Below are 72,089 nucleotides of genomic sequence, written 5' to 3'. Positions count from 1 at the left end.
CCTATGATGGATTCCCAGATATCAGTTTGGTGGCTCATTACCTCCTCTTTGTTCAGATAGATGTGTTACTGCAGGCTGGTCTTGTCCTCTCTCTCTGCATCTGGATTCCAGTTATGCTAAGTGTTTACTTGTGGCTGTTTCCTTTGTTTTCATCAGCTACTACATGAGGACTCTATTATGGTGAATAAGTTACACATCAATCTCATTATCAGGAAGGCCATTTATCGTAGCCTTTCCACTGTTCCTCAAACTCTTAGTTGGGGTCAGACTTTTAGATCTCTGGACATTTCTCTAGGTTCTGTTTTCTCTTTAAACCTATAATGGCTCCCTCTTTTATGGTTTCTCTCTGTGTCTCTCATTCTGTCTCTCTCTCTTTTTCTCACTCTCTCCTCTTTCTCTCGTTTATTCCTTCCCTGATGCAATCTTCCCACGTGCTTTTCTCTCCTCTTCTTCTGTTTCTCGTAGGTCCTTCTCTATTCGTTGTCCCTTCCAACACCCCATATGCTCAGGAGATCTTGTCCATTTCCTATACTGTGAGAGACCTTATATGACCCTCTAGGAATACTTCTTGTATCCTAGTTTCTCTGCCATAGTGAATTGTACACTGGTTATCCTTTGCACTAGGTCTAAAACCCATATATGAGTGAGTACATACCATGCTCCCCTTTTTCTGACTGGGTAACCTCATTCAGGATGGTTTCTCCAAGTTCAATCCATTTGCCTGTGGATTTCAAGATTCCTGTGTGTGTGTGTGTGTGTGTGTGTGTGTGTGTGTGTGTGTGTGTGTGTTTGCAGCATAGTATTCCTTTGTGGAAATGTGCCCCATCTTCTTTATCCATTCTACAGCTGAAGGTCATTTAGGTTACTTCAATGTTCTTGTTATTACAAATAATGCTGCTCTGAATATAGGTGAACACATGTCTTCATTTCATGGATGGGGATTATTTGGCTATATTCCTAAGAGCGGCATTGTTAGGTAATGTGGTAGAGTGATTCCCATTTTCCTGAGGAACTGCAACACTGCTCGACAAAATGGTTGTACATGTTTGCATTCTCACATGCAGTGGAGGAGTGTTCCCCTTTTGCCACATCCTCTCCAGCATAAGTTGTCATTGGTGTTTTTAATTTTAGCCATTCTGGCTGGAGTAAGATATCTCAGAGTTGTTTTGATTTCATTTCCCTTATAACTAAGGATTGTGAGCACTTTCTTAAGTTTCTTTCAGCCATTTTGGATTCCTCTATTGAGAATTCTCTCCTCAGATATTTTTTTTATTCAACTTTTGGTTTATTTGGTTTTTTGGCGACTGGTTACTTGAGTTCTCTGTATATTTTGGATATAAGCTGTCTGTCAGAAGTAGGGTTGGTAGTGTTTGTTCTTCTGCACTAAGGTGTGTTAACTGAAGTGAAAACCTGATTTTTTTTTAATCATCCCATTACATGATGAAAATGCCTTTGACAAAATCAAACATCATAAAAATCTTAGATAGATTAGAGATATGAGATGCATATATTTACATAATGGATAATATTTACAGCAAGCCTATAGACAATATAAAATATAACAGAGAGAAACACAAATTACATCTGATAAAACCTGGAAAACAAGACAAGGGTGTCAACTGTATACCTACTCAACATTGTACTTGAAGTACTAGTTAGATCAATAAATCAACTGAAAGATATCAATGGAGTATAATTTTGAAAGGAAGATATTGAACTATTGTTTCCTGTAAGTACACATAATTGATATTAAAAACTCTGCAAGGGAAGAACAGGTGATAAACACTTTCAATAAAGTGACTGGGTAATAGAGTAACAAGAAACCAACCAAACAAGCAAAGAACCAGTAGTTTTTCTACATAAAAACAGCAAACAACTGAGGAAGAAGTAAAGAAATCAGCACTCATCACAACATACTCAAGTAATATAACATATGTTTAAGTAATTCTTAACAAACAAGTGAGACATTGTATGCTTAAAAACCTTTAAGTAGAAAGAAAGAGTTTGAAGATCATATGAGCAGATGGAAAGATTTCCAATACTCATGATCAATATCATTAACCCAGTCAAAAGGCCATCCCTCTAACAACAATGTACAGATCCATCACAATACCCATAAAAATTACAACATACTTCATCAAAGACTGAGAAAGTAGAGTTTGTAACTTCATATGAATAAAAAAAAAAAAAGTTAGGTAAAACAACTCAACAGTAAAAGAATAGCATGGCACTTGCAGGAAAACAGACAAGTGCCACTATGGAATGAATTAAAAGCCCCGGCATCAAACAAAACACAGGTGGACACTTGATTTCTGATTAGGAAATTCATAAATACAAAATGGGAAAAAAACACAGCAACTTCAACAAATGGTACCAGTGAAACTAAATTTTTTCCATGAAAAATTGAAATAGATTCATATAGATCCCCTGTACAACACTCAAGCCCAGTATGTCAAAGTCCCCAACAGAAATCAGACACACTGAAACAGAAACAAGACCAAGTGTGTAAAAGCCTGTAATACACTGGCACAAGGGACAGCATTCTGAATAGAAAATCAATTAATAAATGGGACCCCATGAAACTGCAATGATTGTGTAAGTCCAAGGACACTGTCAATCAGGCAAAGGGTCAGCTTAAGAAATGGGGTTAGATATTTAACAACTCCACATACCATAGAGGCTAAATTAAAAGTATATAAAAAACTAAAAAAAAATATCTAGATGTTGTGTGCTGTGGAAAATCTCTTCTGTATAATATGAATTTGTTTTACTCTCAGCCATTAACATCGAGCTCAAAATACTATAGCAGGGCATGCGGAGTTGGGTGGCTGGATCAAACTAGGATAATTCAGGGAAAAGGGTGGAGACAGTGAAGTCATGAACCAGACAGAAAGGAAGGAAGAGAAGATGAATAGGCTAATGTCACAAACCTTGGGCAGCACAACAACTAATAGAAATGGGTTAATTTAAGTTGTAAGAGCTAGTTAGTAATAAGGCAGAGCTATTGGTTCAGCATTTATAATTAATATAAGCCTCAGTGTGTTTATTGGAGAGCTGCAGGTAGAACAAAACACCTGCCTACATTTGAAAATCTAAATAATCCAAATAAAAAATGAGGTATGAGCCAAGATTTCTCAGCAGGTATATGTCAAGTAGCTGAGAAACACTTAAAGGAATGTTTGATACCATTAGCCACCAGAGAACTCCAAATCAAAACTACTTTTTGATTCCTTCTTAGAACTTTGAGAATGGCAAATATTAAACATGTAAAGGACAGCTCATGCTGGTAAGGAAGGGACACACTTGTAAAAGTGCAATTTAATACAGCCTTTATGGACATAAGTATCATCATTCTTCAGAAAACTGAGAGTCTATCTATGTCAATGCCCAGCTATACCACCCTTATTCATAAAACCAAAGGTTGTTCCCTTCTACCACAATGATCATTAAGGCATTATTCATTATAACCATGACTGGAAAGAGCCAAGAATTCCCTGAACTGGAGAACTGATTGTAAAAGAAATGAGGTGTATTTACACAATTTGATATTTAGTCAACTGTAAAATCTCTGGCATGAAAAAAAGTGATTTTCTCAGTTCTCAGTGCTAATGTCAGATACCATAAAAGCAGGGAATCAAAACTCCTTCTTACCCCTTCCTTTTTCTTCTGTGTCCACCACTGTTTATAGTTAGTCAGTGAATTCCCTTCATACACAGGTCCCTCTTCATGGGTAAGTCCACCATAAATACTGCAGGAATTGGAAGAAACAGATTCACTGTGGTATTTCTTCTTTTCACAGAATAATCAATGTCCTGCCTGGATGAAAAACTGCCTTCCCAGGAATAAGCAGCTATATAAAATTACAAACAACTCCTTATTTAAATAGTGTGAGGCAAGCCTGGGCCCTAGGACTCACTAATCTAAACTTCTGGTTCCCAAGTTTCCTAATGATATGTCATTGTAATATGTTAGTTCTTCCCCTTCTGGCAACATCACAACTATTGTATTGTTTTCACTACTACCACATAACTATAATTTTTACTGTTATGAGTCATAAATATCTGTGTTTTCTGATTCTAAACATCTATACAGGAGACCACCCTAATTGGAAACTGAACATTGAGTAGTTCAAGCTTCCCTCCCTACACTGTACACACACCAATTCTGTGTTTTCATTCACATGGAAGTAATGAATACATGTGGAAAAATAACACAGAAATCCTCTTAAACTGCACCATCATGCCCTTCTTTTGATTGAGACCCATGCATCTGACTGCATTAAACTACAAGTTGTAATCTCACCATTGCCTAGAGTGTTTTTCCCTGAAGTGTATGCAGTGCACTATTACTCCTATTATGGTCTAAAGGGAGAAGCCAGGCTCCATATGCAAGTCATTTTTTATTTTATTTATTTTTTTTAGGGTATGAACATAGCCTGAAGTGGCATGGACTGGTAATTTTACAACTCTGGGGTACTATGGACTTGCAATCCAAGAATTGTGGTTGTTTTGTTAAGATGATAATGAGAGCAATTTCGTGTTATGCTACAGATAGAGTTCAAGGGACTTCAATCAACATACCTTACCTTTCCTCAAATCCGTTTTTCCAAAAAGCTGGAGATAAACTCTTCTAGAATAAATAAAACTATAATTTACACCAGGATTTATTGTTTGGTTCGACCCAGTTATGAACCTTGAACAGCAATTTAGAGGACTGTTCTTTTATGTTCTGTTTACATTTCACTGGTTTTAAAATCGGGATTTTCTCTTTCATTATGGACATGCAGCTTAAATGCTGCTAATCCTGATGAACAAACATTAACATCTTGCCAGATCAATTTCTAACAGGTGTGGTTAGTATATAGGTCAAATAAATCTGGGCTATTCGGGAAGGAGATCTAAATTAGCTAAACTCTGCTTTGTGTGACTTAATGTCTCCTAAGATATGGTAATGTTTTATGACATCAGTTATATTCTCTACAAAACACTTTAGTAATGGATTACTACTGAACACATTAGATACCAGTTACAAGCTCGATACAATTAACTCCAGATAAATCCTGAATGTAAATGTTCAATATTAAAAGTGCAGAACTTCTGGAACATACTAGATACATGAGGGCTCTTTGAATTTGGCACATATGTCTTCCATGATGACAACCCAAGAACAACAGGTATCAGCAATTCAAAGAAATGTCAATATCAGGCATATTCTCACGACAATCTGGCTCCAGATGCTCTGCTATGACATTATGAACCGGCAAATTTCACAATGTGATGAGATCAAAGGCTGCTGACAGGTCCAGTGGAATTTCAAGGAATAAAAAGGACAAGCAGATATAGGACACATAGTGCCAGGCAAGAAGCAAGTTCAACCAGTTTCTGGCTGCCGGTTCCCACCCAGTTGGGGGAGGAACAGCTCCCTGGTCTCAGCATCAGCTGCTGCAACTCTCAATCTGGGAACATTGGAATCTCACACACCTTCCCAAGCCACTCTTTCCCTTCTAGGACCAGCCGATAATATATTACCATAGGAGGTTGTGGGGATTTCAAGCACTCAACCCACATCAGAGCCCAAAGAAAAGTGCACAACACAACTTTAGAATTCTTCACCAGTGGAATCAAGGCAGAACCCTGGCTCCTAGAATAATCGTTCCTTCAGTTAACAGATCTTCCTGAGACATGAGGGAAAGGACATGGTGAGCAGAAAGTACAAGATAGCATGTTTCAAAACCCGTCTTCCATGTGAAGTAGAGATTTATCCCAGATATATCCCACATTGGTTGCAGAATTGTGCCACATTCAAGAGCAAGTCCCTTGCTAATGTGAACCAATGGATTTGGTTATTAAAGGATGTATACAAATGTTGAAGGAGGCTAATCAGACAATAATGCACAAGAGGAATACAGTGCAACTCAAGAACATTGTGAACAAAATCCACAGGGCCTTCACGACTGAGAACCACAATCCCAATCTTGGGGTATCATGAAGTTACTAACCCTGCCATATTCTGGACCTTTTCCATCATGGAAAATCCAGCTGCTGATTGCCTACCATTCCCCCCTGTAGTGTACACAAGAAAGTAGTCTTCCTATTTGGAATTGAATGCAGGAGACATTCTCCACCAGAATTCCTTTTGTAGTAACTGCAATGGATAATTGACTACAGGACTCAAAATTGTAATTTGAAAATGCAGAGGTGGTACAGCTCATTAATGTATGGGTTTAATTTGCAATTAAGAGGTAAATAATTTCATTGACCTGGGAAACATACAGCTAAGAACCAAAGACACCCGAGTCAACAAAACAGTGCTGTCTCAGAACCATGTCCTGTAATTGTAGAGATACAACTGCTATAGCCTTAATATGTCTTCCCAGGAAGAATTCACTCCACATATTTAAATTATTAATAAACCAAGTACCTTTAAGTACTGTGTACATAAAACTCTGGCTAATCACTAAGAGGTGATGTTGTGGAAATTTATTTTAAGATATATTAGTTCATTTATGCCATGGAACATATATTAAATGATGATGGGAAACATGCCTTGAATTCTTTACTGTGGAGTTTGTTTAGCTCTATTAAGGTGTGGTAATTTGCATGTCTGGAGCACTGGAAGTTCTAATAAAATGCTGTCTGAACAATATCAAGGCAGAAGAAATGATAGGCAATTTTGGAAGGCAGAGAGAATAAATATGAGAAACCCAGCAGGGGAGATGAAAAGCAGAGCACATCCAGATATTCTAAAATAGAGCAAGAGTGAAAGTAAGATGCACAGAATTAAGGAATGGAAAAATCCCAGAGGCTAAAGATAGACGGGATAATTTAAAGATAAGAAAAGCTAGCAGGAAACAAGCCAAGTTAAGGAAGGGCAGGTATTCACAAATAAGAATAAGCCCCTGTGTGTGATTTATTTGGGAGCAGGGTGGGGATCATGCCCTAAAGATCAAATTGCAAATATGTACAAGAAAAAGTCAATATAGAAGAGATTTTCCAACCTATGTATGATATCACCCTTAAGTCTCGTACAGGCCCCAGCACCTACATCAAACAGTTTAAATAGGGACAACAGAATGCAAGTGCAGCCACTGAGACAGATGAAGACTTAAAGAGGAAAATCTATCTTTTAGATCAGAAGTTACAACCTACAGTATAAAGTTGTCTCAATATATTTTAAGGATGTATCAGAGTCTATGAATCTCACACATACAAAGAGTAGAAGACAAAAATACAGAAAACATCAAGGAAAATTCACATATCTGTCCCTGAATGCTGTTCTTAGACAAGCCGTCCTTTTGAGCAATTTTAATCTCAGAATATGACTTATATTAATCTCTGAGCATGATACCTCACAGGAACATCATGGTTGCTTCCATGCAGGACCAGAACATCATCTTAACTAGGTTTACCTGATGTCTATGGCAGGGCTGTGACACCACTGTAGAGAATTCCATTTTTACTTTGGTTCATTTAATGTATATTGCTGTTTTCCTCCAGCCACCTGGGCACAGTATGTGCAAAGGCTGGTATAGGGTACCATCTCCCTTGGAAGTCAAGTTACAGAAGATGGCTATCTGCTATGGTTTCTGGTAATGGTACTTGTGACCTTTGTAATAACACCTAGTGCTCTTGAGTGCTAAGCTATATTTCTCATCATCTTCAATATTTAAAATATATTCTCATAACTTTTATTTAAAAAGTATGTCACCAATTTACTCCTTCCTGCCTTTTCTCCATCCCTTCCCATGTTCTTCCCTTTAAATTCCTTACTTGTTAAGCACTTGTGAATATGTATGCACAAACATACAATTAAAATCAATAGAGTTCACTTCTCTTGGTTATGTATATATGTTTTGAGGACTGAACATGTGGTATTTCATATGCAATCAGGGAGCTCAACCTTGCTTGTGGCTAATTATTCCAATTTCAGTGAATTTTTCTCTCTGAGCTCTATGCATCTGGACACAAAATAATCTGGGCTACCTTAGTCAGGAAACATTAACAAGAATAAGAAAGATGGGTGGTAATTAGCTTAGGTAACAATTGCTGGTGACAAGGCGCTGAATTGCTAGAGCTTTGGGGAAGATTATGTACAGTGTCCAGAACCAAGCATAGTCAATCTTTGTTCTTTGCTCTTCCCACTATACCCCATGAACCATTTTTTTCTTGGATGACTTTGTAATCCTGAAACACCCACCTCCACTATCTAAGAACCATGATTACAGGCCTCTGCCACCATGCCTGGTTAAGGTGGCTTCAGCTTCCCATAGTGAGACATTAGAATGCTGGGATGAGGAATTACAGTTAACAATACTCAAAATCCATTTATTTCTGTCAACCTGGGTTTAAACATTTGCAGGATAAGGTAGTATTTTTCCCAGGATCTTTGATGAGTTAAAACAGACTCAATGGTGAAGAAGATAATTTCTCATATTTGGAAATCAGTGAAATTTAAGGCAAAAATGATTTATTGGATAAGAAATTTTTTTTTCTGTTGCTGGAGTGACCACCAGAGCCTGTGTCCTGGTTACCCAAACTGGTGAGGGTCAGTCACTTATACTCAGTAAGCCAATTAATTAAATCAAGTTATCTAGAGACATGCACTCTGTAGTCAATATCGACAGATCTCTCTGATGTCCTAGGAAAACTTCCATCTATATTGGTGCATTCTGGGCCATGCAGGGAGTCACAGTAACACTATTCTTAAAAAGAAGAGAATAATTAATACAAAAAGGAAAATTACAAAATAATAAATTTTTAAATCATATTTATTTTGTTTGACTAATTTGGAATAAGGAAAATATATGTTTAAAAATGCATCCAAGGGGTCCAAACAGACATTGAAAGAAGGCAAATATATGCAAAACTAAATAATCTAAGGAAGCCAAATAGTGAATATTCCCCATATTTAAAACCCTGCCACATTCTCAGTTCCTGTTTTTCCTAAAATGTGGTCAGATAAGAAGTCAATGTTTCTTTAATACAGACATTCTCATTTGGAAGACATGAGTCTTTTTCCACAATGAGTTTCCTGAGGAAATTAGAATTTGATGATTCCCATGTTTCACTAGTTGCAGACCAAAATAGATCGCACAAAGTTGACGTCCAATCTACAGACAAATGCCATTATTGCCTGAAAACCTGCAATTACATTACAGACACACACATATAACATATTTTTTTCTTTGATTTCAGTAAATTTCTTTTTCTTTTCTTATTTTTGAAGGTTTTATTTCCTTTATTTATAGAGTTTAGTGAAGAAACTAAAACAAACTTGGTGTCTGAACAAAGACGACATTTGCAGTATGATTTCTGTTTTAGGCGTGTTATGGCTCCACCTGCTGGATAACTAAAAGTAAATGTTAATTCATGATAACCAAAGTACATATTCTGTTCTCTATAAATGCAGGGTGTGAGTCACTAGAAAAGACGTGTTTAGAGTGCAAGAGACTTCCTTATTTAATTTGAAATGCCTTTTTAATAGGATTTGCGCCAAGTCAATTCACTGCACAATGCTTTTTTAAATTTGAAATTCCTTTAAAGTTTCAATTAAAAAATTAAATACACTATATTTAAGACAATCCATTAAACCAAAAATTCCAATTAAAATTGAATTTGTACTAAATAATTTGTACTAAATTATTTAAGAAAAATTGTTGGATATATTTGTAATAATGATCATTTTTATTTAATTAATTATTTTACATATCGATCCCAGTTCCCTCTCCCTAACTCCCTCCCTGCCTTTAACACTCTCTGCCCTCTCACATGCACCCTAACCACACTCCTCTCCAATCCCCCCACCCCAATTCCATATGTAGGGGAATGCCATCCAGTTGGGATGATGTAGATCTGACAGGACATTTGAAGTAGGGACTAGGGCTTCTCTCCTGTCTCAAGGTTAAGGCAGTTATCCCTCAATTGGGGATGTGTTCTCAACGTCCCTTTGTGCACCAGGGATGCATCCTGGCTCCACTGTCTGAGGTCCCTTACACTGCTCAGTCCTTCTGGCTGAGACCTGTATTTAGGGGGGCCTGAGTCAGTCCCATGCTGGCTTCCCAGCTATCAGCCTGGTGGCGCATTAACTCCTCCTTGTTCAGTTAAGCTGTCTCTATGTGTTTCTGCAGTCTGGTCTTCTCCTCTCCATCTGCATATGAGTTCTAGTTCGACTCAGTGTTTATGTATGGGTGTTTGCTCCTGTTTCCAACAGGTATTAGATGAGGGCTCCATGGACAAGTTAGTTGTTGATCTCTATATCCGGGAAGGCCATTTATGGTAGCCTTTCAAAGAAAACACAAACTGTTAGTGGGTGGCAGTCTTGTAGTTCTCTAGACATTTCTTTGTGTTCAGTTTTATCCTCAAACCAATATTGGCTTCCTATTTTATGTCCTCTCTCTCTCCCTATCTCATTTCTTCTATTCCTAAAAGGGCTCAATCTTCCTAGTCGCACATATTTTCCTCTCCTCCCACTCGTATTCTCCTACTTTTCTCTCCATTTACAGCCCCCCCACTTCCCCTGAGCTCAGAGGGACTTATTCCTTCCCAGTTCTGTGAGGGGACTTTATATGAATCTCTTAGAATACACCTTGTATCGTAGTTCCTCTGGTGGTGTGAATCATAGGCTGGTGATCCTTTGATCTACGTCTAAAATCCATAAATAAGTGAGTACATACTATTTTCCTATTTTCCTGTCTGGGTTTCCTCATCCAGGATGGTTTCTTCAAGTGCCATCCACTTGCCTGCGAATTTCAAGATACCATTATTTTTTTCTGCACAGTAGTATTCCATTGTGTAGATGTGCCACACCTTCATTAACCATTCTTCAATTGAGGGGCATCTGGGTTGCTTCCAGCTTCTTGCTATTACAAATAGTGCTGCTAAGAACATAGTTGAACAGATGTCTTTGTAGCATGAATGTGGATCATTTGGGTATATGCCTAAGAGGGGGATGGCTGGGTCCTGTGGTAAATTAATTCCCATTTTCCTGAGGAACCGCAATACCGATCTCCAAAATGGCTGTATGAGTTTGCACTCCTACCAGCAGTGGAGGAGTGTTCCACTTTCTCCACATCCTCTCCAACATATGTCATCACTGGTGTTTCTAATTTTAGCCATTCTGGCAGGGGTAAGATGGTGTTTTGTTGACTAGTTTCTTCAGTTCTTTGTATATTTTGGAGATCAGCCCTTTGTCGGATATAGGATTAGTGAAAATCTTTTCCCAGTCAGTGGGCTGCCATTTCGTCTTGTCAACTGTGTCCTTTGCCTTACAGAAGCTTCTAAGTTTGAAGAGGTCCCATTGATTAATTGTTGCTCACAGTGTCTGTGCCCCTGGAGTTATGTTCAGGAAGCAGTCTCCTATACCAATTTGTTCAAGGGTACCTCCTACTTTCTCTTCTAAGAAGTTCAATGTGGCTAGATTGATGTTGAGGTCTTTGATCCATTTGGACTTGAGTTTTTTCCATGGCAACAGACATGGGTCTATATGCAGTCTTCTACACACCCTCATCCAATTGTGCCAGAACCATTTGTTGAAGATGCTGTCCTTGCCCCATTGTATAATTTTAGCTGTTTTGTCGAAAAGCAGGTGTTCATAGGTGCATGGATTAATATCAGGATTTTCAATTCGATTCCACTGGTCTACCTGTCTATTTTTATGCCAATACCAGGCTGTTTTCAGAAGTATAACTCTGTAGTAGAGCTTAAAGTCAGGAATGGTGATGGCTCCTGAAGTTCTTTTATTATATAGCGTTGTTTTGGCTATCCTGGGTCTTTTGTTTTTCCATATAAAGTTGATTATTATCCTTTCAAGTTCAGTGAAGAATTATGGTGGGATTTTAACGGGGATTGCATTGAATCTGTAGATTGCTTTTGGCGATTGCCATTGTTACTATGTTTATCCTACCTATCCAAGAGTATGGGAGATCTTTCCATTTTCTTGGATCTTCTTTAATTTCTTTCTTTAGAGCCACAAAGTAATTATTATGTAGGGCTTTTACTTATTTGGTAAGCTTTACACGAAGATACTTTATGTTGCTTGTGGCTATTGTAAAGTGTGAAGAGAGACAGCAGTTCTTCCATGTTCTGGGTCGTCATCCATTCTGCGTGGTCTCTGTGATGTAGCTGACCTCCTCGTGCCACTATTTCTTCTCATCGTAGATCACAACCAATGTTGTACCCAGAAAAACATGCCTGCCTTGGTGATTTCTTGGTACTTCTCTGAGGGCACCATGGAATCTTCTGGACTCAGTCACCCAGCATCCTTAGTACACTGGGTGATGCATACATCATGCAAAAAATGCTGTGTCCACGTCTACAACCTTCCTAACTCGTCCCTGACAGATATTTGCAACTTAATCGGAAACAATGATGACCTTGACGTTAATAATTCATTAATATCTAACTATCACAATAAAGAGGTTTTGTAGCATTTTACTGGCAGGGCAGAATGGCCAGACTCCAGTCAGGAAGGATGTCATCATCATCAATTGAAACAATTAATCATAAAATGTGACGATATTGCCTATTAACTCCCCAAGATGGAGACTTTCAAGACTCTTCATTGAATAGAGGATTATAGGTTTACATAATTACACAAATCTTTACATTATCTTGGGTCTAAACAAGAACTGTCAATTGAAGTAATTTATTTATATAATTAGATTTTCTGTGGCACCAAATTCCAGGTGTTGTGGATGATATAATCATTGCTTTACCTAACTAAATAATCAAATAATGAGTTGATGTAACATCATCCACTTCCTGAAGGTGGCTCCAAACCAGAGTTGTGAACATTGCTGTCATGATTAATTTAAATATTTTCCTTCAAAATTAATATGAAGATGGTCTAAAATACTTGACACCCACATGGTGGAACCACAATCCACTGATCATGTATTGTCTAAGGTCCTATTTTAATAATTAAATTATAACATAATCAGAGGATAAAATGGTCTCCCATACTCCACACAATTTTCTCTCACTTGACTCCCACAAGGTTGTGTGAAAGTCCCCAGTTCATCCCTTATGTAATCGCTGAGTTTAGTAGTAAAATGTGTAAATGCATACATGTCATAGTGTATGTAGGGTTTTAGAAGATATCACATATTTAATGTTGGACAGCTGCCTCAAAAGAGATGGACTGCAATCAAATTATCCCTCAGTCTATATTAACAAAAGGATTACCGCCTTCCTGAAGGAAGTTAACAATGGAAAACTCACATTTTGATGAATAAACGTGAGTCTTATTATCTTTTAATCCATAGTCTTCTTAGGAGAGAGAGCATTCAAAAACAGAAGTCTTTGAACTGTTTCTCCACAGACTCTGTTCTCTGATATTAGGTAGTCTTGAATTGGGTAACCAGTAAAAGCCAGTAGGCAAACTTCCAGAGATACGGCTGTGTCTTGGAGAGGTGAATCACATGCTGTCTTTAAAAGTTTTAGGAGACAGTTGTCTTGGGAGATTGTAATGTCCCATGATAACACTTCATTGAAGCTCCTCTCTGGTCCTTGGCCCATGATACCAGGATACAGAAAGCAAGCAGCATTGCCAGGCAACATTTATGATCCAACATTCTTTCACATTCTAGTGCACCTACCACATGCTAAAAGTAGCTTACTCACAGATGGACTGAGCTTACAGCCTCACTGATTTTCTCACAAAGACAAAGCAGGGCTCTTTTTTTGAGTTATACCTATTTACCAGTCTCTGAAGCTACAACATACCTAGAGTGATGTAAGCATGAAATCGAAAGCATCATTATGCCATTCAAGTACACCGATGAGTACTTAAACCTATTTTCTATGCTTCAATTTTCTCATTTCCAGAAAGAAAACAATACCATTAATTGCCTCTACCATAATCATTTTTACTGAAAAGAAAATAAATTTTCCTAACTCTCTTTCCTTTAGAGCAGCTGGATCTCATGGTTTCTCAGAGTTGTTTTGATTTGCATTTGGCTGATGACTAAGGATTTTGAGCACTGTCTTACGTTTCTTTCAGTCACTTTTGATTTCATAATTGGTAATTCTCTTTTGAGTCCTTTATCCCACTTTCTAATATGGTTATGGAGAGTTGTTTTGAGTTGGTGGAGTGTCATCACATCAGCCTGACAAGTTCATTAGATAAGATGCTCTGATCCTGTGGTTATTAAACTATACAATTGGAAAAATTGGTGGTGACGGTGTCCTTCAGGGGTCAGTTCTGTCACAACGTCTCAGAAACGGATGATGCAGAAATAATAGTTTTTTTTAATCGTTTAATCATTCGATAGTTAAAAATCTATTGTTACATACATAGTAATCACTGGATTACCCAGTGTCCCTCACTCGCTGGGCACTGCTTCTGGGACCAATCTCCTGCTGTGTCAATCGCACAGCAGCCAAAAGCATGATGGATGACAAAATCATTATTTATGTAATCAAATAAGGAAATAATGGGATAGTCCTGCATACTTTACTTTGATAAGATGAAACCAAATTCCAGTCATTGTCAAGGATGTAATATTTCCTAATTAAGTAATGCCACATGATTACATCCCAGGGAAGAATGGCCAGATTCCAGTCATGAAGGACAACATCTTCATTGATTTAAAAAAGTAATATGTAATGAAAAATAATTGATTGATGACATGGTGGTGAATACTTAAATCCCACAGGCAGAAGTCAGACCGTTCTCTTCCTGGAATAATGATTTATTTAAAAACTTATATTGATAAATAATTAGTTGGCATTTTATATTAACTCTGACAAGATGGTACCAAACTCGAGAAACTATGGCTGATGTAATGATCTATTTCAATAGCTAAATAACTAAGTTATGAGATGATGTTGCATCATCAACTCCCAAAATCTGACTCCAAAAGGGACTTATGGTCCATAACATCACCTTTATATTAAATGTGTTAATTAAATGATGAAATATTATTTCATTTCCTAATTTTACACTTAAATAAGTAAGTGTAGCATTCGATGATGTGATGGTCTGGCATGATTGACTCCCATAAGGAGACTCAAAACTCCAGTGAACACTGAATAAATAATTAGAGATTTTCATAATTAAATGAATAAGAATTAAACAAGTGGATGGTGTTTTATACGTGACTCCTACGGGATTGCTCAAAACTGAAGAGATCATTAATTTTTCATCATAGATTTGAACAAAAAAAAAATGAATTGTGAGATAATTTCTCATAAGTCACCCCAGAGAGATAACACAATGATATCACCAAAGATTTAAATAAATAAATAAATAATGAAATCACAGGAGACAACACCAACAAGGTGGATCAAGACTCCGCTCTTCCTAGAGTAGAAAAAGACAGATTTGAGAAGTGAAATAATCAGATATTTAGATCGTCTTTCACAATTGAATGACACAAGGTGGCACCAAACCTCAGGGTTCACAGTTTATATAATGAAACAATTTAATAATTACATCTTTAAATATGTAAGTCGTTGAAATTTTTTGTGTCATCAATACCTGGGCAGACATCCCAGACATGATAATGTACACTGTCATCACAGATTTTTAAAATTTGATAAGTCAATAATCAGATAATCATTCTGTCTTGCCTGATGAACTCTGCTGGCCTGATATCATCACCAGCGCCTGAGTCTCTGAGGTCGTACGGCAGGACCTGAGATGATGGGCCCATACCGGGCTTAGCAGTAGTAGCTAAAATGTTCATATCACCTCAAAAGATGGGTGCAGCAGGGACATCACCAGCAGAGAAGAGAGACAGCAGTTCTTCCATGTTCTGGGTCGTCATCCATTCTGCGAGGTCTCTGTGATGTAGCTGACCTCCTTGTGCCACTATTTCTTCTCATCGTAGATCACAACCAATGTTGTACCCAGAAAAACATGCCTGCCTTGGTGATTTCTTGGTACTTCTCTGAGGGCACCATGGAATCTTCTGGACTCAGTCACCCAGCATCCTTAGTACACTGGGTGATGCATACATCATGCAAAAAATGCTGTGTCCACGTCTACAACCTTCCTAACTCGTCCCTGACAGATATTTGCAACTTAATCGGAAACAATGATGACCTTGACGTTAATAATTCATTAATAGCTAACTATCACAATAAAGAGGTGATGTAGCATTTTACTGGCAGGGCAGAATGGCCAGACTCCAGTCAGGAAGGTTATCATCATCATCAGTTGAAACAATTAATCATAAAATGTGACGATATTGCCTATTAACTCCCCAAGAAGGAGATTTACAAGACTCTTCAAGGAATAGAGGATTATAGGTTTACATAATTATACAAATCTTTACATTTTCCTGGTTCTAAACAAAAACTGTCAATGGAAATAATTTAATTATGTAATTAGATTATCTGTGGCACCAAATTCCAAGTGTCATGGATGATATAATCTTTGTTTTACCTAACTAAATAATCAAATAATGAGTTGATGTAACATCGTCTACTTCCTGAAGGTGCCTCCAAACCAGAGTCTTTAACATTGATGTCATGATTAATTTAAATATTTTAATTCATAATTAATATGTAGATGGCCTAAAATACCTGTCTCCCACATTGTGGAACCAGAATCCACTAATCATGGATGATCTATGGTCCTATTTTAATAATTAAATTATAACATAATCAGAGGATGAAATGGTCTGCCATACTCGACACAATATTCTCTCACTTGACTTCCACAAGGTTGTGTGAAAGTCCCCAGTTCATCCCTTATGTAATCGCAGAGTTTAGTAGTAAAATGTGTAAATGCGGACATGTTGTAGTGTATGCAGGGTTTTAGAAGATATCATATATTTAATATTGGACAGCTGCCTCAAAAGAGATGGAGTGCAATCAAATTATCCCTCAGACTATGCTAGCAAAAGGATTACCACATTCCTGAAGGAAGTTAACTATGGAAAACTCACCATTTGATGAATAATTGTGAGTCTCATTATCTTTTAATCCATAGTTTTACTTCTTAGGAGACAGAGCATTCCTATACAGAATTCATTGATCTGTTTCTCCACAGACTATGTTCTCTGATATTAGGTAATCTTGAATTGGGTAACCAGTAAATGCTGTAGGCAAACTTCCAGAGATTCGGCTATGACTTGGTGAGGTGAACCATATGCTGTCTTTAAAAGTTTTAGGAGACAGTTCTCTTGGGAGATTTTAATGTCCCGTGACAGCACTTCATTAAAGCTGCTTTCTGGTCCTTGTCCCATGATACCAGGATACAGATTGCAAGCAGCGTTGCCAGGCAACATTTATGATCCAACATTCTGTCACATTCTAGTGCAGCTCCCATATGCTAAATTTAGCATACCCACCGATGAACTAACCTTACAACATCACTGTTTTTCTCACTAACAAAGCAGGGCTCTTTTTTGAGTTATACCTATTTATCAGTCTCTGAAGCTACTACATGCCTATAGTGATTTAAGCATGAAAACGAAAGCATCATTATTCAACTGGAGTACATTCATGAGTACTTAAACCTATTTTCTAGGCTTCAATTTTCTCATTTCAAGAATGGAAAAAATAACATTAATTGCCTCTACCGTAATCCTTTTCTATTTACTGGAAAGAAAATAAATTCTCCTCACTCTCTTTCCTTTAGTGCAGCTTGATCTCATGGTTTCTCAGAAGTATTTTGATTTGCATTTGGCTTATGACTAAGGATTTTGAGCACTGTTTTTTGTTTCTTTCAGTCACTTATGATTTCTCAATTGATAATTCTCTATTGAATCCTGTAAATCACTTTCTAATATGGTTATGTAGTTATTTGAGTTGGTGGTGTGTCATGTTATCAGCCTGACAGAGTTCATTAGATAAGATTCTCTGATCCTAAGATTATTAAATTATACAATTTGTAAAATTGGGGTTGACTGTGTCCTTCATGGGTCAGTTCTGTCACAACCTCTCAGAAACTGATGATGCAGAAACAACACTGTTTTTTTTAATCGATTAAATATTAAATCGTTAAAAATCTATTATTACATAATCAGTCATCACTGCATAACCCAGTGTACCTCATTTTTTGTGCAAGGCTTCTGGGACCAATCTCCTGCTGTGTCAATAGCACAGCAACCAAAACCATAATGGATGACAAAATCATTATTCATGTAATCAAATAAGGAAATAATGGGATAGTCCTGCATACTTCACTTTCTTTCTTTTTTTTTTTTTTTGTATCTGCTGTAGGCTTTATTTTTTTTATTTAATTTTATATAACAAAGTCCAATGAAATGAAAACAAACATTTATACACAATATTTGGGAATTTGGGCGTCGTTCTTTCCAAGCTACTTCCTGCTGGTAAGGGGTGCTGCCTTGGGGGGATTCGAAGAAGATTCAGATATCCTGGCTGTAGTCTGTAGGGCTATTTTATCCAGCTGTTTTGAATGTAGGATCAGCTTGTACTCTGTTTCAGGCGGTCCGGCGTGATCAAACCTCATTAGTCTGGAAGGAATCCACATCTTTACATTTTCTGTGGAAACAAAACTAAAATCCTTTTCCCCAGTAACTTATCCTTCAACTTAAATTTTGGAGTCAAAGCATTTTTTTAATTTAATTTATTGTTTTACATGTCTATCCCAGTTTCCTCTCCCTCCCTCCCTCCTCCCCAACCCTCCCACTCTCCTCCCCTCCCTTTTATCATCTCTGCCTGCTCACAGGAACTCTAAACACCCTCCCCTCCCATCCCCCCACCCCAATTCCATGTGTAGGGGGAATGCCAACCAGTTGGGGTCATGTAGATCTGACAGGTCCTGTGAAGTAGGGACTAGGGCTTCTCTCCTGTCTCTAGATTAAGGCAGTTATCCCTCCATGGGGGATATGTTTGCAAAGTCCTTTTGTGCACCAGGGATACATCCTGGCTCCACTGTCTGAGGTCCCTTAGACTGCTCAGTCCTTCTGGCTGAGACCCATATTCAGGGGGGCCTGAGTCAGTCCCATGATGGCTTCCCAGCTATCAATCTGGGGGCCGGTAGCTCCTCCTTGTTCAGGTAAGCTGTCTCTATGTGCTTCTGCCACCTGGTCTTGTCCTCTCCATCTGCTTCTGGGTTCTAGTTCGACTCAGTGTTTATGTATGGGTGTTTGCTCCTATTTTCAACAGGCATTAGTTGAGGGCTCCATGGAGAAGTTAGTTGTTGATCTCACTCTCCAGGAAGGGCATTTATGATAGCCTTTCCACGGAAGCTGAGATTGTTAGTTGGGAGCAGTCTTGTAGTTCTCTCGACCTTTGTTTGTGTTCAATTTTATCTTCAAACCAATATTGGCTCGCTCTTTTATGTTCTCTCTCTGTCTCTCTCTCTTTCCTATCTTCTATTGCTAACCAGGCTTAATCTTCCTGGTCACATAGGTTTTCCTTTCCTCCCCCTCATTTTCTCCTACTTCTCTCTCCATTCGCTGTCTTCCCCCACTTCACCTGAACTCTGGCGGACTTGTCCCTTCCCAGTTCTGTGAGGAACTTTATATGAATCTCTTAAAATACACGTTGTATCTTAGTTCCTCTGGTGATGTGAATTATAGGCTGGTGATCATTTGATCTAGGTCTAAAATCCATATATGAGTGAGTACATACTGTGTTCCTCTTTTTGTGACTGGGTTACCTCATTCAGGATGGTTTCTTCAAGTGCCATCCAATTGCCTGTGAATTTCAAGATACCATTATTTTTTTCTGCAGAGTAGTATTCTATTGTGTAGATGTGCCACATCTTCATTAACCATTCTTCAATTGAGGGGCATCTAGGTTGTTTCCAGGTTCTTGCTATTACAAATAGTGCTGCTATGAACGTAGTTGAACAGATGTCTTTGTAGCAAGGATGTGAATCCTTTGGGTATATGTCTAAGAGGGGGATTGCCGGGTCCTGTGGTAAACTAATTCCAATTTTCCTGAGGAACCGACATACTGATCTCCAAATTGGCTGTATGAGTTTGCACTCCCACCAAGCAGTGGAGGAGTGTTCCCCTTTCTCCACATCCTCTCCAACATAAGACATCACTGGTGTTTTTAGCCTTTCTGGCAGGGGTAAGATGGTATCTCAAAGTTGTTTTGATTTGCATTTCCCTGATAGCTAAGGATGTAGAGCACTTTCTTAAGTGTTTTTCAACCTTTTTGATTTCCTCCATTGAGAATTCTTTCTTCATTTCTGTACCCCATTTTTTAATAGGGTTATTTGTTGTTTTGTTGACTAGTTTCTTGAGTTCTTTGTGTATTTTAGAGAACAGCCCTTTGTCAGATAAAGGGTTGGTGAAAATCTTTTCCCAGTCTGTGGACTGCCGTTTGGTCTTGTTGACTGTGTCGTTTGCCTTACAGAAGCTTCTAAGTTTGAAAAGGTCCCATTTATTAATTGTTCTTTCAGTGTCTGTGCCCCTGGAGTTATGTTCAAGAAGCGGTCTCCTATACCAGTTTGTTCAAGGGTACCTCCTACTTTCTCTTCTAATAGGTTCAATGTGGTTGGATTGATGTAGAGGTCTTTGATCCATTTGGACTTAAGTTTTGTGCATGGCGACAAACATGGGTCTATCTGCAGTCTTCTACACACACTCATCCAATTGTGCCAGCACCATTTGTTGAAGATGCTGTCCTTGCCCCATTGTATAATTTTAGCATTTGTCGAAAATCAGGTGTTCATAGGTGCATGGATTAATATCAGGATTTTCAATTCGATTCCATTGGTCTACCTGTCTATTTTTATGCCAATACCGGGCTGTTTTTAGAACGATATCTCTGTAGTAGAGCTTAAAGTCAGGAATGGTGATGCCTCCTGACGTTCTTTTGTTGTATAGGGTTGTTATGGCTATCCTGGGTCTTTTGTTTTTCCATATAAAGTTGATTATAATCCTTTCAAGGTCGGTGATGAATTGTGGTGGGATTTTAAAGGGGATTGCATGGAATCTGTAGATTGCTTTTGGTAAGATTGCCATTTTTACTATGTTAATCCTACTTAACCAAGAGCATGGGAGATCTTTCCATTTTCTGGTATCTTCTTTAATTTCTTTCTTTAGAGTCACAAAGTTCTTAATATATAGGTCTGTTACTTCTTTGGTAGGCGATACACCAAGATACTTTATGTTGCTTGTGGCTATTGAAAAGGGTGATGTTTCTTTGATTTCTTTCTCTGCCTCTTTGTCGTCTGAAAAAAGTAGGGCTACTGATTTTTTGAGTTTATCTTGTATCCTGATAGTTTGCTGAAGTTGTCTATGAGATGTAGGAGTTCCCTGGTAGAGTTTATTGGGTCACTTATGTAAACTATCATATCGTCTGCAAATAGAGACAGTTTGACTTCTTCCTTTCGAATTTGGATCCTCTTGTTCTCCTTGTGTTGTCTTATAGCATTAGCTAGAACTTCTAGTACGATATTGAAGAGATATGGAAAAAGAGGACAGCCTTGTCTTGTTCCTGATTTTAGAGGAATTGTCTTAAGTTTCTCTCCATTCAGTTTGATGTTGGCAGTTGGTTTGCTGTATATTGTTCTTATTATGTTTAGGTATGTTCCTGTTGTCCCTGACTTCTCCAATACCTTTATCAGGAAAGGGTGTTGAATTTTGTCGAAGGCTTTTTCCACATCTAGGGAGATAATCATATGGTTTTTCTTTTTCTGTTTGTTTATATGGTGGATCACGTTGATAGATTTTCGTATGTTAAACCATCCCTGCATTCCAGGTATGAAGCCTACTTGATCATGGTGGATGATTTCTCTGATGTATTCTTGAATTCGGTTTGCCAGTTTTTATTGAGTATTTTTGCATCGATGTTCATCAGGGATATTGGTCTGTAGTTTTCTTTCTTAGTTGTGTCTTTGTGAGGTTTGGGTACCAAAATTATTGTGGCCTCCTAAAAAGATTTTGTCAATGAACCTTCAGTTTCTATCTTGTGGAACAGTTTGAGGAGTAGTGGTATTAGTTCTTCCTTGAATGTCTGGTAGAATTCTGCACTGAATCCATCTGGCCCTGGACTTTTTTTGGTTGGAAGGCTTTAGATGACTGCTATTTCATTGCGGGTTATAGGTCTATTTAAGTTGTTTGTCTGTTCTTGATTTAATTTTGGTAAGTGATAGTTATCCAGAAACTTGTCCATTTCCTTTGAATTTTCAATTTTTGTGGAATACAGATTTTCAAAGTATGACCTGAAAATTGTCTGGATTTCCTGTGTGTCTGTTGTTATATTCCCCATTTCGTTTCTGATTTTGTTAATTTGCATGTTCTGTCTCTGTTTTTTCGTTAATTTGGATAAAGGTTTGTCTATCTTGTTGATTTTCTCAAAAAACCAACTCTTTGTTGCATTGATTTTTTTTGTATTGTTTTCCTGGTTTCTATTTTGTTGATTTCAGCCCTCAAGTTGATTATTTCCTGGCATCTACTCCTATGGGGTGAATTTGCTTCTCTCTGTTCTAAGGTTTTCAGTTGGGCTGTTAAATCTCTTATGTGGCTATCCTCTGTTTTCTTCATATGGGCACTTAGTGCAATGAACTTCCCTCGTAGCACTGCTTTCAAGCTGTCCCATAAGTTCAGGTATGTTGTATCCTCATTCTCGTTGAATATTAGAAAGTTTTTAATTTCTTTCTTTATTTCTTCTTTGACCCATGAGTGGTGCAATTGCACATTGTTCAGTTTCCATGAGTTTGCAGGTTTTCTGCTATTTGTGTTGTGGTTTAATTCCAATTTTAAAACAAAGTTATGATACCACTTCATCGAAGCTGCTCTCTGGCCCATGGCCCATGACACCAGGATACAGAATACAAGCAGATTTTCCAGGCAACATTTATGATCCAACATTCTTTCACATTCTAGTGCACCTCCCACATGCTTAAATTAGCATAACCACTGATGGACTGACTTACAGCCTCACTGATTTTCTCAAAAGCAAAGCAGGCCTCTTTTTCTGAGTTATAACAATTTACCAGTCTCTCAAGCATCATGATGCCTATAGTGATTTAAGCATGAAAATGAAAGCATCATTATTCCAATCAAGTAAATTGATGAGTATTTAAACCTATGTTCTATGCTTCAATTTTCTCATTTGCAGAATTGTAACAATACCATTTATTGCCTCTATTATAATCCTTTCCTATTTACTGATAAGAAAAATAAATAAATTCTCCTCACTCCCTTACCTTTAGAGCAGCTTGATCTCATTGTTTCTCACAGTTGTTTTGATTTGCATTTTGCTGATGAATAAGGATTTGGAGCACTGTCTTATGTTTCTTTCAGTCACTTTTGATTTCTCAATTGATAATTCTCTATTGAGTCCTGTATCCCACTTTCTAATATGGTTATGTAGAGTTATTTTGAGTTGGTGGTGTGTCATGTTGTCAGCCTGACAGAGTTCATTAGATAAGATCCTCCGATCCTGAGATTATTAAATTATTCAATTTGTAAAATCCGTGTTGACTCTGCCCTTCATGGGTCAGTTCTGTAGCAACCACTCAGAAACTGCTGATGCAGAAATAATACAGATTTTCTTAAAAATCATTTAATCGTTCGGTCGTTAAAAATCTATTATTACATAATCAGTAATCACTGGATAACCCAGTGTCCTTCATTCTTTGGGCACTGCTTCTCGGACCAATCTCCTGCTGTGTCAGTCGCACAGCAGCCAAAACCATAAGGGATGACAAAATCATTATTTACGTAATCAAATAAGTATATAATTGGATAGTCCTGCATACTTCACTCTCATAAGATGGAGTCAAACTCCAGTGATTGTCATGGAAGTAATAACTACATAATTAAATAATGCCACATGATTAACTCCCAGAGAGGAATGGCCAGACTCAAGTCATGAAGGACAACATATTCATCGATTTAAACAATTAATTTGTAATGAAATTAATTGATTACGTACATTGTAGTGCATACTTAAATCCCACATGCAGAAGTCAGACCATTCTCTTCCTGGAATAATGATTTATTTAAAAATTTATATTGATAATTAATGAGTTGGCGCTTTATATTAACTCTGACAAGATGATACCAAACTCGTGAACCTATGGCTGATGTAATGATATATTTCAGTAGCAAAATGATCAAGTTATGAGATGATGTTATATTATCAACTCCCAAAATCTGACTCCAAATGTGCCTTATGGTCCATAACATCACCTTTATTTTAAATAAGTTAATTAAATGATGAATTATTATTTAATATCCTAGTTATACAGTTAAATAATAAGTGTAGTATTAGTTGATGGGTTTGTCTGGCTTGACTGAGTCTCATATAAGGAGGCTCAAAACTCCAGTGATCCCTGAATAAAAAATGACAGAATTTAGTAATTAAATGAATAAAAATGAAACAAGGGGATAGTGTTTTATACGTGACTCTTACTAGATTGTTCAAAACTGAAGAGATCATTGTGTTTTTAATCATAGATTTGAACAAAAAATTAATGAATAATGAGATAATTTCTTAAACAAAAAATTAATGAATAATGAGATAATTTCTTATAATTCAACCCTAAAGTGATAACAAAATGATATCACGATTGATTTAAATAATTAAATAAATAATGAAATCACAGGAGACAATTAACCAACAAGTGGTATCCAGACTCCACTCTTGCAGGAGTAGAAAAAAGACAGATTTGAGAAATGAAATAAGCAGATATTTAGATCGTCTGTCACAACTGACTGACAAAAGGTGGCGCCAAACTTCAGGGTTAAAAGTTTATATAATGAAACAATTTAAGAATCACATCTTTAATAATCTAACTATACCAGAAACCAAGGGTGAAGCAGAACTAATATATTCAAAATACCACTGTCAACAACAAAACTACATCAAACAAGCATCAACAATCAATGGTCCTTTCTCACCCTCAACGATAATTGTCTTAACTCACTTATAAAAAGACACAGGCTAACAGAATGGATATGAAGACAGAATCCATCATTCTGCTACATACAAGAAACACATCTAAGCTTCAAAGATAGACATTACCTCAAGGTAAAGAGTTGAGAAAAGATTTTTCAATCAAATGGATATAAGAAGCAAGCAGGCATAGCTATCCTAATATCTAACTACTTGGACTTCAAACAAAAATTAGTCAAAAGAGATGAAGATTGTCATTGCATATTCATCGCAGGAGAAATCCATCAACACAAAGTCTCAGTTCTGAACATCTATGTCCCTAATACAAAGGCACCCACATTCGTAAAAGAAACACTACTAAAACTCAAAGCTCATATAAAACCTAATGCACTTATACTGGGAGACTTAAATACACCACTCTCAAGACTAGACAGGACCACAAATCAGAAACTCAACAAAGAAACACAAGTACTAACAGAAGTTATGTCTCAACTGGGGTTAACAGACATCTACAGAACATTCCATCCAAAAACAAAAAAATATACCTTCTTCTCTGCTCCACATGGAAACTTCTCTAAAATCGACCACATACAAACCTCAACAGATACAAGAGAATAGGAATATTCCCCTGTATCTTATCGGACCACCATGATTTAAAATTGGAATTAAACAACAACACAAATAGCAGAAAACCTGCAAACTCATGGAAAGTGAACAATGTGCAATTGCACCACTCATGGGTCAAAGAAGAAATAAAGAAAGAAATTAAAGACTTTATAATATTCAACGAGAATGAGGATACAACATACCCGAAATTATGGGACACCTTGAAAGCAGTGCTATGAGTGAAGTTCATTGCACTAAGTGCCCATATTAAGAAAACAGAGGATAGTCACATAAGAGAATAAACAACCCAACTGAAAATCTTAGAACAGAGAGAAAGCGAATTCACCCCGCAGGAGTAGATGCCAGGAAATAATCAACTTGAGGGCTGAAATCAACAAAATAGAAACCAGGAAAACAATACAAAAAAATCAATGCAACAAAGAGTTAGTTTTTTGAGAAAATCAACAAGATAGACAAACCTTTATCCAAATTAACGAAAAAACAGAGACAGAACATGCAAATTAACAAAATCAGAAACAAAAAGGGGAACATAACAACAGACACACAGGAAATCCAGACAATGTTCAGGTCATACTTTGAAAATCTGTATTCCACAATAATTGAAAATTCAAAGGAAATGGACAAGTTTCTGGATAACTATCACTTACCAAAATTAAATCAAGAACAGACAAACAACTTAAATAGACCTATAACCCACAATGAAATAGAAGCAGTCATTGAAAGCCTTCCAACCAAAAAAAGTCCAGGGCCAGATGGATTCAGCACTGAATTCTACCATACATTCAAGGAAGAACTAATACTACCACTACTCCTCAAACTGTTCCACAAGATAGAAACAGAAGGTTCATTGCCAAACTCTTTTTAGGAGGCCATAATAACTTTGGTACCCAAACCTCACAAAGACACAACTAAGAAAGAAAACTACAGACCAATATCCCTGATGAACATCGATGCAAAAATACTCAATAAAATACTGGCAAACCGAATTCAAGAATACATTAGAGAAATCATCCACCATGACCAAGTAGGCTTTATCCCTGGATTGCACGGATTGTTTACATATGAAAATCTATCAACGTGATCCACCATATAAACAAACAGAAAAAGAAAAACCATATGATTATCTCCCTAGATGTGGAAAAAGCCTTCGACAAAATTCAACACCCTTTCATGATAAAGGTCTTGCAGATGTCAGGGATAACTGGAACATACCTAAATATAATAAGAAGCAATATACAGCAAACCAACTGCCAACATCAAACTGAATGGAGAGAAACTTAAGCAAATTCCTCTAAAATCAGGAACAAGACAAGGCTGTCCTCTCTCTCCATATATCTTCAATATCGTACTGGAAGTTCTATCTAAAGCTATAAGACAACAAAAGGAGATCAAGGGGATCCAAATTGGAAAGGAAGAAGTCAAACTGTCTCTATTTGCAGATGATATGATAGTTTACATAAGCGACCCAATAAACTCTACCAGGGAACTCCTACAGCTGATAAACACCTTCAGCAAACTAGCAGGATACAAGATAAACTCAAAAAAAATCAGTAGCCCTACTTTTTTCAGACGACAAAGAGACAGAGAAAGAAATCAGAGAAACATCACCCTTTACAATAAACACAAGCAACATAAAGTATCTTGGTGTAACGCTTACCAAACAAGTAAAAGACCGATATAATAAGAACTTTGTGACTCTAAAGAAAGAGATTAAAGATGATACAAGAAAATGGAAAGATCTCCCATGCTCTTGGTTAGGTAGGATTAACATAGTAAAAATGGCAATCTTACCAAAAGCAATCTACAGATTCAGTGCAATTCCCTTTAAAATCCCACCACAATTCTTCACCAACCTTGAAAGGATAATAATCAACTTTATATGGAAAAAACAAAAGATCCAGCATAGGCAAAACTACCCTATACAATAAAAGAACTTCAGGAGGCATCACCATTCCTGACTTTAAGCTCTACTACAGAGTTATATTTCTGAAAACAGCCTGGTATTGGCATAAAAATAGACAGGTAGACCAATGGAATCGAATTGAAAATCCTGATAGTAATACATGCAACTATGAACACCTGATTTTCGACAAAACAACTAAATTTATGCAAAGGGTCCCATTTTTTAAATCAATGAGATGATGTTACATCATCAACTCCCAAAATCTGATTCCACAAGTGACTTATGGTCCCTAACATCGCCTTTCTTTTAAATATGTTAATTAAGTGATGAATTATTATTTAAGTTCCTAATTTTACAGTTAAATAAGTAAGTGTAGTATTAAATGATGTGATGGTCTGGCATGATTGACTCCCATAAGTAGGCTCAAAAGTCCAGTGATCACCAAATAAATAATGACAGATTTTCATAATTATATGAATAAATATTAAACAAGTGGATGGTGTTTTATACACGACTCCTGTGAGACTGCTTAAAACTAATGAGACCATTGAGTTTTTAATCATAGATTTGAACAAAAACATGAATGAGTGAGATAATTTCTTATAATTCAACCCTAGAAAGATGACAAAATGATATCACCGTTGTTTTAAATAAATAAATAATGAAATCACAGGAGACAATTAACACCAACAAGGTGGATACAGACGCCACTCTTCCTGGAGTAGAAAAAAGTAAGATTTGAGCAATGATCATCTGTCACACATGTGACACAAGGTGGCACAAATCTTCACAGTTCCCAGTGTATATAAAGAAACAATTTAAGAATTACATCATTAAATATGTAAATCGTTGAAATTTTTTGTAACATCATTACCTGGGCAGATGTGCTAGACATGAAAAAGTGTGCTGTCATCATGGATTTTTAAAATTACATAAGTTAATAATTAGAGAATTATACTGCCTTGCCTAATGAACTTTGATGGCCTGACATCATCACCAGCGCCTGAATCTCTGTTGTGGTGCAGCAGAACCTCAGATGATGGGCCCATATTTTATGTAGCAGTAGTAGCTAAATTGTTGTTATCAGGTCAATGATGGCTGAAGCATGGACAACACCTGCAGAGCTGATAGAGTGCAGTTTTTCTGTGTTCTGTGTCGACATCCTTTTTGAGAGTTCTCTGTGATGGAGCCGAATTCCTTGTGTCACTCTTTGTTCTCATCATACATCACAACCAATGTGAAGATGTGGAGGAAGAGCAAAGAGTCAAACACCCAGACCACCATGCCTGCCTTGGTGAAGTCCTTATAATTCTCAAAGGGCACCATGGAATCTTCTGGACTCAATCATCTAGCATCCCTCATACTCTGGGTGATGCATAGATCATTCAGAAACTGCTGTGTCAATGTTTCCTTGGATTATGAAAATCTCTATGATAGCACATGTTTACAAGCATGTGTTTGATCACAAAAAAAAACATGTAACTAAACTACACAAGAAAATATTTTTCAATTAAAAATTTAAATTAGGAGCTGTAGAGGTAGATCAGACTCAAAGAGTATTTACTGCTATTATCATATACCTGTGTTCACTTCCCAGTATCCATGCCTAGTGGCTAATAAACTCCAGCTGCATGTAATCCAGTGCTCTTTTATGGCTTCTGCAAGCAGTTGCATGCATTGTATATAAAATTCACATAATGAAAGCAAATATTTGTATTAAAAATTTAGTAAATAATGAAATTAACAAAGTATCAAAATACAATTATGCTAGGTTTGAAAGGGTAATGGAGATAAATTCATTTTCAGAGCCCAGTCTAGAGGACCTGAGTTAAATGTCTGAGATTCATGGTGGACAGAACAGGCCCCAAATGTTGTCCTCTGGTCTTCAAATACACACAAAAACAAACACACACACAAACACAGCCTGTGGGGTGTGAATACACTCAAGAAGCTGAAAAAAACTTGAGTGTTGCTTATTAAAGTTTAATAACGCTGTGCACCACAAATACTCCTTGTTTTAGAAAAGAATCACCAGTCAGAAAAAAAGCCAATCCCAAAATTGTTGTACATTAAAGACATTATGCAAACAAGTTTTCCCCTGGGGAAAAATTGCAAAAGAATTCCGTTAGGACAAGGCTTGAAGTGTAGGAAGAAAATTAGGTCACATGGGGTATTTTATTTATCATTTTGAGGGATAAATGAAAACTTATTTGCTGCAGGGGTCTTTTGTTTACTTTTCCAGACTTGGGTTAACTGTGAATCCCGGGTTGCCCTGGAGATCATTTTGTAGACCCAACTAGCTTCAAATAGAAAGATTTCCCTCTGCCTCTTGGTTGCTGGAATTAAAAGTCCTGTGTCACTCCACATACAGCTAGTGTCCTTTGTAACTTTTTATGATTTCAACGTTTTGTAATTAACAAGGGAAATAACAACACACAGAAATGTATGTGCTACCTAATAATAATTGAATTATTGGGATCTACCTCCCGGGGGTTTGTGGGCAACTTGGCCCTGTTCTTGCTCCCAAACACTCCTCTTCCTGCCCTGGTGGTTTCTCCTCAGCACATGACTGTCATCCCACACAAGTCCTCTCCAGGGCCTATGTCTTCTTCTTAGGGAACTTTTTCACATCACATGCCACTCTAATGCTCAGGTTCTTTCTATGAACTGGAGTCGATCTTCTCTTCTTGCCACAGGTGACCTTCCCTTCCCTACTGGACGTCATTCAGAGATGACCACTCTACACTGACATCTCAAAGGTTCTCAAAGTTTGGATGGCTAAGTGACTGCATCAAGTGCATGTATGCAGTGGCCACGAAGACCTGGGCCAATGGAACGCCCATAACTCCAGTTTCAATGGCCCCAACTGAAGAACCTGGTTCTAAACTACTCACTTCCCCTTTATAAGCAAGCACCTTCTGCCAGTTTTCTCTCTTTCTATTTCTGCACCCAATTGGTTAACAATTATCCCTTCCGTCACTCTCCTTCCCAATAAACTCCTGGAGGTTGGTTGAGTTTTTGGGATCCAGTGTCTTTCATTAAAATTTCAGCAAAGTATGACAAGAACAATTAAAAATAATAAAAATCTGAAGAATAACTATAAGTAGTGACTTTTTTGGGCTAGCATAATAGTTTAGTTTAAGAGGACCCCTTCCTATTCCAGAGGACTGGGTTTCTATTTCTAGTCCCTAACCCTGGTGTCTCTAAACCATCTGTAAATGCATCTCTTAGAGTAGATGATTTCTCCTGATCTCCATGTGTACTTGCATATGTATGTACATATGTATACATAATTTAAAATATTACACACACACACACACACACACACACACATATGCTTTCTCTTTGTAGCCCTTGCTGTTCTTAAACTCAGAGATCCAACCATCTCTGTATCAGGAGTGCTTCATTTAAAGGCTTGAACCACTACTTCTTGAATAAATTTTTGTTTTGTGTTGCTATTGTTTTTCGACAAAGGGTTGCCTTGTAGCTTTGTAACCTGTCCAAACATTTTGTCTGTAGACCAGGCTGCCCTCAAACTAACAAAGACCCAATGGCCTTTGTCTCCCAAGTGCTGGGATTGAAGCCAATGCCTGGCTGCTAAATTCTTTTTTTAGTTAATTTATTTTCCTGTTGATTAAAAAGAAATCCACAAATTAAGTAACTTCAGTAAAGTTCCAGAATGCATTGGTTAAGCAGCTTTGTCTAGACTGTAGGTCACTGCCACACTCCTCTGTGATGTTTTGTTTAAAAATGTGGCCATCCATGGATTCTGATAGCTCAAGCTCAAACTGCCTATAACTACAGAACTCAGATGGCTAATAAGGGAAGACAGCCATAGTTTGAGGCAAGTCTAAGCAAAACAGAAAGACTCTTAAAACAAAAACTTAAAAAACATGATGAGATTGAGAAACTAAGTGAAACACACTTGAACCCCCAGCACTTAGGAGGTAGAGGCAGGATTATCAGGACTGCATGTTCCTCTTTTTTCTGAAAGAGAGAGCAAGATGAGTGTTCACTATAAGAAATCTTGTTTATGGAAGGAAAACATATACAGACAGGCACAAACATTACCAAAAAAAAAAAAACACCAAAAAAAACCCAACAAATCATAACCTTATCATTTTCATACCTATAGTTAGTTTAGCAAGCTGTAACTTACATACTTTGAAAACATAAAAAATATTTCAAATTGGAGAGTATTTTCTGACTGAAAAAATAAAGCTGCAACACCATCTTTAAACAACAACAAAAGCAAAAGCATATGTACGAACCATACACACTCAAATATACAGACATCTTCTAAAACATTGAATAAAAAAATGAAACCCTAACCCTGACATGTATATGACAAGTGTCATAAAAGTTCAGTTTACAATTGGGTAGTGGGTACCTCTAATCATGATCTGGCAATCCCAGCTACAACAGAGACTGAGACATTTAAGTAGGCTACTTTATACCCAGGAGTTCCAGGCCAGCCATGGCATCAACACAAGTAGTAAAAGAAAATTTTAAATTCTGGTCAGCACTTTGGATATCAGTCAGGAAAAGAGTTGAATCCCCACATCCTCCCTCTACTAACAATTGACTTTTGACAAAGACAGATATAATGGAGAAATATGTTGACCCACTTTACAGCTGAACCACAATAATGTAAATTCAGTGATGTCTACTCAGTTATCTTGGGTACCACTAGGGTGGATATCTCATGACAATGTCCTCTTGCTTCAATATTAAGATAAACCTAAATGTTGGTCTTGCATGGAAGAACATTGAAGATTCCATGGAAAGAGCATGTGACCAAGTTGTGGTACAAACATGCCAGGCAGCCAGAACTTGAGTGAGAAGTTCTATTAGAAAGGGGAAAGACAGGGAATCAGACAGAAAAAGAGGTAAAGAGATACAGGCACACAGAGAGGTGACAGGAGAGAATAGGGAGACAGGAGCAGAAAAAGAAGAGAGTGGAGAGAGTAGAAATAGCAGCAAGAGAACAAAGAGCCTGATAGAGAGAAGAGGGAGGGAGTGTAAGTGGGCGAGGTCTGCGTTTTAAATGGGACATTTGCTCGTGTGTGCACACTAGTATTCATGTAACTCTGGGCAGAGCAGAGAAAATTCTTCAGTGCATTCTCCCATGTAACAGAGTCAGGCTACCATAATGCCTGAGTCTTACAGGTTGATTAGAGGCTAACAAGTTGTTGCATCTAGAAAACAAACCTAGCCTTTGATTTTGCCAATAGGTAATGACCCCAAGTCAAACACCAGAGTGGCTGCAAAATAGGTATGAACTTAATTCCTAAACTGCCAGTAGCAACTGCTGTGTCTGGAGCTCATTCTGTCTTCTGGGTCTCCTTGTGATAACAGTGAGAGAGATGCAAGCTGAAACCAATCATCTGACTCAGCAGCTCATTGTTACAGCTATGGAGGACACAGACAAAGAGCTTCAGAGCAGTGTCTGGGAGTATATTCCAGAGAGTAATGGTGGAAAGGAATTGGAGGCAGGTAGGCACCTCCAAAGGTGTAAGCTTTTTAGAGGAGACATTGAGTGACTAATTGAAAGAAGTGAGAAAATTAATCTGAAAATACAACACAAGGGAAACGCTCTCTCATATCTGGAGGGCTGGATTATTTGACTGGGGTGAAATGTGAGGTCAAAGAATCCAGGGAGCAACAAGAATTCTGTATTGGTTCTGCCATGTGGGCAGGAGCATAAGAGCAAAGCCTCCCTGTGCACTTAAAAGTCCTGGTGAATGGAAAGAAAACTGAAACCCAGAGTTTGTGATGCAATGCTTCAATAATACTGAAATAATGAATCCATAATAATGAGAGCATAACTGTCCTGGGTTGCCCTGGAGAATAGAAAACAAGGGATCAGGTGGTGCATCTAAAAGTGGATGCCTTTGCATCTGCTCCACATCCTGGTTGAGCCTCTAATGGCAGCTTTTTAAGGGCAGAGTCTGAACTGAGGTGAGTTCAGATGAGGGTTTGAATTAGGTACAATGAGGTTGGGGAACGGAATGGTGCTACCTGCAACTCACTGTTATGGCTGAAACTTCACTCAACCCTCCTTATCTACCTACTCAAGGAACAGATGCCTAAGGTCCTAGACTTGCAGTTAAGAGAAAACTTCTCAACACACATCTCCTTCTGAGTCCACCAACACCTGAAAACTCCACCCCACATTGTCCCTTGCCAGCAAAAAGAAGCCTGACACAGACCAATGCCCCCACACTCAGGGTCTCAGGGTAATTTAGGTGGAAGCCCTGTGGGCTTCTGTATGTATACAAATGGTGGGATTATTTGGTTGCCCTGTTATAAATCCCACTCTCAAGCAGCTGTGTATCTTCTGCTTGCCTGGTCCTGTCACTTAGGCTATAAGAACCAATCAGAACCTCTAGTGGACCAGCCATTGAGAGGGGAGGGTGTTCTTGTGAATCCAGGCTTTCTGCTCAGATCATCTCATGAAGTTATTTCTTATGTAGTGCCTTTCGTTCTGTGTATATGAACAGAAGCTGGAGAACCCTGAGGTGGACCACTCTCCTTCACAATCTGTAACTCTCTCAATCCCCCTCCACCTATTTCTCACTCCCTTTCCATCTTTCTGTCTCTCACTTCTCTCTCCCATGTTGCAGATCAAATCAGAAGGGCAGGGACTGCATCCTTCCAGGCTGGAACATCTCCGTAGTTATTTATTATAATCTGTGTAAGTTGTTCCCCAATAATATCTCATTTATCATTTTTCTTGGGTCTAGTGAACTTACTAATGGACCATCTCCACATGAATCAATTTTATTTATTACGATTAAAGTCAAGTATGATGTTTAACATGTTCACAAAATTGTTTACATCATATGGGATTCCTCTTCCATGAATTCTTCCATATTACCTGTTATCAAGATGATAAAACAGGATTTAAAATACGTACAGGTTTAGAAATGTGGATGAACAAATTTATGGCAAGTTCATTGCCATGACCTATGTAAGTTTTCTGAGAACATATTGTAGTTCCTTCTACAGGAATACTCAAGTGTATAATCTTCTTGTGAGAAACAATGAAAAATCACAAACTCCCACACTGAAATCATATAATTAAATCAAATTTCTAAACAGATTTCCATATTTGAATATTTTCTCTAATGAGTACTCAATCCTGTAACCATTGTGTTGAGGGTTTTAAGTCTTCAAAGTTTTCCTGCAACATGAATTGCTTCATGTAAACGAAAGTAAGCATGAAGGATTGGGCTGAGAAATAACAATCCATCTGAATGAGGTTTTTATGTAAATAAAGACAAGGGTTACCATGAAACATGGTTCCCTAACTAGAAAATTTCCAGGACTTTTTTCCACATGAGTTTGCAAGTGAGAACAAAACAGAGACATTGTAGTGATTGAACTGATTGTTCACACTTGTCAGATATTTTTCTCTCCAGCAAACTATGTAACTCAATGTGTGTTGAATGAAGACCATACCACATCCTTTCTAGGAAGATTCCTTTCCATAAGGGTTTTCCTAGGCTCACAAAGATTATTGGGATAAGCAAAGTGCACAACATTACCACAATGGTTACATTATAGGGATTCTATGCACTGTGATTTTTTTGTGTGTGTGATTATAATGACTAATGATACACTGAGAGGCTTTACCACATGGGATACATTCAGTATCTTTCAAGTATAAATTTTTTTATGACTTAAGAGAGTGCTCAGATTTGCAAAGGCTTTATCACATTCATAGCATCCATAAGGTTTCTCTCCAGTATGTGTTCTTATATGACTTTTAAGCATATCATATGTTGTGAAAGCTTTACTACATTGACTACATTCTTAGGGTATCTCTCCAGTATGTGTTCGTTTATGACATACCAGATGGCTGTGTTGTGAAAAAGCTTTACCGCATTGATTACATCCATAAGGTTTCTCTCCAGTATGTGTTCTATGATGAGACTGGATATTACTGGCACATGAAAACGCTCTACAACATTGATTACATATATAGGGTTTCTCTCCAGTAAGTGTTCTTATATGTCTTTTAATATGACCATTACTTGCAAATGCTTTTCCACATTGATTACATCCATAGGGTTTCTCTCCAGTATGTGTTTTATGATGAGAGTGGAGAGTGCCATCATGTGAAAGTGCCTTACAACATTGATTACATACATAGGGTTTTTCTCCGGTATGTGTTCTTATATGTCTTTTAAGATGACCATTACTTGCAAATGATTTACCACATTGACTGAATACATAGGGTTTCCCTCCATTATGTGTTCTATGATGAGACTCGAGATTACTGGCATGTGAAAACGCTCTACCACACTGATTACATACTGGAGAGGGTTTCTCTCCAGTATGTGTTCTATGAAGAGATTGTAGTGTACTGACTTGTGAAAATGCCCTACCACATTGGTTACATACATAGGGTTTCTCTCCAATATGTGTTCTTTTATAACATACCCCATGACTGTATTGTGAAAAACATTTACCACATTGATTATAGTATTGTGTTATCCCTCCAGTATGTGTTCTAATATGTCTTTTAAGCATAGTATGTCTTGCAAACATTTTACCACATTGACTACATTCATAGGTGTTTTTTACCATGTGTGCTCTTTCAATGAGAAGGAAATGGTGACATGAAAAGACTTCACCATACTGTAGACTTCCATATGGTTTCTCTCCAATATGATTTTTTTCAAGCCATTGAAGATGCCAGTAACCCACAAAGTTTTTCACACATTCATTGCATATATTCACAGGATTCACTCCCTTATGGCTTCTTTCATTCCTGCAAAGATAATTAGCATATATAAAACTTTACCACATGCATGATACTAAAGAAAGTTAGTACATGTATAAAATAAAGTTATAATTTGGCCTAATTTTAAACAAGAATCAGATCTTGAGTTTTACATTCATAATGCTTCTCTCATGTGGTATGGTTTTGTTTTCATTGAAGATACCTGTGATTCAGAGTAAGAGCCTTTATTTCATGGCCCTCAATTATGGCATCTATTTACATAAAATATCCCACATAATTGAAAAAACTGAAAGAACTCAGAGCTTTGCCGTATTTATTCCATTTGTCAGTTTTCCTTCATATAAATCATACTACATTGGCTAAATATACCAGTACAAATGGAAGCATTCACACATTCCAACAGTCATATGGATATACTACAGTGTAAGTTGATGGTATCTTTCAGATGACTTAGGAATACTGATAAATTTGAAAATTGTTTCACACTCAACAAATATCCTCAAAGTGGGGACTACTAAATACCTTTCATTTCTTCTCACTGTCATAAGAGAGAGAGGTACATTGCTTCTTTCCACATTCTAAATTCACATGGCTACATTTTCTAATACAGAATATCTCTGTGTAAACCCGGCTATTGTAGAACTCACTCTGTAGACCGGGGTGATAACAAACTTAAGGGATCCACCTTGCTCTTGATCATGAATGCTGGAATTCAAGGTATGGGCCACAACTACCCGACTCTACATATGATATGCTTATGAAACTAAGAAAACAAATAAAAGGCTTCCACATAGCATTCCCCCTTAGAATTTCTTTTAAGTCAACTTTAAGGTTTCTCCATGACAACCTTCTTGACAGCCATAAAATGACCCTTTCAATATCCAGAGCAAAGTCACAAATAGATAAGTAATGCCTTCTTAACTATAGACTTTTTTCTTAGAAGCTCTTTGACATATACTTATCACCTATGCAACATGTATACTGTTTAAAATATCTGAATAATATGAAAATAACAGACTGGCATTTCTACAGAATAGATATCCGGGTCCTATAATTTAAAGGGTGATATCTGTGAAGACATTGTTTCCTTCTCATTTTACACCAATGCCTTGCAAACACAGAAGAGTTACCTTTCACTGAGGTACATGGTTTTGTGAGAAAATGATAATCATCACTGTACTTTAAGCTACACATATTTTTACTGTTGCTCTTCTTAATCTTTTTAATTTTTTAAGTGTGACTCTTCAATAAAATTTCCAGGATACATTAAAATATCTTCAGAGTCAAATTTGCATAAATATGCACATGAAAATTTACATTCTCTGTCTTCTATAAGTTTGACAATGATCCTCCGTATTATGGTTATCACAAATGTAGCCTGAAATAACAAAAAATATATGATGTATTCTTGCAAATTGTACAAAATTTAAGTAATAACTTCAATGAACCTTAGAACCATGCCTCACTCACCCAATTTTCCTTTTCCTTAAAAGGAAATTACAGACCAGTATCAACAATCAAGAAATATTTGGTCCCTTATTTTAAAACATGAAGGAAAATTCATTCTTACCTGTAGCAGTGAGGTTCCTGTAGATGACCAGCATCACATTTGTGTAGAGACACTTCTGAGAAGGATTTAGCAAAGCCCACTCTTCCTCATTGAAGTGGATGTGCACATCGTCATAGGTCATTGCATCCTAAAATAACACATACATGTGTGACAAAGAAGTATAATACTCACATTGTAAATGTAAACTTCTTTGACAATATAGTCATATAATCCTTGGTGCTTCCCTCTCTTATTTTATACATGTACATTATAATGCATTAACCTAGGCACATTAGAAGTAAACTGAATAAGAGGACCACATGCAACATTTCTTTGGCCATTTAAGTAGCATATACCCTGAGAAAGAAATCCCAATAAACAGACATAAAGGGAGAGGCAAGCTACCAGAACAACACTGCTGAGAAGACATCAGAAATAAATTGTAAGATAGGGAGACCCTATCATAGAAATAACCCAGGTCCTTGAACCAACTTCTGTCTTTGTTAGGTTTTCATTGCTGTGTAAATACAAAGCAGGGTCAAGGCAACACTTTCAAGGAAAATATTTAATTGAAGTGTCACACTTAAAATTTCAGAGGTTCTGTTATGACAGGGGACATGTCAGCATGGAGGCTGCTCCAGTCCTCGAGGTTAGAGTCCCTACAGCACGACCCAGAGGCAACAGGGCATTGCCTGACACACTGTGCATCATTCTGAGAATAAGAAACATCAATGCCTGACCCTACAGTGATGTGCTTCCTCTAACAGTGTAAAACCCTTTCCAAAAAAGCCACACCACATCTACTATAACTAGTGGGAAGTATGGACTGACAGCTGGGGCACTTTCAAGACAATAAACTTTGAATGTGGTTGACACTTAGGTGACTTGATCTGTTAGAAGGGCCCCTGGCAGTGAAACCAGGACCCATCCCAGTTGCTTGAACAGTGTTTTTGGAGCCCACACCCTATAGTGGGATATCTTTCTCAGTCAAGATGAAAGATAGAGAGGCTTGGTCCTTCCTAAGCTTTGCATGCCAGACTTTGTTGACTCCTGAATGAGGGCCTTACCCTCTCTGACTACTAAAAGTTGAAGGGAAGAGAGAGTGGTTGGGGAAGAAGACTGGGAAGGAGGGATTGGTATGTAAAATGAAAACAAATTTAAAAAAAAATTAAAATAGAGACAAATTTTATTAGAATCATCCACAAAAAGAGGCTGGTTATGCTCTCATTGTTGCTTTGTAAGGATGGAAAAACTTAGCCTAATATTTCCTAGACTCTGCCCCCTAGCAGTGAGAAGGCAAAAGGTCATTCTTGACTGTTTACAACAAGGTGGTTTACCAACAGCATCTGTGAGTGAATGAGAACAGGAAATGAACCTCGTCACACTACCCAGAAGCCCTAGTGAAAGCAGATTTCCTGGGCTAACTGCAGGCTTGGATAGTTCAAATTGATGGCTCTGCTCTGGATGTTATGAGATGATTGGTTTGTGATGTGCGGGCTTTGTTGTAACCCTATAAAAGCTATATGAACCCTGTACCCAGGGTTTCCAGTCCTCTACCCCACATGGAGTATGGCTGTGGACCCCAATGCACTGGAATATAAAAAGAACTCATGCTTTTTGATCAAGACCGCTTCTCATGAGTGATTTGGGGGGACACCTTTCCTGAGTCGGGCCATGAGGATCCACTCCCTGAGCGGGTCTTTCAGTTTCAGTAACAAGGATTTTGAAAACAAATTCTTTCCCAGTTTTTATGTATTCAGAATGAGTGTGAAAGATGTTTCCCATGTGTAATTATTAGAGATTGTCAGATACCCTGCATCTGGAGGTGACGTTGTATTGAGTCTAGAATGTTGGGTTTTGGGATCTGACTCAGGTCATCCCCAAATAGAATATGTGCTGAGCAAAACAGTAAATGTGATTTCCAGATTGACAACAACAAGAATTAAACAGAGTACATAAATAAAAATTAAACAATAATCATTGAGAACATGAATCATTAGTATGCATATTCTGTATAAGATAAATTTGCAACATGACTCAAATACAGTGCAAACTAAATTTCTAACACCCTATAAAATGATATCTGATTACAAAGATTCATGCAAATGGGAACCAGTTAGAATCTCAATAGAATTATGAAAAACATAGTACATATGTTGATACAGCATGGCTGCTACACCTATAACAACCATGCAGTGATCGAGAGGTGTACAATATTAGGGAAAGAACAAAGGGGAGGAAGAGAAAAAAAATAAGGGGTTAATATCATCAACTTTTTGTCAAAATAAATAAATAAATACAAGAGAAAGTCATTCAGGTAACCTGAGATTTTGTGTAATATTATCCAGCTACTGATGACTCTATGTGTTCAGAACTTATATACACAGACACTAACAAAATTAATGCAAAAGGTCACCTGAACAGTTTTGCTTCTGACCCTGCAGTGACTGATATTTTTTTCCAAGAGAGACACCCCATAGTCTAGATTTCTCTATGCAAATGGGGGTAATATTCTGCCATCGTTCAGAGAATTATATTTTAATTTAATGAACAAAGTTACAAATTAATGAGTTCTGTTTATTAAATATATCCCTATAAATAATTGGTATCCAGAAATAAAGTTTTTAAGAAGCTTTGTCCCAAAAAACCCACTGAGGGCATACAATCAGGTAGTTTAAGAAGGGGTAATCATGTGGACATAAGGACATTGCCACAGACTTAAGAAATAAATAAAGAAATATGTCTGTATAGACAAATTGCATTCATTTCTGGCTAATGATCAAAGAGGAAAGAACCTACAACAGATGGTTATTTTTGTTGTTATTGTTTTTTTTTTTGAGACAGAGTTTATCTGTGCAATAAATAGCCTTAGTATTTTTTAGGAATATCTCTGTAGACCCTGCTGGCGTTGGTCTCACATAGATCTACTTTCCTGTGTCTCCTGCGTGCTGGGATTACAGGCATGAAAATCCACAATCTCGCTCCTAAAACATTTTGCAATCCACATATTTAGCCTTCTTTAAGTTCTTTCAGTGTCTGACCCCAGCTTATACTTTGAGGAATTTAAATAGTGACAGGATACTGCAAGTTGGGCCACTAAGGCAATATAAGATTTCAACAGAAAAGATAGCACCATAACTATTTCATGGTAGAGAAGTAAGTTTGAACAGCAGATCTGGAGGGAGAAGTGTCAGAAAATAAGAAATGTAGGGAAGGCAGAACAAAGAAAAGATTAAAGCTGGGACAGAGAGTAATTGCTTAAGCCATGTCTTATTCTAAGTAAGCTTCTCATGAGGAATAGCTTCTTGTATACTATGTCTATTGGGAAATGGAAGGAAATGATAGACTTCTAAGAAGTCAGCAGGAATTACCATTCGATGGGACAACCTCAGGAGAAGGCTAGTCAAGCAGTGGAGTACAGGGAGAAAACAAGCAATCCCATTAACATTACTGACTAAGGCCACAGTGTCCATGGGCCTGATAAGCATAGCTCCATGTGGTTTCAATTAGAGCACACCAGGGATTGTTCAAACCTTTTTTTCTCAGACTGTACATCCAAAACCACAAAAAAATAGCAGCCCTGTTACATAGTCCACAATAGTTCACCCAGACCTGTTTTGGCTGAATATTTTAACTATAGCAATTTGTATTCATGATAAGGTCTCTCCTCTATCCAGATTCTTGATAGCCCTCATCTGTGGATTCCAAGAACCTGCCCACCTGGAAAATGATGGATTATCTAGGAATGATTAACTGATTCCACATTGCTCACCTCAACTATCATTGAAGGAGGAAATCTCAGCTTACATACTTCCTCTCCCTTTCTGCACTGTGACTCCACCGGTATCCAAGTGGGTCATGAACTCAATCCTTGCACAAATCGCTCTTCATATATAAGTCCCCCAATAATCAGAGATCTTTGGAGTTCACTCATTTTCTGGTCTATTTTCCTTCTCACTGACCAGTCAAAGGCCAGGCAGGAAGAAAGTGTAGGTTTTTCTTCCCAGCACTATACGTGAGAAGCATGATTGGGAGTTCAAAACAATTCTCAATTATACAGTATAAGACAACCCAAAGTTACAAAAGACTTTGCTCTACTTAGAAATCAATAATAAACATCACTTGAAAAGGAATGGAATAAGTAAAATCTAAGAAACATAGGAGAGCAGCAACACAGAGATACAAGCAGAAATGTGTATAAAGAACACATTTAAATAGATGCCAATAGCTGGGTGGTGGTGGCACATGCATTTAACACTAGTGCTCAGGAGGCAGATGGAAGCCTATCGCTGTGAGTTCAAGACAAGCCTGGTATACAAGATATAGTTGTGGGATAAGCGGCAAAGTCACAAAAAAAATGGGGTCTCAAAAAAAAATAAAATTTAAAAAGAAAAAAGGTAGAAAAACAGATAACATCCTTGGCTAGAGGCCTCAGTTGAAGAATGCCAGGCCCCGGATAGATCCACGTATCAATGCCAACATCCTGAGTCCATGGTGCTGGATGCTTGTCCCCCATCGCTGGGCCTCTGCTAGAGAGGATTCAGAAGGAGAGTGCCAGGACCTGGCTAGATCCGCCTATCCATGCAAGAACCACTTGAAACAATTTGTACCAGGATCTATAACCCCCATTGCCAGGATTCTGCTAGAGGTGAGTCCCGGAAAATTTGCGTGAAATTCCCCCTACATCCTAACCTGGAAATTCCCTGGACTGGCTCCAGATCATGCTCTGCCTGTGGCATGTCCACAGCTCAAAATCCCATAGGAAATAGATAATCTAACTTCAACAGAATCAAAGGGAAAAGTAGGGGAAATATATACACAAAACCACTGCCAACATCAAATCATAAACAAAAACCATTAACTAACAATGTCCCTTACTTTCCCTCAATGTTAATGGTATTTTCGCACTAATAAAAAGAGAAAGGCTAACAGACTTAATATGGAGACAGAATCCATCATTCTGTTGCACACAAGAAACACATCTAAGCTTCAAAGGTAGACATTACTCAGGGTAAAGGGCTTGGAAAAGATCTTCCAATCAACTTGACCCAAGAAGCAAGCAGGTTTGGCTATCTTAATACCTAACAATTTAGACTTCAAACCAAAATCAATCAAAAGAGATGAAAACATTTTGTATTCATCACAGGAAAAACCCTAAGCACAAAACCTCAATTCTGAATCTCTATGCCCCAAATACAAAAGCACCCACATTTGTAAAAGAAATGGTACTAAAACTCAAACCTCACATAAAACCACACATACTTAGAGTGGGAGACTTTAACACCCCACTCTCACCACTAGACAGGAACACCAGTCAGAAACTTTACAAAGAAACAAAAGAAATAACAGAAATTATGTCTCAATTGGATTTCACAGACATCTATTGAACTTTCCATCCAATCCAAAAAGAATATAAATTCTTCTTTGCTCCACATGGAACATTCTCTGAAATTGACCATATACTAGGCAGCATAAAAATCCTCATAGGATACAAAAACATTAGACTATTACCCTGTATCTTATCAGACTACCATGTTTATAATTGGAATTCAATAAACACAACAACAAACCTACAAACGACAAACTCATGAAAACCGACAAACTCAAGAAACCTGAATAATGCTCAATTTCATCATATTTGGGTCTAAGATGAAATAAAGAAATTAAGGAATTCCTAAAATTCAATGAGGTTGTAGATAAAACATGCATGAATTCATTGGACACCTTGAAAGCACTGCTATGAGGGAACTTGATTACATTAAGAGCCCATATGAAGTAAACAGATGAGAGACACATTAGAGAATTAACAACACAACTGAAAACCTTAGGACACAAATGAAGCAAACTCAACCCTCAAGAATAGGCCCCATTATCAATTTTTGGGCTGAAAACAATAAAGTAGAAAACAGTAAAGCAATAAAAAATAAATCAATGCAATAAAGGGTTAGTTTTTTTCAAAAAAATAACAAGTTAGACAAACCTTTATCCAAACTAAACAAAAAGCACAGAGAGAACATAGAAATTAACAAAATCAGAAACAAAAAGGGGTACAGAACAATAGACACTGAGGAAATCCAGACAATTTTCAGGTCATATTTTGAAAACTTATACTCTACAAAATTTGAAAATTCAAAGGATATGGACAAATTTCTGGATAAGTCTTACTTAACAAAATTAAATCAAGAAAAGACAAGCAACTTATATTGACTTATAGCAACTAGCAATGTAGGAGCAATCATACAAAGCCTTCCAATATAAAAAAATCCCAGAGCCAGATGTCTTCTTCAGTCAAGACTTCTACCGAAAATTCATGGAAGAGCTAACATTAATACTCTTGAAACTATACCACACAATAGAAACAGAAGTTTCATTACCAAAAACTTTTTTGAGGCTACAATCACCTTGATACCCATTCACACAAAGACACAACTAAGAGAAAATTACAGATCAATATCCCTCCTGCACATTGATACAAAAATACTCAAGAAAATACGGGATATAAATCCAAGAATATATCAGAAAAATTATCTACCATGACCAAGTAGGCCTCATCCTTGGGTTGCAGGAATGGCTTCACATAAGAAAATATATCACATATACCACTATATAAACAAACTAAAAATGAAAAATCATATGATCATCTCTCTAGATGTAGAAAAAACCTTTGACAATATTCAACATCCTTCCATGTTAAAGATCTTGGAGAGATCAGGGATAACAGGAATTTATATAAACGTAATAAAAGCAATATGTAGTAAACACAGAGCTAATACCAAGCTGAATGTATAGAAGCTTAAGGTGATCCCTCTAAATTCAGGACAAAGACTAGGCTGCCCTTTGTCTCCATATCTCTTCATTATTGTATTTCAAGTGCTAGCTAAAGAAATAAGACAAGAAAAGGATATCAAGAGGATACAAATTGAGAGGAAAACTCAATCTTTCTCTATTTTCAGAAGATATGATAGTTTACAAAAGCAATCAAAAAACTCTACCAGGGTACTCCTACAGCTGAAAAACACATTCAGCAAAGTATCAGCATACAAGATTTAAAAAAAAAAAAAAAGATCGTAGTCATTCTATATTCAGACAACAAAGGGGCTGATAAAGAAATCAGAGAAACATCACCCTATACAATAGCCACAAACAACAACAAAAGAACCTTGGGGTAATACTTTTCAAACAAGTGAAAGACCTATATAATAGTAATTTGTGTATTTACAAAAAGAAATTAAAGAAAACACCAGAAAATATAAAGATCTCCCAATCTCATGGATGGGTAGAATAAACAGTAAAACTGGCAATTTTGCCAATGGCAATCTACAGATTCAATTCAATATCGATTAAAATGCCAGCACAATTCTTCACTGACCTTAAAAAGATAATAATCCACTTTATATTGGAAAACAAAAGAACAAGAATAGCCAAAACAACCTGTATAATAAAGGAACTTCACCAGGCATCATTATTCCTGAGTTTAAGACCTACTACAGAGCTATAGTCCTGAAAACAGCCTGGTATTAGCACAAAGATAGACAAGTAGCTCAATGAAATTGAATAGAAAATCTTGAAACTAACCAACACACACATGAGCACCTGACTTTTGACAAAACAGCTAAAAGTGTACAATGGGATAAGGAAAGCATCTTCAACAAGTGGTGCTGGCACAAATGGATGATGCTATATAGAAGACTGAAGATAGATCTATGTCAATAGCCATGCAAAAAACACAAGTTCAAATGGATCCCTCCATGAATCCATCCACACTGAACCTCTTAGGAAAAAAAAATTAGAGGTACTCTTCAATAAATTGGTACAAGAGACCACTTCCTGACAATAACTCCAAAATCATAGACACTGAGATCTACAACTAATGAATGGGACCTATTTAAACTTAGAAGTTTCTGTAAGGCAAAGGACACAGTGGAGAAGACCCCATGGCAGCCCACAGACTGGGAAAAGATTTTCACCAATCCTACATCCGACAAAGGGGAGATCTCCAAAATATACAAAGAACTCAAGAAACTAGTCAACAAAACACCAAATAGCTCTATTAAAATGGGGTATAGAACTGAATAGAGAACTCTAAATAGGGGAAATGATGAAATACAGTGAAGAAAGTGTTAAATATATTTGGATAACAAGGAAATACAAATTAAAACTACTTTAAGATACCATCTTACTCCTGTCAGAATGGCTAAAATTAGAAACAGCAATGACAACTTATGCTTTTCCAGTGGATCTGTAAACTTGTAGAGCCATTTTGGAGACTAGCATGGCTGTTCCTCAGGATAATGGGAATCATTCTACCAAAGGAGCCAGTAACCTACCTATTATGCACATACCCAAATGATCCACATCCATGGAACCAAGACTTGTGCTCACAGATATTCATAGCAATATTATTTATAATAGCAAGAACCTGGAAGCAACTTAGATGCCCCTCAACTCAAGTATGTATAAAGGAGAAGTGACACATTTACACAATGGACTACTCTGTGGGGGGGCAATGAAATCTTGAATCTCACAGACAAGTGGAGGAAACTTGAAGAAACCATCCTGAATGAGGTATCCCAGTCACAGAAAGATAAAAAATTGTATGTATTCATTCATATGTGGATTTTAGACATAGTGCAAAAGATAACCACTAAACAAATCACACTGCCAGAGAAACAAGGATACAAGGAGGATTCTAAGAGTTTCTTATAAGGTCACTCACAGAAGCAGGAAGGGACTCGGTCCCCAGAGCATATGGGAATTGGGGGGTAGTAAATGGAGAGTGAACTAGCAAAAGGAAAGGAGTAGGAGAGGAAAGAACATGGGACTAGGAAAATTTGGTCAGGGTAGGAATAGACTTGAGAAGAGATGTTAAGAGAAGAGGATAGCTAGGAGAAGAGAGATAGAGACTATAAAAGAGGGAGCCATTATAGGTTAGAAGAAGAAACTGAACCTAGAGAAATGTCCAGAGACCTACAAGACTGACACCAAGAAACAATTTGAGCAACAGTGTTAAGGCTACCATAAATTCCCTCCCCTGACAATGAGATCAAAAACTAACTTATCCACCATCATGGAGCCCTCATCTAGTAGCTGATGGAAACAGAAGAATACATACACAACTAAACACTGAGCCAAACTGGAATCCAGATGCAGAGAGGGAGGACAAGACCACACTGCAAAAACACATAGACACAGCTGACCTGAACAAGGAGGAGCTAATGGGTCTCCAGACTTATAGCTGGGAACCCAACATGGGACTGAAACAGACCCCTTAACATGGGTCTAAGCTAAAATTCCTGTGTAGTCTAAGGGAATTCTGGCAGTGGAACCAGTAAACATACCTGTTGCAAAAAGACTTTGGGGGAATCTCCCCATGGAGGTATAATCCATTAACCTTAAGACAGGAGAGATATTTTAGTCCCTACTTCAAATTACTTGAAAGATTTAGATGACCTCTCCTGGAAGGCATCAACCTAGGTGTATAGTGACCGTTGGATGGGAGGGGAGAGTGGCTGGGGGCTCAGGAAGTTGGGAGAGAGGGGGTAAGTTGGGAGGGTGGGGGTAAGGTTGAATAAACTATTTTGATATGTATAATAATTTTTTTAAAAATTAAAAACTTTAAAGATACCAATATAATTGTCAAAAAAAATAAAGTTAAAATATTTTAACAATTTAAAATTTTTACCACTATTGACTTTGAAATATCACACTTCCAAAGAGATAACATCACTTCCAGCACAAGTTCTAATAAATCTTACTAATAAAAACTCACAGTAACCTATCAGGGAGGGGAGGGTGAAAACTGAAAGATCACAGATTCAGAGCATCTGGCTACTAGAATTCTTTTCTCTACCTATTCTCAGACAAGTCATGTGCTCCTGTCCTCACACTGTCTCCTCAGATTGACTGCTATCTCTTCAATCCCTCAGACTAATTGCTCAAACACAATCATCAAACTGCATGCTCTTCTGTCTCCTCTACCTTATCTTCCTCTCTCTGTCCAGCCATGTCACTCCTATCTCTATATCCCTACTGCTGGGATTAAAGGCCTGATTCCCAAGTCCTGGGACCACCTTAGTGTGAGCTGTTTTTCTTTTACACAGACTTAGTATGTGTCTAACTAGTGACATAGTGTGTGTGTGTAACTACTGATTTAATGTGTGTGGTTATCTAGTGACCTAGTGTTTATAGCTAACTAGTGACTTAGGTGTGTAGTTGACTAAATACATAGAAATACATAGGTGAATGGCTAACTACTATCTCAGTGTGTGTGTGGCTGACAATTTTCTTGGTGTTTGTGTCTAGCTAGTAAATTAGATGTGTGGCTAACTAGTGACTTAGTATGGGTGGGTAAGTAGTGATATATTGTGTGTAGCTAACTAGAGACATAATGACTGTGGCTAACTAGTAACCTAGCTTTGTGGCTACCTAGTGACTTAGTCAATGTGGTTAATTACTGCTTAGGCATGTAGCTAAATATTAACTTAGATGTGTGATTAACTACTGTCTTAGGGTGTGTAACTAAGTACTGCTTTATTTGTGTGATGGACTTGTGGCTTAGTTTTTGTGCCTAACTAGTGACTTATGTATGGGGCTGACTATTGATTTAGGTGTTTGTCTAACTAGTGACTTCATGTGTGTGACTAAATAGTGAGTTAAGTATGTGGCTAACAAGTGGCATGGTGTGTGGGGGTAGTAGTGAGCTAGTATGTGTGGCTAACTAGTGGATTAGTTTGTGGCTATCTAGTGACTTACACTTAACTACATGTGTAGCTAAATAGTGACTCCGCATAGTAATATGATTGTTAGGAACTAGCAGCCATTTGACCCCAAGACCCTGATAATGGGAGGGACCCTCATGGCCATGTCATCGCTACATCAGCTTTACCTGACAGCTCAAGCTTTACCTGGCTGCCAGAGGACTCAATTACACACGTGCAAGCCTCTCCTTTTAAAGCAAGTGTCCCACCCACCCCCTCCTGCTTTCAGTTGGCCACCAGCTACCCCCTCTTTCTCTCCCTTCTCTCAACAAACTCGACATGGGCACTGAGTCTCATGTTTGTGTTTCTTAGGCATTAGCTGCACAGAAAAAGAATAACATTGGTGCCAAAACCCAGGCAGGCTCTCCTTGAGGGTCACTGGCATCTTTTTGCTGGTGGGCAGCCAGCCAAAGACACTCGGGATCCTGTTTCAGATACCAGTAGTCTGCCTCCATTTCCCCCCGCCCCCATTCACTGGAAATACCACCCCACAAGGCTTCAATTAGGTAAGGTACACTTTTAAATTTTATCCCATTTTCTTAAGGTCTGGTGCATTCCTCACGGGTGGAAGACATTCTGCCTGGGGCAGGATATCTGCTCTGCTCTGGGACTGATGAGTCCTTCCAGCCTCTGTTGGCCCTGGCAAAGTTTTCAGGCTGACAATCTTCGAATAACACTCTGCCATTGTCGCTTATCATGTGGCCACACTCTTGGGCTGAAGAGTTCCAAGACTGCACGGTCACTTTCCTCTCTACACATGGGGAATAAACTGACTAAGGAAATATCCCCCACCACTCCACTGGGATGCCTGATAGAAAATTTAAAACCCTTTCACTTAATGCCACTTGTTAAGGCACCCAGACTTATTTACCTTTGTACTGAAAAGTGGCCTAGATATCCCCTAGGGAATTCAAATTGGACACGTAACGGTTCTCTAGATCCAGATATTTTATAGGACCTTTCAAATTACTGCCAGTGCACAGGTAGAAGGAGGGGGCTTTTCTATCTCTCTGCTAAACAATCTCTTACCGTAAACTTGGTTCTGTTCTCTTCCCACCACACTAAAACCCTCCTGCCCGCCGCAGCTGCAGCTTGTATCAGGGCAGTAGGCTGGACTGAGGCAGCATCTACTCAAGACAAAATTGAATCTCAAAACTTTATGATATCTGCCAGGTGTTGGGGTATGTTTATGGCAGTTGCAACTTTGATAAGCCTTAGCTTGTCAAAGGCCTAGCCTTACCCCCCATGGTCCTTCCCTCTGCTACACCAGCCACCTAGGCAGATGGAGTCTAGCCAGCTTCTGCCACCAAGAGAACCTGTAATTCATTTACGTTTTGCTTTTATTCTTTATTTGCTTTATTCTTTATTCTTTGTCTCTAATTTCTTTTTCACTATGTCATACATAGCTTCACATTCTAGTCCTTCTCAATTTTACCCAGTCCTGTTTAATGTATCTGTACATTTAACTTAAATTTAACTTTATGTAAATGTAAGCTAACTTCATACAACTTAAATTCAACTCTACTAAGAATCAAATATTTCTAAATTGTTATGTGCCTTTTAATGGTGGTAAATATTTAAGGATATACATGTCTATTTCAAGCTAACAAAATATTTATGCCACCCAGTCTTTCCTGTGTGCTGTTTATTAAGGTTAAGCCTCTATTATCAAAGAGAGTTTTTCTCTACCTCTTTTTCCTCTATGGTTATAAGTCTAACCTAGTAAGCAAAAACCAGTTACAGTCAGGCTACAGGGCCCTGAGCAAAATATCCCTCCACAGCCTCTCAGCTTGGATCCAGATTTCAATACAGATTAATTACAGGGATATTTTGTATACTAAGGTATGCTAAACAGTTAGACAGCCTTCAAATGCTCAGAGATCTAGAGAATATGGAATTTAAAATGTCACATTAAAAAGCTTTTATAACAGAGAGACAGGCCAGCTGCTGGCACCACCCATTTCCTCCAAGATGACTGATGGACATTGAAAGAAGGTCCACCCACAAAAGTGGCAATGCTAGCCGCTGAGCAATCCTGCCTTTCATTTCATCCTTCACAAACTTTACACTTACATACTCTGGTCTGTGTTCAAACACATGACAGATTAAAACATGCTGGGAAATAACAAAATCACTCCCCTTACCACAGAAGTACTTTTTTTCATAGTGGTGACTTCAGCACCTGGTTGCTTACCCTGAATCCTCCTGCAGTGTAAACAATTTTCCTTATTCTGCACTGAAGGCAGAAGCAATGCTCCACATGCAAATGCTTTTCCTGTGACTGCACTGGATAGTTGGCTACTTGACTCTAATGGAAATTTAAATCTCTTAGGTGTTAACAGTAATTTAAGAAATTTGATGTTACAGTACAGAAGACAGCAAGGCCATTGCTTTGGAGAGCAACATAATGCAATCAATTCCACTTACATCAACATAAGAGATTGTCTCATAAACATTCTTCTAACATGATGAAATTACATATGTTCTAGCATTAATATGCCTTCCCAGGGAGAAATCATTTCACCCACAGAGGAGATCCATAAAGACAAATATTTCTAACATAACATGTATCTATCTCTGGAAAATACTCAAAAAGGATCCAGCCTAGACAAAGTTTGCATTTCATATATGCTATCCTTCTTAAAAGGCTTTTAAGTTCAAGCTTCATTTTACACATTGAACAATTTCAGTAGGGTCTGGAGACAGCATGTCTAGCTACTTAGGGAGGGGAGAATTACACAGCAAATGTGTTCCCAGTACTGTTCCTAAAGGCCACCAGATACCTTAAACTGAAGGACCTGTTCCAGATATAGGATCCTGAGGTGAAGGTGATGGGGAATGAGATAGATTGGAAACATAGATAGAAGGTAGAAAAGATTTTTTAAAAAGCTGGGATGGGGAGATGTGTTCAGACAATCAGGACAGAAAAGCAGGGACCAGATATCAAAAAAGATAAATGATCTTTCTCGTGGCAGAATGCCAGATGTTGGCTCCATAGATGCAGAATTTTATCCCTGAAACACATAGCAAACTTTGGCAAAGACATAATAATGAGAAAAGTAATCTTAATGGAAATTTGAATATGTACAGAGGAATTGAACTAGGAAGTATGTATTTGTGATCACTATTGTTAGCCAATACATCTTCAGTGAGCAGATAAAAAACAAAACAAAACAAAAACCAACTGCATTAATCAAGGTTCACTGCATGAAAAAGAATGTAGGATGAATCTCACTATATATGTAGAAATGGATTTATTATGATGTCTTATAAGCTATGATTTAGTTAGTCCAACAAAGGTTTCCTACCAATGGGAATCTGAAGAGTACAGCAGTCTTTTTAGTTTTTCAGGATGGATGTCTCATCTAGTCATTATATCAAAATTCAAAAAAAGTAGGCTCTAATGGTAGTAAAAGAATAAACTTGGTACCCAAAGCTAGGGTAAACAGCCAAAGAGGGAAAGCTTCCTCCTTCAATACAATTTATACCTGTAGGCTACCACCAGAAGGTTGACCCGATTTTTCCTTTTTGTGATTTTGTTTTGTTTTTTGATTTCAATACAGGGTTTATCTGTGCAGGACTTAAACTCATTCTGTGGATTTGGCTGGCCTCAACCTAAGCAAAATCAGGCAGCCACCTTTGTCCTGGGATTAAACATGAGCACTGCCACCAAGCAGTTAAAGGTAGATCTCATCATCTGTTTGCATACAAGGCTTCTGTATGGCTTTGGCAGTCCTGGAATTTATTCTGCCAGTCTGAAGTTTCTCAACCCCTAAATGGGAATCCATTCCAACAGGCTCCAAAAACTCCTATTATCCTTAAGATATTATCTCTCCAGCTACAGGTCACCTGTGACTTGAAGATGAATGTCTCCTACCTAAATAGCAATGATTTGGGAGTAGACAGGTTAACTACCATGAAGGTAGTAAGTACTTCAATGGGGTGCCTGAAGGCACATAGTATGTGCAATTACACTGTGCCTTTAGCATTAATGGAAGCAATTTGTTTTCCCTTTACACAAATTAATAGAAGTCCCCTTCCATTGCCGCACCTTTGTTTGACTACTTAAGTTTGGTGTATGACTCTAATGGAGCTTTCAGTATTGACTGCCTGACATTATATTATGTCTCTGTCTTCCTTTCATCAATGATAGCTAGTCTTCCACTTGTCCACACTCACGGACTGAGAAATGGACATGGGACTGAGCTGCTGTTTCTGATTACAGTTCTACAAACTCCATGATATTTATGTGGGGATCATAAGTCAACTTTGTGGGGTCCACTTTTGGCCTACCACCAGGGCAAATGTAGACTCACAAAATTCTCATTTTCCAGGGAGTTACATTGTAGAAAAAGGCTTGAGTCTTTCAAATGAAAATGTCCCTATGACGACAGCTTACCTGAACAAGGAGGAGCTAAGGGCCACTAGACTGATAGCTGGAAAGCCAGCAGGGGACGGACTCGGACCCCCCTGAATATGGGTCTCAGCCAGAAGGTCTGAGTAGTCTAAGAGACCTCAGACAGTGGAGCCAGGATGTATCCCTGGTGCACAAAAGGACTTTGCAAACATATCCCCCATGGAGGGATAACTGCCTTATTCTAGAGATAAGAGAGAAGCCCTAGTCCCTACTTCACAGGACCTGTCAGATCTACATGACCCCAACCGGATGGCATTCCCCTACATATGGTACTGTGGTGGGGGGTTGGGAGGGGAGGGTGTTTAGAGTGCATGGGAGAGGGCAGAGAGGGCAAAAGGGAGAGAAGGAGGGACGGAGGGCTGGAGGGGAGGGAGGGAGGGAGGGAGAGGGAACTGGGATCGACATGTAAAATAATAAATTTAAAAAAAACCGCTTTGACTCTAAAATTTAAGTTGAAGAACAAGTTACTGGGGAAAAGTATTTCTATTTTTGTTTCCACAGAAAATGAAAAGATGTGGATTCCTTCCAGACTAATGTGGTTTGATCACGCCAGACCGCCTGAAACAGAGTACAAGCTGATCCTACATTCCAAACAGCTGGACAAAACAGCCCTACAGACTACAGCTATCTGAATCTTCTTCGAATCCCCCAAGACAGCGCCCCTTTCCAGCAGGAAGTAGTTTGGAAAGAACGACGCCCAAATTCCCAAATATTGTGTATAAATGTTTGTTTTCATTTAATTGGACTTTGTTATATAAAATTAAATAAAAAAAAGACACAGGCTAACAGAATGGATATGAAGACAGAATCCATCCTTCTGCTGCATACAAGAAACTCATCTTAGCTTCAAAGATAGACATTACCTCAGGGTAAAGGGTTGGGAAAAGATTTTCCAATCAAATGGAAATAAGAAGCAAGCAGGTGTAGCTATCCTAATATCTACCAAGTTAGACTTCAAACCAAAATTATTCAAAAAGAGATGAAGACGGTCATTTCATATTCATCCTAGGAGAAATCCATCAACACAAAATCTCAGTTCTGAACATCTATGCTCCTAATACAAAGTCACCAACATTCATAAAAGAAACACTACCAAAACTCAAATCTCATATAAAGCCTAACACACTTATAGTGGGAGAGTTAAATACACCACTCTCAAGACTAGACAGGACCACAAATCAGAAACTCAACAAAGAAACACAAGTACTAACAGAAGTTATGTCTCAACTGGGGTTAACAGACATCTACAGAACATTCCATCCAAAGACAAAAGAATATACCTTCTTCTCTGCTCCACATGGAAACTTCTCTAAAATCAACCACATACTAGGTGACATAACAAACCTCAACAGATACAAGAGAATAGGAATAGCCCCCTGTATCTTATCGGACCACCATGATTTAAAATTGGAATTCAACAACAACACAAATAGCAGAAAAACTGCAAACTCATGGAAACTGAACAATGTGCAATAACCAATCATGGGTCAAAAAAGAAATAAAGGAAGAAATTAAAGACTTTCTAATATTTAACGAGAATGAGGATACAACATACCCGAACTTATGGGACAGCTTGAAAGCAGGGCTACGAGGGAAGTTCATTGCACTAAGTGCCCATATGAAGAAAACAGAGGAGAGTCACATAAGAGAATTAACAGCCCAACTGAAAACTTCAGAACAGAGGGAAGCGAATTCACCCCACAGGAGTAGACACCAGGAAATAATCAACTTGAGGGCTGAAATCAACAACATAGAAACCAGGAAAACAATACAAAAAAAATCAATGCAACAAACAGTTGGTTTTTTGAGAAAATCGACAAGATAGACAAACCTTTATCCAAATTAATGAAAAAGCAGAGACAGAACATGCAAATTAACAAAATCAGAAACAAATTGGGGAATATAACAACAGACACAGAGGAAATCCAGACAATTTTCAGGTCATACTTTGAAAACCTGTATTCCACAAAACTTGAAAATTCAAAGGAAATGGACAAGTTTCTGAATAAATATCACTTAACAAAACTAAATCAAGAACAGACAAAAAACTTAAATAGACCTATAACCCACAATGAAATTGAAGCAGTCATCGAAAGCCTTCCAACGAAAAAAAGTCCAGGGCCAGATGGATTCAGTGCAGAATTCTACCAGATATTCAAGGAAGAACTAATACCACTACTCCTCAAACTGTTCCACATGATAGAAACAGAAGATTCATTACCAAACTCTTTTTATGAGGCCACAATAACTTTGGTACACAAACCTCACAAAGACACAACTAAGAAAGAAAACTACAGACCAATATCCCTGATGAACATCGATGCAAAAAATACTCAATAAAATACTGGCAAACCAAATTCAAGAATACATCAGAGAAATCATCCACGATGACCAAGTAGGATTCATTCCTGGAATGCAGTGATGGTTTAACTTACAAAAATCTATCAACGTGATCCACCATATAAACAAACAGAAAAAGAAAAAAAAAAACATATGATTATCTCCCTAGAAGCAGAAAAAGCCTTCGACAAAATTCAACACCCTATCATGATAAAGGTCTTGCAGAGGTCAGGGATAGCAGGAACACACCTAACCATAATAAGAGCAATATACAGCAAACCAACTGCCAACATCAAACTGAATGGAGAGAAACTTAAAACAATTCCTCTAAAATCATGAACAAGACAAGGCTGTCCTCTCTCTCCATATCTCTTCAATATCGTACTAGAAGTTATAGCTAATGCTATAAGACAACAAAAGGAGATGAAGGGGATCCAAATTGGAAAGGAAGAAGTCAAACTGTCTCTATTTGCAGATGATATGATAGTTTACATAAACGACCCAATAAACTCTACCAGGGAACTCCTACAGCTGATGAACACTGTCAGCAAACTATCAGGACACAAGATAAACTCAAAAAAATCAGTAGCCCTACTTTTTTTGGACGACAAAGAGACAGAGAAAGAAATCAGAGAAATATGACCCTTTACAATAGCCACAAGGAACATAAAGTATCTTGGTGTAATGCTTACCAAACAAGTAAAAGACCTATATAATAAGAACTTTGTGACTCTAAAGAAAGAGATTAAAGATGATACAAGAAAATGGAAAGATCTCCCATGCTCTTGGATAGGGAGGACTAACATTGTAAAAATGGCAATCTTACCAAAAGCAATCTACAGATTCAATGCAATCCCCATTAAAATCCCACCACACTTCTTCACCAAACTTAAAAGGATAATTATCAACTTTATATGGAAAAACAAAAGACCCAGGATAGCCAAAACAACCCTAAACAATAAAAGAACTTCAGGAGGCATCACCATTCCTGACTTTAAGCTCTACTACAGAGCTATAGTTCTGAAAACAGCCTGGTATTGGCATAAAATAGACAGGTAGACCAATGGAGTCGAATTGAAAATCCTAATATTAATCCATGCACATATGAACACCTGAATTTCGAAAAAACAGCTAAAATTATACAATGGGGCGAGGACAGCATCTTCAACAAATGGTGCTGGCACAATTGGATGAGGGTGTGTAGAAGACTGCAGATAGACCCATGTCTGTCACCATGCACAAAACTCAAGTCCAAATAGGATCAAAGACCTCTACATCAATCCAGCCACATTGAACTTCTTAGAAGAGAAAGTAGGAGGTACCCTTGAACAAATTGGTATAGGAGACTGCTTCTTGAACATAACTCCAGGGGCACAGACACTGAAAGAAACAATTAATAAATGGGACCTCTTCAAACGTAGAAGCTTCTGTAAGGCAAAGGACACAGTCGACAAGAGCAAACGGCAACCCACAGACTGGGAAAAGATTTTCAACAATCCTATATCCGACAAAGGGCTGATCTCCAAAAACAACAAAGAACTCAAGAAACTAGTCAACAAAACACCAAATAACCCTATTAAAAAATGGGGTACAGAACTGAAGAAAGAATTCTCAATGGAGGAAATCAAAAAGGCTGACAGACACTTAAGAAAATGCTCCACATCCTTAGCTATCAGGGAAAGGCAAATCAAAACAACTTTGAGATACCATCTTACACCTGCAATAATGGCTAAAATTAGACACACCAATGATGACTCATGTTGGAGAGGATGTGGAGAAAGGGGAACACTCCTCCACTGCTGGTGGGAGTACAAACTCATAAAGCCATTTTGGAGATCAGTATGGGGGTTCCTCAGTAAAATGGGAATTAGTTTACCACAGGACCAGGCAATCTCCCTCTTAGGCATATACCCAAAGGATTCACATCCATGAAACAAAGACATCTGTTCAACTATGTTCATAGCAGCACTCTTTGTAATAGCAAGAACCTGGAAGCAACGTAGATGCCCCTCAATTGAAGAATGGTTAATGAAGATGTGGCACATCTACACAATGGAATACTACTCTGCAGAAAAAAAAAATAATGGTATCTTGAAATTCACAGGCAAGTGGATGGTACTTGAAGAAACCATACTGAATGAGGTAACCCAGTCACAAAAAGAGGAACACAGTATGTACTCACTCATATATAGATTTTAGACCTAGATCAAATGATCACCAGCCTATAATTCACACCACCAGAGAAACTAGGATACAAGGTGTATTCTAAGAGATTCATATAACGTCCCTCACAGAACTAGGCAGGGACAAGGCCCCCAGAGCTCAAGTGAAGTGGGCGAAGAAAGCGAATGGAGAGAGAAATAGGAGAAAATGAGGGGGAGGAAAAGAAAACATGTGTGACCAGGAAGATTGAGCCTGGTTAGGAATAGAAGATAGGAAAGAGAGAGAGAGAGAGAGAGAGAGAGAGAGAGAGAGAGAGAGAGAGAGAGAGAGAGAACATAAAAGAGGGAGCCAATATTGGTTTGAAGATAAAATTGAACACAAAAAAAGGTCGAGAGAACTACAAGACTGCTCCCAACTAACAATCTCAGCTTCCGTGGAAAGGCTATCATAAATGCCCTTCCTGGAGAGTGAGATGAACAACTAACTTCTCCACGGAGCCCTCAACTAATGCCTGTTGAAAACAGGATCAAACACCCATACATAAACACTGAGTCGAACTAGAACCCAGATGCAGAGGGAGAGGACAAGACCATGCAGCAGAAACACATAGAGACAGCTTACCTGAACAAGGAGGAGCTAAGGGCCACTAGACTGATAGCTGGGAAGCCAGCATGGGACTGACTCAGGTCCCCCTGAATATGGGTCTCAGCCAGAAGGACTGAGTAGCCTAAGAGACCTCAGACAGTGGAGCCAGTATGTCTCCCTGGTGCACAAAAGGACTTTGCGAACATACCCCCCTTGGAGGGATAACTGAGTTAATCTAGAGACAGGAGAGAAGCCCTACTCCCTACTTCACAGGACCTGTCAGATCTACATGAACCGAACTAGATGGCATTCCCCTACATATGGAATTGGGGTGGGGGATGGAAGGGGAGGATGTTTAGAGTACATATGAGAGGGCAGAGAGGGTAAAAGTGTGGGAAGGAGGGAGGGAGGGCTGGGTGCGAGAGGGAGGGAGAGGGAACTGGGATCGACATGTAAAATAATAAATCCAATTAAAAAAAATGCTTTGACTCCAAAGTTTAAGTTGAAGAGCAAGTCACTGGGGAAAAGGATTTCTATTTTTGTTTCCACAGAAAATGAAATGATGTGGATTCCTTCCAGACTAATGTGGTTTGATCAAGCCAGACCGCCTGAAACAGAGTACAAGCTAATCCTACATTCAAAACCGCTGGACAAAACAGCCCTACAGACTACAGCCAGGATATCTGAATCTTCTTCGAATCCCCCATTACAGCGCCCCTTACCAGCAGGAAGTAGTTAGGAAAGAACGACACCCAAATTCCCAAATATTGTGTATAAATATTTGTTTTCAATTAATTGAACTATGTTATATAAAATGAAATAAAACAAAAAAAGATATTAAGTCTCACAATCATTCATCAAAAGGTGAGTTTTCCATTGTTAACTTCCTACAGGAATGTGATAATCCATTTGTTAGAGTAGAATTAGGGATTATTGGATTGCAATCCATCTCTTTTGAGGCAGCCGTCTAACATGAAACATGTGGGATCTTCTAAACCCCTGCATACACAATGACATTTCAGCATTTAAACATTTTACAACTCTGCTCTCCAATTAAATAAGGAATGAACCTGGGAGTTTCCCACAATCATGTGGGAGTCAGTGAGAGTCAGTTGTGTCGAGTATGGCAGACCATTTCATCCTCTGATTATGTTGTTATTTGATTATTAAAATAAGACTTTAGATAATCCATGATCAGTGGATTCCACGATGTAAGAAGCAATTATTATGGACCATCTAAATATCAAATTTTGTAGTTAAAATATTTAAATTAATCATGACAGCATCGTTCACGAGCCTGGTTTGGAGCCACCTTAGGAAAGTGGATGATGTTACATGAATTCATTGTTTGATTATTTAACTATATAAAACAAAGATTATATCATCCATGAAACCTGGAATCTGGTGCCACAGATCATCTAATTACATAATTAAAGTATTTAAATTGACAATCCATGTTAATATGTAAGATAATGTAAATATTTATATAGTTATGTAAACCAAAATTTCTCCATTCCATGAAGAGACCTGTAAAGCTTCCTCTTGTGCAGATAATGTGCAATATCATCACATTTTATGATACATTGATTCAATTGAGGATGATGACATCCTTCATGACTGGAATCTGGCCATGCTTCCCTGCCAGTAAAATGCTACATCACCTATTTATTGTGACAGTTAGCTATTACTGACTAATTTAATTCTTTAAATTATGTAAACAACAGACAATGCCATCAAAGATGATGATTAGTGTGCAAATATCTGTCAGGGACAAGATTAGGAAAGTTGTAGACATGGGCAGAGCATTTTCTGAATGATCTATGCATCTCCCAGAGTAAAAGGGATGCTGGATGATTGAGTCCAGAAGATTGCACGGGCCCTTCGAGAAGTACAAGAACTTCACCAAGGCCGGCATGGTGGTCTGGGTATTGACTACCTGCTGTTCCTCCACATCTTCAGATCGGTTTTGATCTACCATGATAAGTAGTGGCACTAGGAGTTCTGCACCATCACCAAACATGGCAAAAGGATCACGTCCCAGAACATGGAAGTACATCTCTTTCTCAGATATGCTGGTTATGCCCCTGCTGCAGCCATCTTTTCACCTGATATCAACATCTTGGCTTCTACTGCTAAGCCAGGAATGGTCCCACTATCTTAGTTCCTGAGGCACCACAACAGAAATTCAGATGCTGGTGATGATGTCAGGCCAACAGAATTCATCATGCAGGACAGTATGATTATCTGACGATTAACTTATGGCATTTTAAACATCCGCGATGACAGAATACATTTCCATATCTGGCACGTCTGCCCAGGAAATGATGATACAAAAATGTCAACAACTTATATATGTAAAGACGTAATTATTAAATTGTTTCATTATATAATCTGTGAACCCGGATGTTGTGCCAACTTTTGTGACTCAAGTGTGACAGACGATCTAACTGTCTGATTATTTCATTATTCAAATCACTCTTTTTCTACTCCAGGAAGAGTGAAGTCTGGATTCACTTTCTTGGTGTAAGTTGTCTCTTGTGATTTCAATATTCATTTAGTTATTTATTTATTTATTTCAATGTTGATATCATTTTGTTATCTCTCTAGGGGTGAATTATGAAAAATTATCTCTTTATTCATTCATTTTATTGTTGAAATCTATGATTAAGAACTCAAAGTCTCTTCAGTATTGAGCAATCTTTTAGGCTTCTCATATAAAACACCATCCACTTGTTTAATTTTTTTTCATATGCCACAGACTTTTCAGTGGGAGACGGGTCTTTGGGGAGACCAAGATTTTGATGAACAGGTCAGGAGTGGCTTTGGCTTGACAGACAGACACAAACACACTCGAGGATGTTTGCAACTTCTGTGATTTTTACTTCAGAGCAACAGGTTTTTATGCAGAAAGTTCAAGGAACAGACTTTTGGCCACAGTTTATTATTTATAGACATACTATAGAAATGTCAGCAATTATTTTGGTGCATGAGATCGCAAATACATATCATGCTTATTTTGGCCTGCTTGTGGTCAGCTTATCAGGGATTTGATTTACTTAGTTTAGAGAATAATCATTGTCTCTGGTCAGTAAACTTCTAACAGCATTGATAAGAACTCTTGTACTGTTTTATTGATTTAGGGGCCCTAAAAACTCAGTAGTAAACCCCACAACAGCTTTGCTGTGGGCTGTCTAATAAGGCAGGGTCATCTTTTGGGCAAATTCCTATAGCTTTAGGTATGTTAATTTATTAGGCCTTAGGCTAACACCTGAAGTCTCCACTGGTGCCCTGGGATTTGTAGCTTAAGGACGGTATGTATCTCTTTCTGTCCCTGAAACTATGTGTTTTCTGGGCTTCTCTGAATTAACAGTGGAGCTACAGGCCAAAGCACCTATGACCAAAAGCATTAAAGCTATCATAGCACAACAAACACCTAGCACCTTTTCCACACTGTCAGTGGGGCAATAACCTGCAGGGTCCTGAACCACTTTCCCCAGGAGGCATAACCACGTGTGGTGCGAACCTCTGGACAGGTAGCCATTGAGATTTCTCTCAGCCATTGCTACACTTTCTCCACTGGGCCTGGTGTGGCAGTTCCCCCTTTTTTATTTTTTAAGCAGAACAGCTGGAAATCTTGCTGGAGTGTGCGGATGGAGTGGAGTGCTATTCTGAAAAGAATAGGAAAGGCCAAACACACTATAAATAAAATAGCAGCTCCAATCCCTAGGAAAACAATATACTGAGTCCAGCTTAATGGATTCAGGGATCTTAGATTTTCTAAAAATGTTGATGCTAGGCCTGAAACATCCCAAGTATCCATCTTTCTCTGACTGATAACCATAATTTCCTTTTGCAATGCCTTGATATCATAGGTTAAATTGGTATCCTCTCATACAAGCAAGAAATGTGCCCTAGTCTCGTTCCAATTAGAGGAAGAGTTGTATGGAAGAGGTGTAACACAGATATACTTAAACTCTGCATGGCATTTAGTTACTAACTGTGTCTTAAGATTTTGTATGTCTGGGCCCATTTCTATCATTGCCTCTTCTAAAGCATTTAGTCTAGTTTCTAATTTCAGATCTATTAACCTCTTTTCTGACAAAATAAAAGAAACATTCCTATGCATGTCACTCACAAAGGAAGCTCTCTGCATTTCCTTTACTAATGCTGTTGTTGAAAATGCAAAAGAAGTCAAAATGGCTATCAGTGCTGTCATTCTTACAATTAATGAGGCAACAAATCTTTTTGGCCTAATCAATTCATTAATTTTGCTAAACATGTTTATATTCATATTATACCAAGTATCATTATTCGAATCTACTGGCAGCATCACATAAACAGGCCTTTTAACAATCAATATAGTTGAAAAGGTTTATCATAACCTTATTGTACACAATTAGTTAATATGCAGGATCGACACTCAACATAAAATGAGTCCCCTTCTTTCTTGATAAGCACAAATTTGTTATGTCCAAACATTAATGCATAGGGGTAAGAGAGACAAGCTATGGACTTGGTAGCCTTTGTTTTTTTTTTTTTAACTATAAGATAAGATTGGCTGCTGCAACTAACCTGAACAGATCTGGCTGAGGAGTCCCATATGTCCCATCTGGTTTTGGCAAATACCATACAGGTGACACCCACTCTGCTGAATACCATCTCCTTATGGGCTCGTTTTTCTGGAAGAGTGTATTCTCCAAATTGAGCAAAATGATCCTTAAAGTAGCCAGAATATCCATGATCAGGTGATGGTACGGAAAAATCCCAGAGGATTTCTCCTGAATCCAATGGAGAAAACCTTGTTCCAGTGTGAGGGAATCCACAATGAAGCCAGTTAGGCATCTGATCTTCATTTTCCTCCCATAAACTTTTTTGTATTTTACCAAGCAATATGGCTATCTAGAAGGCAGTGGCTGATTTATTATCATAGTGTCATTAAAATTATAGTGCCCCAAAGTAGCAATTTGTAGTTGCCACATAGGCCACTGTTTTGGACTCTTATCTGTAACATGCTTATTTCAGGAGTGTCAGTGAGGAAAGTTCTATAGCTGACATGCAAACAACCATCTGGAGGTATACCACCCAGTGTTATGCAGATTGGTAAGGAATCTGATCTACCCTTGTAATTTACGTACCCAGATGAATTAATCTCCATATGAAAATCTGGATTCCACCCTAGCACTTCAGTAACAATAGTCATGATTTTAATGAGCTCTGTATTTTCACAATGCCATTAGGGCTTCCACCTAACCAACCCTGAGTCACTGTCTGTGGGCACATTGGTCTGAGTCTGGCTTCTTCCTGCTGGCAAGGGACAATGTGGAGTGGGGGATTCAGATTTTAGTGGACTCAGCAGGAGGTGTGGATGGAGAAGTTTCCCTTAGCTTCCAGTCTGGAGACCTCCAGAATCTGTTTCTGGAGTAGGTGGAGAAGGAGGGTGATGTGAAGTTAGAGCCATAACAGTGAGTTTCAGGTAACATCATACAACTCCCCAACCTCAGGGTACCTAAAGCAAGCCTTCCACTGAATTCACCTCAGTTCAGACTCTGCCATTTAAAATCTGCCATTATAGCATCGACATGGGAGTGGGGCAGATACAAAAGCATCCACAATCTGATCACTTGTTTTTGTTTTTTATTTATTTAACTTATTATTTTACATGTCGATCCCAGTTCCCTCTCCCTCCCTCCCTCTTTACCTCCATCCCTCTCTCACCTTACACTCTCTGCCCTCTTACATGCATCTTAACCACCCTCCACTCCAATCCCCCCACCCCATTTGCCCATATTGGAGAATGCCATCCAGTTGGTGTCATGTAGATCTGACCGGTCATGTGAAGTTGGGACTAGGGCTTCTCTCCTGTCTCTAGGTTAAGGCAGTTATCCCTTCATGGGGGATGTGTTTAGAAGGTCTTTTGTGCACCAGGGATACATCATGACTCCACGGCCTGAGGTTCCTTAGACTGCTCAGTCCTTTTGGCTGAGACCCATATTCAGGGGGCCCTGAGTCAGTCCCATGCTGGATTCCCAGTTGTCAGTCTGGGGGCCTGTTAGCTCCTCTGTTCAGTTAAGCTGTCTTTATTTGTTTCTGGAGCCTGGTCTTGTCCTCTCCATCTGCATTTGAGTTCTAGTTTGACTCAGTGATTATGTATGGGTGTTTGCTCCCGTTTCCAACAGGTATTAGATGAGGGCTCCATGGATAACTTAGTTATTAATCTCACTTTCCGGGATGTGCATTTATGGTAGCCTTTCCACAGATGCTCAAATATTTAGTTGGCAGTACATTTGTAGTTCTCTAGAACTTTCTTTATGTTCAATTTTATCTTCAAACCAAAATTGGTTCCTTCTTTTATGTTCTCTCTCTCTCATACTCTCTCTCTTTCTCTTTCTCTATCTTTCTTTCTCTACTTGCTGTCTTCTATTCCTAACAGGGCTCAATCCTCCTAATCACTCATATTTTCCTTTCCTCCCCACTTGCATTCTCCTACTTCCCTCTCCATTCACTGGCCCCTACTTTCCCTGTGCTGTGGGGGACTTGTACCTTCTCTGATCTGTGAGGGACTTTATATGAATCTTTTAGAATAAACCTTGTATCCTTGTTTCTCTGGTGCTGTGAATTACAGGCTGGTTATCATTTGTTCTAGGTCTAAAATATATATATGAGTGAGGACATACTATTTTCCTCTTTTTGTGACTGGGTTACCTCATTCAGGGTGGTTTCTTCAAGTGCCATCAACTTGCCTGCGAATTTCAAGATACCATTATTTTTTTCTGCAGATTAGTGTTACACTGTGTAGATGTGACACAACTTGATTATCCATTCTTCAATTGAGGGGCATCTAGGTTGCTTCCAGATTCTTGCTATTACAAATAGTGCTTCTATGAACATAGTTGAACAGATGTCTTTGTTTCATGGATGTGAATCCTTTGGGTATATGCCTAAGAGGGGGATGTCCGGGTCCTGTGATAAACTAATTCCCATTTTCCTGAGGAACTGCCATACGATCTCCAAAATTTCTGTACAAGTTTACACTCCCACCAGCAGTGGAGGAGTGTTCCCCTTTCTCCACATCCTGTCCAGCATGAGTCATCATTGACGTTTTTAACTTTAGCCATTCTTGAAGGAGTACAATGTTATCTCAAAGTTGTTTTGATTTTCCTTTCACTGATGGCTAAGGATGTTGGGCACTTTCTTAAGTGTCTTTCAGCCTTTTTGATTTCCTCTATTGAAAATTCTTTCTTCAGTTCTGTACCCTATTTTTAAGTGTTATTTGGTGTATTGTTGACTAGTTTCTTTTGTTCTTTGTATATTTTGGAGATCAGCCCTTTGTCGGATATAGGATAGGTCAAAATTCCTGGTCTGTGGGCTGCTGTTTGGCCATCTCCACTCTTCATTGCATTATAGAAGCTTCTAAATTTTGAGTGGAACGCTTTATTAATTGATGCTCTCAGTGTCTGTGCCCCTGGAGTTATGTTGAGGAAGTGGTCTCCTATACATATTTGTTCAAGGCTACCTCCTACTTTCCCTTCTAAGAGGTTCAAGGTGGCTGGATTAATGTTGAGGACATTTATCCACTTGGACTTGAGTTTTGTGCATGGCGACACACATGGGTCTATCTGCAGTCTTCTACACACCCTCATCCATTCGTGCCAGCACCATTTGTTGAAGATGCTGATCTACTGTCTCTGGTGATTTTATTATGTATTTACTTAAATCAATGGTGATTTCATTTTGTTATCACTCTAGGGCTGAAGTATGAGATATTATCTCATTATTCATTCATTTTTTTGTTCAAATATGTGATTAAGTACTCAATGAACTCTTCAGTCAGGAGCAATCTCATAGGAGTCACGTGTAAAACACCATCCACTTGTTGAATTTTTATACATATATTTATGAAAATCTGTCATTATTTATTCAGTGATCACTGGAGTTTTGAGCTTCATTATGGGAGTCAATCATGCCAGACCATCACATCATTTAATACTACACATACTTATTTAACTGTAATACTAGGAAATTAAATAAAAATTCATCATTTCATTAATGTAGTTAAAATAAAGGTGATGTTATGAACCATAGGTCCCTTTTGGAGTCAGATGTTGGGAGTTGATGATGTAACATCATCTCATTACTTGATTATTTAGCTATGGAAACAAATCATTACATCAGCCATAGTTTTACAATTTTGGTGCCAAATTGTAGAGTTAATATTAAGCACCAATGAATTAATTATCAATTCAAGTTTTCAAATACATCATTATTCCATGAAGAGAAGGGTTGACTTCTCCTTGTCAGATTTAATTATGAAGCACCATATTATTATTCAATTATATTTCATTACATACTATTTATTTAAATCGATGAAGATGTTGTCCTTCATGACAGAAGTCTGGTTATTCCTCCCTGGGAATTAATCGTGTGCCATTATGGGTTTGGCCCCTGTGTGATTGACACAGCAGGAGACTGGTACCAGAAGCAGTGCCCAGAGAATGAGGGACACTGGATTATGCAGTGATTACTGATTATGTAATAATAGATTTTTAAAGATCAAATGATTAAACGATGGAAAAAATTGTATTATTTCGCAGCATCAGTTTCTGAGAGGTTGCGACAGAGCTGACCTATGAAGGACACAGTCAACACAGATTTTAAAAATTGAATAATTTAATAACCTCATGATCAGAGAATCTTATCTAATGAACTCTGTCGGGCTGATAACATGACACACCTCAAACTCCAAATAACTCTAAATAACCATATTAGAAATTGGGATTCAGGACTCAATAGAGAATTATCAATTGAGGAATCTAAAGTGACTCAAAGGAACATAAAACAGTACTCAAAATCCTTAATCATCAGCCAAGTGCAAATAAAACAACTCTGAGAAACAATGAGAACAAAGTGCTCTACAGGTACCAGAATGAAGAGAAATTTAATTTATTTTCAATACTTAGGAAAGGATTATGGTAGAGGCGATTAATGGTATTGTTTGCATTCTGGAAATGAGAAAATTGAAGCATAATAAATAGGTTGAAATACTCATCAATGTGCTTGAATGGCATAATGATGCTTTCGTTTTCATGCTTATATCATTATAGAGATGTTGTAGACTTAGAGACTGGTAAATATGTACAACACAAAAAAAAACAAACAAAGATCCCTCTTTTGTTTTTTTGAGAAAATCAGTGAGGCTGTAAGGTTAGTTGATGGGTGGGTATGCTAATTTTAGCATGTGGGAAGTTCACTAGAATGTGACAGAATGTTGGATCATAAATGTTGCTGGACAACCCTGCTTGCATTCTATATCCTGATATCATGGGACAAGGACCAGAGAGCAGCATCGATAAAGTATTATCATAGGGCATCACAATCTCCCAAGATAACTATCTCCTAAAACTTTTAACAGCAGCATTTGATTCCCCTAACTAAGTCATAGCCAAATCTCTGGACGCTGGCCTAGAGCAATTACTGTTTACCCAATTCAACATTACCTAACATCAGAGAATAGAGTCTGTCGATGAACGGTTCAAAGACTTCTGTTTATTAATGTTCTCTCTTCTAAGAAGTAAAACTATGGATTAAAAGATAATAAGACTCACAATTACTCATCAAAAGGTGAGTGTTCCTTTGGTAATTTCCATCAGGTTGGTGATAATACATGTGTTAGGGTAAACATAGGGATTATTGGAATGCAGTTCATCTCTTTTGAGGCAGCTGTCCAACATCAAATGTGTGATATGTTTTAAAACACTGCATACACAATGACATTTCAGCATATACACATTTTACTACTCAATTCTGTGAATAAATAAGCCATGAACTGGGGAGTTTCAACGAACTTGTGGGAGTCAAGTTGGAGAAAACTTGTGTCGAGTATGGCAGAACATTTCATCCTCTGATTATGATATTATTTAATTATTAAAATAGGACATTAGATTATCCATGATCAGTGGATTATTGTTCCACAATGTGGGAGTCAAGTACTTTAGACCAGCTAAGTATTAATTATGTAATTAAATTATTTAAATTAACGATGACATCATTGTTCACAAGTCTGGTTTGGAGCCACCTTAGGGAAGTGGATGGTGTTACATCAGCTCATTATTTGATTATTTAGTTATATAAAGCAATGATGATATCATCTGTGACACCTGGAATTTGGTGCCACCTTGTGGGGCCAAGTGTGAAAGATCATCTAATTACATAAAGTATTTGAATTGAATGTTCATATTAAGACCCAAGATAATGTGCATATTTGTATAGTCATGTAAACCAGTAATCCTCTATTCCATGAAGAGTCATGTGAAGTTCCCCCTTGTGGAGTTAATATGCCATATCATCACATTTTACGATTAATTGTTTCAATTGACAATGATGACATCCTCAATGACTGGAGTCTGTCCATTCTCCCCTACCACTTTAACTGCTACATCACCTCTTTATTGTGTCAGTTAGCTATTACTAACTTATTTAATTATTTAAATTATTTAAAAGGCAGACTATGTCATCATCGATTACTATTAGTGTGCAAATATCTGTCCAGGACAAGTTTATGAAAGTCGTAGACATTGACTCCCTGCTCTTCCTCCACATCTTCCCATTGGTTGTGATCTAAGATAAGAAGTAGTGGCACCGGGAGTTCGGCACCATCACTGAGGCCTCGCAAAAGGACAACAACCCAGAACAGGGAAGAACTGCTCTCTCCCAGCTCTGCTGGTGATGCCCCTGCTGAGGCCATCTTTTCAGCTGATAACAACATGTTAACTACTGCTCCTACACCAGGTATGGGCCCATCATCTGAGGACCTGCTGCACAACAACAGAGATTCAGGCCCTCGTGATGATGACAGCCAATACAGTTCATCAGGCACGACAGTGTTTTTATCGGATTATTAACTTATGGAATTTTAAAAATCCGTGAAGACAGCATATTTTATCATGTCTGGCATGTCTGCCCAGGAATTGATGATGCAAAAAAGTTCAATGAATTACATATTTATAGTTGTAATTGTTACATTGTTTCATTATATAATCTGTGAACCCTGAATTTTGGTGCCACCTGTGTGACTCAAGTGTGACAGACGATATAACTATCGGATTATTTCATTATTCAAATCTGTCTTTTTCTACGCAAGGAAGAGTGGATTCTGGATCCACCTTGTTGTTGTTAATTGTCTCTTGTGATATCATTATTTATTTATTTAAATCAATGTTGATATCGTTTTTTTATCTCTCCAGGGTTGCATTAGGAGAAATTCTCTCAGCATTCATTGTTTTGTTCAAATATATGATTAAAAACTCAATGATCTCTTCAGTTTTGAACAATATTGTAGGAGTCACCAATAGAACACCATCAATCCACTTGTGTAATTTTATTCATTTGATTATGAAAATCTGTCATTATTAATTCAGCGATCACTGTAGTTTTGAGCCTCCTTATGGGAGTCAATCATGCCAGACCATCACATCATCTGATATACACTTACTTATTTAACTGTAAAATTAGGAAATTAAATAATAATTCATCATTTAATTAACGTATTTAAAATAAAGATGAAGTTATGGTCCATAAGTCCCTTTTGGAGTCAGATTTTGGGAGTTCACAATGTAACCACAACTCATTACTTGATTATTTTGCTATTTAAATAGATCATTACATCAGCCATAGTTTTACGACTTTGGTGTCATCTTGTCAGAATTAATATAAAATGCCAACTAATTAATTATCAATTTAATTTTTAAAATAAATCATTATTCCAGATAGGGATCAGTCTGACTTTTCCATGTGGGACTAAAGTTTGCACCACCATGTCATTATTCAATCATTTTTTATTATATATATATTATTTAAATCGATGAATATGTGGTTCTTCATGACTGGAGTCTGGCCATTCCTCCCAATTAGGCATTATTTACGTATCTAAGTATTACGTCCTTGACAATCACTGGAGTTTGGTTCCATCTCATGAAAGTTAAGTATGCCGGACTTTCCAATTATCATCCTTGACATTTCTGCCCAGGAATTGATGATACAAAAAAATTCAACGACATTTATATTTTAAGATGTAATTATTAAAATGTTTCATTATATAAACTGTGAACCCTTAATTTTGATGCCACCTTGTGGGTTAAAAGATAATAAGACTCACAATTACTCATCAAAAGGTGAGTTTTCCATTGCTAACTTCCTTCAGGATGATGATAATCCATGTGTTATAGTACACTTAGGGATTATTGTATTGCAGTCTATCTCTTTTGAGGAAGCTGTCCAACATTACATATGTGATACCTTCTAAAACCCTGCATGCTCAATGACATTTCAGCATTTACACATTTTACTACTAAACTCTAAGGTTAAATAAGGGATAAACCAGCGAGTTTCACACAATTTTGTGGGAGTCAATGGAGAGAAAATTGTGTCGAATATGGCAAACCATTACATCAACTGATAATGATATTATTTAATTATAAAAATGGGACATTTGACTATCCATGATCAGTGAATTATGGTACCACGATGTGGGTGTCAAGTATTTTAGACCATCTAATTATTAATTATGTAATTCAAATATTTGAATTAATCATGACAAAAATGTTCATGAGTCTGGAATGGAACCACCTTAGGGAAGTGGATGATGTGACATGAACTCATTATTTGATTATTTAGTTATATAAAACAATGATTATATCATCTATGACACTTGGAATTGGTGCCACAGATCCTCTAATTACATAATTAAATTATTTAAATTGACAGTTCATGTCAATATAATGTAAATATTTGTATACATATGTAAGCCAATTATCCTCTATTCCATGAAGAGACCTGTAAAGATCCCTCTTGGGATGTTAAAATGCAATATCATCACATTTTATTATTAGTTGTTACAATAGATGATGATGACATCCTTCCTGACTGGAGTCTGGACATTTATCCCTGGCAGTTAAATGCTATATCACCTCTCCATTGTGACAGTTAGCTATTCCTGACTTATCTAATTATTTAAATTATTTAAACATCAGACAATGACATCATCAATTATGATTAGGGTGCAAATATCTGTCAGGGACAGGGTTAGGAGCATTGTAGACATGGGCTCTGCAGTTCCTGAATGATCTATGCATAACCCAGAGTAGTAGGGTTGGTGGATGATTGAGTCACAAAGATTCCATGGTGCCCACCGAGAAGTACAAAGAATACACCAAGGCAGGCCTGGAGGTCTAGGTGTTTGGCACCCTGTTCTTCCTCCAGGTGCCATCTTGTCAGAGTTAACATAAAACGCCAATTAATTGATTGTCAATTTAAGTTTTTAAATTATCCTACATATGGAATTAAGGTGGGTGGATGAGAGGGAAGGGTGGTTAGAGGGCATGTGAGAGGCAGAGAGGGTAAAAGGGAGGGAAGGAGGGAGGAAGGTATGGAGGGAGGGAGGGATGGAGAGAGGGAGGAAGAGGGAACTGGGATCGACATGTAAACTAAAAATTTAAATTAAAAAATTCTTTGACTCCAAAATTTAAGTTGAAGGACTGGTGAAAATGATTTCTATTTTTGTTTCCACAGAAAATGAAAAGATGTGGATTCCTTCCAGACTAATGTGGTTTGATCACGCCAGACTGCCTGAAATAGAGTACAAGGTGATCCTACATTCAAAACAGCTGGAGAAAGCAGCCCCACAGACTACAGCCAGGATTACTGAATCTTATTTGAATCTCCCATGACAGCACCCCTTACTAGCAGGAAGTAGTTTGGAAAGAATGACGCCCAAATTCCCAAATATTATGTATAAATGTTTGTTTTCATCTAATTGGACTGTTATATAAAATTAAATAAAATTTTAAAAAAGTTATTATTTTAAAGTAAATACATTTATTTAGTGAAGAGACAGGATTTCTCTTTGTAGCACAGATTCTCCTGGAAGTACATCTTCAGACCAGGCTGGCCTGGACCTCACAGAGAAATACCTGATACTGCCTCCTAAATATTGTGAATAAAGTTGTTTGCCACCACAAAAAAAAAAAAAAAAAAAAAAAGAAAAGAAAAGAAAAAGTAAGCATGAAGGATTGGGGTTAGATATAGCAGTGCATCTGAAAGAGGTTTTTATGTAAATCAAAGTCAAGTGCTACCATGAAACATGGTTCCCTTACCAGTGAATTTTCAGGACTTTTTTTCCACATGAGTTTGCAAGTGAGAATTAAACAGAGACATTGTAGTTCT

This window comes from Phodopus roborovskii, unplaced genomic scaffold, assembly GCF_943737965.1.
Source record: "Phodopus roborovskii unplaced genomic scaffold, PHOROB, whole genome shotgun sequence".
Classification (NCBI taxonomy): Eukaryota; Metazoa; Chordata; class Mammalia; order Rodentia; family Cricetidae; genus Phodopus; species Phodopus roborovskii.
This window is presented reverse-complemented; position numbering follows the sequence as displayed.